The sequence below is a fragment of the Rattus norvegicus genome, chromosome 9 (genome assembly GCF_021556685.1).
Source record: "Rattus norvegicus strain SHRSP/BbbUtx chromosome 9, alternate assembly SHRSP_T2T, whole genome shotgun sequence".
Classification (NCBI taxonomy): Eukaryota; Metazoa; Chordata; class Mammalia; order Rodentia; family Muridae; genus Rattus; species Rattus norvegicus.
The window spans coordinates 6,892,940-6,965,028 of NC_141542.1; the positions used below are offsets into that span (position 1 = coordinate 6,892,940).

Genomic DNA, 72,089 nt, shown 5'->3' on the forward strand with positions numbered 1-72,089 from the left:
GCGTGTGTGTGTGTGTATGTGCACACATACATGTGTATATGTGCATTGTGTCCATGTGACTCCTATGCAGAGCCCAGAAGTCCATGTCAGATGTCTTCCTCTATTGCTTTCCTCACTGTCTCTCTGAGACAGGGTCTCTCCTGAGTCTGGAACCCACTGATCAGCTGTTTCCATTTCCAGTCCTGGAACTGCCGACACACTGACTGACTTAGCTTTTTATGTCGCACTGGGGATATGAACTTAGGACCTCCTGCTTGCATAGCAAGCATTCCTAGTCTTAGTCGAGGTATCTCCCCAGCTTCTCATATGTTAACCTTGATACCTTGTCCCCACTCCTGTCATTCTGCTTCTGCCTCATCTCTTCAGAAGTGCTTGTGTGTGTGGCTGTTGGTACCTCAAGGCAACATTTTTAGTGATTGATACAGAAAACCCATAAACTGTTTGATATTTCTTTTTCTTTTGGGAGGCCAATCCAAGTTGTTCCTTTTGATATGGCTGAGTTAGTGATTCATTTGTAACAGCATTAGAGCTCAGTGATGTTGCACTGGAGGTGAGACTGTGGACCCTCTCTCACACACACATGCACAAACATATGCACACACACGTGAACATACACACATGCATGCATGTGTACATGCACACATGTGCACATACACTCACACATGCACACATTTGCATATATACATGCACACATGTACACACACACACAGGAGAGATGGAACAGATCTAGGCTCCTTCTAAGGAAATCTAGCCACCATTTTGGTATCAGCCCACCACATGAACAGGCACCAGAGTGGGGGCTCACCCTTAAATCCTCCTCCTCCTCCTCTTTGTCTTTTCCCTACCTCCATCTCTTCATCTCTTTCTTCCCCACCTCCCTATTCCTTCTTCTCTTCCCTCCATTCTCCTCCATTTCTCTCTCCCCCTCCTCTTCATCTTCCTTTTCTCTGTCTCCTCCATCATCTTCCTCTCTCCTTCCTTCTCTACACCTCATCCTTGTCTATAACCATTGGGCAGCCAGGCAGAGGACAATGTTTCACAATGTTGCCAGCTACCGTCTGCCCAGAGTCTTTGCACTGAGGGCTCCCTCATCTCGTACCCTGGCTCTTGATGCAATGGACTCATTCTTAGGTTTCAGGAGGAAATATTATTTCCTCAAAAATCTTTTTCTGACAGCCATCTGACTAACTCAGATTGTCTAATACTTATCATAGCATTCTGCTTGTTTCCTTTGGGGAATGGGTCCTGCATCCTCCCTTTCTTCCTCCCTCCCCCATCTCTCTTCCCTCTCACTACCCCACACCCCGGACAGACGTGTACAGGCCACACATCAGGTGTCTGCTTCAGTCACTCTCCATTTCATTCTTTCTATTTTTTCTAGAAAATGAGAGAGAGAGAGAGAGAGAGAGAGAGAGAGAGAGAGAGAGAGAGAGAGAGAGAACATGATGCTTTAGATCTCCACCCGTAGCATCACACAGCTTCTGGCACTGTTAGCTAATTGGAAACTGGTAACAGGTCAGAGCTACACAGGCTCAGGAGCCCAGAGTCCCTGTTAGCCAAGTTTACTCTTCTCCTGACACTGCATGTGGGAACACGCCAACCTTCTACTAGACAGGCTTCTGCAGTCCTCTTGTCTGCAGCCATGGAAGGAGGATGTGACTGGGGCTCATGGGATATTTGCAAAATATCCAGAATAAAACCCCTCAAGGCAGAGGCTGGCTTCTATCTCCCTTCCAGAAGCCTCTGAGGACACTGTCCAGCACTTGTAGAGGACACTCAGTTAGCCTGGTATCAGCAGCCAAGGGACCAATAGGCTGTGAGAAGAGCATTTCACTTTTTGAAGACGGGTCTCCCTGGCCTGAGGCTCATCAGCTCAGCCGGCTGACTGGCCAGGGAGAAACTGTCTTCCTGTCTTGGCCTCCCTGGAGCTCTGATTGTCTATGCCGCACCAGGCTTTTTGTGTGGGCTCTGGGGACAGATTTGAGTACATGAGGGACAGTACTCCTCTGCACTCCGCAAATGCAGAGCCCTTATCTATCTCGGGCACTGTCAGTTCCTAGCATCTTGTCGACACCTACCTGTCTCCTGAGTGCTGGGATTAGAGACACGCCCCACCATGCCTGACTTCAAAGAATATTTTTGAATGACTATACACGTGCACAATTCTGTTCCTTGTGAGGTTGTGTGTTTGTGACCTTTCTATCACTGTGATAGTCACCATGACCCATGCACTGTACTTAAAGAAAGGCTTTTTGGCTTTATCCCTCCAAGATGGTGGCGAGAGCATGGTGGCAGAAGCAGGAAGCTGAGAGCAGAGACAGCAAGCTGGGGATGGCTCATGGCTCTGACCCCTCAGAGTCTACCCCAGCGACGTACTTCTTCCATGCAGACTGAGTCCCCTAAACCTACCCAAACAGTGCCACATCAGTCTGGGTGGGCATTTCACATTCAAAGCACTAGGTATGGGGAAGTCTTTGCCTGTTGCAGACAGAAAGAGCTGAATTGACTTGTCTAACCTCGTAAGATGGTGAATACTTGCAGTCTACATAGTGAGACTCTGCCTCAGAACCCCAAACAACCACCACCACTGCCCTCCCCACAAACTTCCACAAAAACAAACCAAGACCTTGCTAAGTGTGTGAGTTTCTTCTCCCTTAGCTATGACACAATACCTCACATTGATGAGCCGTCACTCCTGGTCTAGCGTGTAGAGTGGTTTTAGCATCAGAAAACAACAAGAACAGTTTATTATTTTTATTTATTAGTGCCAAGGAAGGGACTCGGGACTTTCATACAACGGGGAAGCACTCTCTCACCCTGTTTAAAATTCCCAGGTAACTCTATTTTAATGGGAGAGAGAAGGGTCTGAGGATCATGGATTGGTCCTGGGCTTGGAGACTTCAAGCTGTGCTCAGAAATTAGCATACCCATTTAATTGAATTCTTAGAGGGCTCGGGGCCCATTAGGCATGAAGATGGCAATCTTTAAAAAAAAATGGATTGCAATTTTATGCAGATGTGTGTTTTGCCGCATGGCTGTCTGTGCACCATGTGCATGTCTGGTGATTGCAGAGGCCAGAAGAAGGTGTCAAATCCCCTGGGACTGGAGGTTCAGCTGGTTGTGGGCTACCACGTAGGTGCTGGGAATTGAATCCAGGTCCCCTGCAAGAGCAGTTAGTTGATACTCTCCAGCCTGAAGGTGGCGTTTAAAACAAAAGTTTACTTTTGTGGCCCAAGGGGATTTTCCCAAGAAGACACAGATCAGTAAGCAGAGTAGTACAAACAGGTACAGATTGGTACTTGTAGAGGCAGAATGACATCCTTTATGTGATGGGTTCTGGGCACAGAGCCCAGAATCATCATGCTCAGTGGCAAGCACCCGGCCCCTCCGAGCCATCTAGTTTGTCTCCTTAGTTCCTCATGCAGGTTTTATTAGTTTTTATTTCCCCTGGGATTCCTTTCTGAGGTGCTTTGAATGTGAAATGCCCACCCAGACTGATGTGGCCCTGTTTGGGTAGGTTTAGGAGAAGCAGCCTGCATAGAAGAAGTACGTCGCTGGGGTAGACTCTGAGGGGTCAGAGCCATGAGCCATCCCCAGCTTTCTGTCTCTACTTTTAGCAACCAGCGTTCTTAACTGCTGGGCCATGTCTACAGCCCCAACAGATGAAATGCTTGAGTGATCAGGCTTATTCCTGTTCTGTCTATAAGAAATCTAATCTGGCACACACCTGTCATCCCAGAACTTGGGAGGTAGAAGCAGAAGAATCAAGAGTTCAAGATCAACCTCAGCTACATACAGAGTTCAAGACCAGCCTGGGCTCCATGAGACTGTCTAAAAAGAAATCTGATGTTTTTTATTTTTTACTTCAGTTCTGTCCAAAAGCCAGCCAGTCCCATCTCTCCCTACTTTTTCCTATTTTTTCTCAGTTTGGCTTTTTGTGAGACTTCATGAGAAGTCAAGCCACCTCTGAGCAAAAGAGACAAAACTGACCATGTATCTCTCAAAGGAAAGGGTTCTATAGCCAGGCATGGTGGCACATACCTGTCATTCTCGTACTCAGGAGGTAGTTGCAGGAGGATCAGCAGTTCAGGGTCATCCTTGGCCAAGTACACAGTGAGGTAGGGCCAGCCTTGGCTACAAGTAACCATGTCTCCAAAAAAATTGTTGTTCTAGACCTCTTAACTGAGAGGAATTTGGGCAAATGTCAAAGGAATGAATGAAGCGAGAGGCCATGTAGGAGTCTGCATCCTTTCCCAATAATTTGTGTTTATTTTTAAAATTTAAAATTTTTGTCTGTTTTTTGTTTTTTGAGACAGGGTCTCTCTGTGTAGCCCTGGCTGTCCTGGAACTCACTCTGTACATCAGGCTGGCATCAAACTTAGAGATCCACCTGGCTCTGCCACCGGAGTTCTGGGATTAAATAGGTGTGCCACAACCACCCAGCTGAAAATTTAATTTTAAAAATAGTTTAGATTTATTTACTGGCCCAATATCATTCATAATTTGTTGTTCTCTGAAGTAGGTTGACCTAATGATGCTTGTATTCTAGTGCTAATTTGGGTCCCCTAAAACTGTTGGCAAGAGAGGGTCTACATGTAAGACACTGAGGGAACCTGCCCCCAGATGGTTCTGATTGGTAAAGATGCCAGCAGCCAATACCTGGGGAGAAGAGACACAGGAGGGGTTTAGGTTTCCTGGGTTAGACACCAAGAGGAAGAAGGGAAGGAAGGTGAGTTGCCATGCCATAGGAGAGTGTGGAGGAGAGGAAGGAGAGAGCCATTATGGAAGAAGAGGTGCAGGAGGGAGGAGAAGAGCCACCATGTGAAAGGGCCAAGAGGACACGGCCCAGAGGGCTGCTCAGTTGGGTCAAGAGCAGCCAAGATGGAACCTAGAAAGTAGTAACTTGCAGTAGTTGGACGGAGGTAGACTCTAACAGCATGGAGGGTAGGCAGCCACCCAGCTACTGTGCTGCTTAAGGCTTACTAAAATGTAAGGCTGTGTGTGTCTTTCATTCGGGATCATAAATGGTCTATGGTGGGAAGGAACCCTGCTCTGGGATTTCAATACTTATACTATGGTTCTCATGGCACATATAAATTTGGAAAAACCTATTCCTACAAGCCTCAAAAACAGACCACAATGGAATTGTTAGGTTTGAATGATCAACATGGTGATTTGGTCCTGGAATCAGGTTGCCATAGTCCAGAGTATGAGCTAGCAAGATGGTTCAATGGGTAAAGGGTCTTATAGTCAAGCCCCCAAGGACCTGAGGAAAAGCCCAGAACCAACATGAAGGAAGTATAGAACGGATGCTCACAAGTTGTCTTCTGGCCACTACACATACATGTGTACGTACACCCACATAAATATCATAAAAATGTGTGGAGAAAGGACCAGGGCACTGGTGCTGCAGAGAGCTATGCTCTGAGTATAGCAACCATCATTTTTTTTTATTATGCTTACATCAGGCCATATTTTTTAAGGCTTTAACACTATTTATGTATGTGTATTGTGTGAGTACACGTGAGTTCAGTGCCTGCTGCGAACAAGGTGTTTGCTCCTCTGGAGCTGGTGTCACCCGAAATACATGCTGGGAAAGAGACTCAAGTCTTCTGCAAGAGCAGTCTACCCTCTGCCTCTGGGCCATCTCTCAGCCTCTCAAGGAGCCAGGTGTCATGGCGTATGCCTCGAATTCTAGCAATTAGGAGGCCAAGGCAGGGGGATCATGAACTCAAGACAGGTCTGTGTTACATGGACCCCTGTCAGAAAGCTGCTGATGGGGCTAGAGAGGTGGTTCAGAGCATTGGCTGTTCTCAAAGAGGACCTGGCTTCAAGTCCCAGCTCCAGAGGCTGTGATGCCCTATTCTGACCTCCATGGGCAGCAGGCCCACAAGCTGCACAGAGAGACATGAAGGCAAACACTCATCCACAAAAACACAAACAGTGGTTCCGTGGCTCTGCAGCAGCAGGGTCTGTGTTAATGCCTGTAGCCCGTTACCACCAAAGGCCGAGGGGATGTCCCTGGTTTGGGTTGCTGCTTGGGGCCATGTTGATGTCTAAGGGCTGTGTATAGCTGGCCTAATCACTCTTCTGAGCAGCATGGGAGACCAAGCAAAAGGGCACGAGGGCTTGAGAGCTGGCTCCTGCCCCTGGCTGGCTACAGCACTGGGCAGAGCAGTTCCTTCACACCACCTGAGCAGCACAGTAGAGCTGGCCTGGTGACATGGGCAGGGGAGAGCCAATCTGTCCCCTGGCCTGGAGAGTGCTAGAGAGCTGACATCTTAGCTACCACCCAGACCCAGGGCCAGGGCTTCGAGCTGGCACCCCAACATCTCCCCTATGGCTTGCTGGAGCATGTGAAGGGGCAGGTCCTGTAGATGCAAAGCTGCAGGGTCTCCATGACACAGGGCAACAAGAGGATATCCAAGAGGAATTCCAGAGAGGATTCGGTACTGACGGTGTAGCAGAAGCCAGGGTCCTCAAACCAGAGCAATGGCTCACGGCAGTGAACATTTGCAAGTGAAGCTGCTTGGGCTCACTGACTGACACACTGCAGCTTACACAATGAAAAAAATATATTTTTTGTCTTCTTTTGGTAAGGGTGGTTGCAAAGCAGAGGGCGGATAAGGAGGGACAGGGAGATGAGTGGGATTGGGGTGTGTGATGTGAAATTCACAAAGAATCAATTTAAAAAGTTTTAAAGAACACACTACTTACATAAAAAGAAAATACTAATGCTGACCAGGAGAGGTAGCTGAATACCTCCACTGACTTCCTCAGAGCAGGGCTTGTGTCACCAGCAAGTCAGGGAGAGCCGTGGGCTGTCCCAGCTCTTCTGCTGCTCACACAGAGATGTGGACATACCCTTAGATTGCCTAGAGTCTCATCATCCCACAGACAAAAATCCAGGAGGGTGAGTAAGGTGAGTGGTTAAGTTCTTTAGAGCATTACCAAGAGGTTTCACAGGAAGGGACAAGCTGAGGCTCCCTCACACTCCAGCCCAGGACCCCAACCTGGCTCACACTCCAGCCCAGGACCCCAGCCTGGCTCACACTCCAGCCCAGGACCCCAGCCTGGCTCACACTCTCAGCCTAGGACCCCAGTCCAGGGATGGTGGCATCTACACTCAGGAAGGGTCTTGTCTTTCAGACATATAGATATTAAAATAATGTTTAAAAAAGTTAGAATCTGAAGGGAGATGGAGGAAGCCTGCATCTGAAAGAGAGGGGAGGTGCAGTGTGGAATGAGAGGAGTGGAAACTGTGGTTGGGATGTATTATGTGTATGAGGTAAGAAAAATAGAGATGTGTTTCCAGTGACTCCATACCCAGTTGACAACGACAGTTAATCTGATACTTTTTCTTAATTTTTAATTTAAAAAAATTTTCAAGACAAAGATTCTCTGGCTGTCCTGGAACTCACAGAGATCCACCTACCTCTGCCTCCCAAGTGCTGGGATTAAAGATGTGTGCTATCAGGAGCGGGCGGGCACCCAAAATGGACGTCAGCACTAGGAAGTCTAGTCTGCCCTGACTCCCCAGAGCGACTCACAGCCCACGTCCGCCCTGGCGCAGGAACGTTGCCCAGCGTACTACCTGGCCTGCTGCGTAGGCCTCCCGGCGGCTCTCCCTGCCGCGCAGGCCTTCTTAGCCGCCACCCAAGTCCCACAGGACCCACCCCTAAGGCCCAAACTCCGCTCCTAGGTCCTAGGCTCCTCCCCTACGCCCCAGGATCCGCCCCTAAGGCCCTGGCGGACACCGCCCCTAAGCCTCAGGCTCAGCCCCTGTGGAACCCAAGACCCTAGGCCAGGGCTGGACCGAGGGTCAAGCGCTGGGCTGGTAAGGCTGCGTCTGAACAGCCCCCTTAACGCCGGCCACGCCCCTCGGCCAAGCTTCCGCCCCTGGGCGGGGCGTCCGAGCACCGGCTTGCACAGGCGGCCGGAAACCCTTAGCGGATTTAAGTGCGGGCCCCGCCCCTGACCCCGGGTTCCGCCTCTGATTCCCCAGGCTCCGTCCCTGGGCGGGACGTCCGAGCACCCGTTCGCACAGGCTGCCTTAAGCCCTTGGCGGACGTGAGTGCGGGCCCGGCCCCTGAGCCCTGGCTCCGCTCCTGAGCCCTAGGCTCCGTCCCTGGGCGGGGCGTCTGAGCACTGGCTCGCACAGGCGGACAGAAGCCCTTGGCGGATGTGAGTGCGGGCCCGGCCCCTGAACCCCAGGCTCCGTCCCTGGGCGGGGCGTCTGAGCACCCGCTTGCACAGGCGGCCGGAAGCCTTGGGCGGAAGTGAACGGGGAGACGATGGCGGTGCCGGTGGTTCAGGCCGTGCAGGCTGTCCATCTGGAGTCGGACGCCTTTCTGGTTTGTCTGAACCACGCCCTGAGTACGGAGAAAGAGGAGGTGATGGGTCTGTGCATCGGGGAGCTGAACGACGACGTAAGGAGTGAGTCCAAATTCGCACACGCCGGAAGTGACGTGTGCACGGTTCCGGAGAAGGTGGATTCGATCAGAGTCGTCCACATCCACTCGGTCATCATCCTGCGCCGTTCTGACAAGAGGAAGGACCGCGTGGAGATTTCCCCAGAGCAGCTGTCTGCAGCCTCGACTGAGGCGGAAAGGTTGGCGGAACTCACTGGCCGTCCCATGAGAGTCGTCGGCTGGTACCATTCGCACCCTCACATAACGGTGTGGCCTTCACACGTGGATGTTCGCACGCAAGCCATGTACCAAATGATGGACCAAGGCTTCGTGGGACTTATTTTCTCCTGTTTCATAGAAGACAAGAACACAAAGACCGGACGTGTCCTCTACACTTGCTTCCAATCCGTACAAGCCCAGAAAAGCTCAGACTATGAGAGAATCGAAATCCCCGTCCACGTCGTTCCCCACGTCACCATCGGGAAAGTTTGCCTGGAGTCCGCGGTGGAGCTGCCGAAGATCCTGTGTCAGGAGGAGCAGGACGCGTACAGGCGGATCCATAGCCTCACACATCTGGACTCGGTGACCAAGATCCACAATGGCTCGGTCTTCACCAAGAATCTGTGCAGCCAGATGTCGGCGGTGAGTGGGCCTCTGCTGCAGTGGTTAGAGGACAGATTGGAGCAAAACCAGCAGCATCTGCGGGAGCTGCAGCGGGAGAAGGAGGAGCTCATGGCGGAGCTGCGTTCGCTCGAATAAATCGAGGGAGCAGCAAAAAAAAATCCGGGCGGGGGGACGTGGAGTGAACGGAAATACCTCGAGTACAATTTATTAAACAAAAATCAATTTTGAAAAAGATAAAGTCGGAGGGCCTACATTAACATAACTTCAAGATTTATTATTGTAAAGCTACAGTGATCAAGATACGATGATATTTGCAGAAGAATCAATGCAACAGGGAAGAAAATCCGGAAATAAACCCAACAATAATGTGCTTAACTACGTTTGAAAAAGTACAAATGTGATTCAAAGAGGAAAAGACAGTCATTTATTTCAACAAATCAAACCTTCTCAAGCTAACAAAATATATACAATAAATAAATATGTAAAAGAGTCTCTGAATGTATCACGGATTTAAATCCAATATGGAAGACTTAGGGAAAAAAGTTATTCCAAAAAAGTTTTCAGGACTTAAGGACTTAACATTTTCAACTCCAAAGCACAATATCACAAGAAAACAAAGTAGAGAGATTGGACTTTGTTAAAATTAAAGCTGTTTATTCTGCAGAAAGATGAAGAGGAAACCGTCGGTGAAAAAGATGTGTCTGAAACTCGAAAGTAAATAGCACCAGTAGAAATGAAAAGAGACGTAAACATTGTCACTAAAAATGGTGAAAATAGCAAATCCTGTTGAGGGGGCAAATGAGATTCCTCACCAGTGACGGGAATGTAAAAATTCATCGACTGGGTAGAAAAGTTTGGAAATTTTTTTTAAGTTAAACATACACTTAGCATGACCCAGCCACCAAGCTGCACTGTCTTGGTACAAAAACTTTTACAAAATTTTTCTTGGTAGTTTTATCTGTGGAAGCTGCAAATCAGAAACAGCCCAGATTTTCTACAGTGAGTCCACAGCTAAAGAAACCGTTCTTATGGTGGAATATTACTGTGTAGGAAAAAGGAACATACCGCCTAATGGTTTTGTCACTGAACTACATCTCAGCCTGACTTAACTGGATTTGGAATCATGTAAATACAACGTGTACATGAAGGTGTTTTCAAAAAAGTTTTAAGTGGGGAGAGAAGACTGATCTTTAACGTAGGTGACACCATTCCATGGGGTAGGGCCCCAGACTGAATAAAAAGAAGGGAATGATCAGATCATCAGGTCTGTCAAACATGGAATATATGCCTTCAAATTGTGAGCCAAGATAAACCCTTCCTTACATAAGTTGCTTTTAGCAGGTCTTTTGTCAAAGAAATAAAAAAGTAAAAAAGCAGTGACAGTGACCTGTCATCTAAGATGGCTCTACCCATCAAAACTACCTTTTAAAATTGACAAAAATACGTATGCCAGTTCCAGTTTTCATGTGCTTAGCAGATTGATGTTCATTTTCTTTTGCTGGTGAAAAGTGGCTCCTTTAAAACAAATACCCTAAAGATAGTTGGATCTTGATTTTTAATCCAGCAAGCAAGTTTTCATTTCTTCATTGGTAAATCAGGTTTATTTGCATTTAAGATTATACATGGAAGATGATTACTTATTTTAACTACTTTGTTCATTGATTTTCTGGTTGACTGTTTATTGTTTTCTTTCTCTCCATTTGGGGTTTGCTTGTTTACTTAGACAGAAATCACCTGATCATTGCAAAATAGAAGACTTTTTAAAATTAAAAATAAAAAAAAAATCAATATTTATTTGTGATAAAAGTCATTCTTAAAGTTGGTCCCTTAAGGAAATCAAGTGGGCTTCTTGTATGTTTATGGACATCTCTTTCTTTAGGTTAGGTAAGTTTTCTTCTAATTTTGTTGAAGATGTTTACTGGCCCTTTAAGTTGTGTGTCTTTGCTCTCTTCTATACCTATCATCCTTAGGTTTGACCTTCTCATTGTGTCCTGCTTGACAATGTCATAGGTTCAAGAGTGTTAAAACTAGCACACTTAAATACTTAGAAATTAATGTTTACTGCTTGTTTTCAATCAGTTCATAAAAAACCCAGTTGGTAATGACGGGACATTCAATGTCACATCACACAGATGTTAGAAAAAAAATTTTTTTTTTTTTGGAGCTGGGGACCGAACCCAGGGCCTTGTGCTTGCTAGGCAAGCGCTCTACCACTGAGCTAAATCCCCAACCCAGAAATTAATAATTGAATAATCTTTCACTCGATTATGAAATGATAATTTAGCAGTCTCAGTAAAAGTTATATAGGACTTTATAGCAGTTTTCAATTTAATTATTGTACTGGCTGGTTTGGGGTGTCACCTTGACACAAGCAGGAGTTATGACAGAGAAAGTAGCTTCCCCTGAAGAAATGCCTCCATGAGACCCAGCTGTAAGGCATTTTCTCAACCTAGTGATCAAGGGTGGGAGGGCCCAGCCCATTGTGGGTGGTGCTGTCCCTGGCCTGGTAGTCTTGGGTTCTATAAAAGAGCAGGCTGAGCAAGCTGGGGGAAGCAAGCCAGTAAGTAACATCCCTCCATCAGCCTCTGCATCAGCTCCTGCTTCCTGACCTGCTTGAGTTCCAGTCCTGACTTCCTTTGGTGATGAACAGTAATGTGGAAGTTTAAGCTGAACAAACCCTTTCCTTACTCCCCCAGCCACCAAAAAAAGATGTGTGCTACCACACCTGGCTCTCAGGTGCTTCTTTATCGTAGCAGGTGACCCATACCAAAAAAACCCATCCTCTGTCTGATATCCCTCCCCTAGAGCCCTTGTGCATACTGGCTTATGTCTGTGTAGTTCCCCTTTGACCTGTGTCCACTTTGTTTTTGCTGAGACACCACTGTTTAAGAGCCTCTATCCAGAAGTAAGCTGGGCTCAGTAGAGAACACAGGAGAGACCTTACATCATATAGAGACTGGGTCCATGCTTTACAGGGCCAACAGGATGTGGGGATGGGTTAAATATGTCTGGTATACAAGTAATATGGGACAAGAAGAAATTGAGAGACACAAAGCCCAAGTGGAACTCAGAATGTTTCCCCCCAAATAGTTTCCTTGGTGTGCTGGGTAGGTGTTAACATCAACCTGACACAGGCTAGAGGCACTTGAGAAGAGACTCTATTGAGAAAATGCCTCATACAGGATGTGTATGTTTAGGTGGGCAATTATATCTTATCAATTGGATCAGAGGTTATTGTGTTGTGTGTTCTTTCATGTAGCAATTTAAGTTTAAGAGAGTGTGTGGTGGCCAGAGACACTGGGCTGCCACGGAGTTGGGATGTGTGTTTCTGGCAAGAGATCTACCAGGTATCTTGGGGCACTGTGGTGCCAGACCTAGTGGGGGATAAAAGACAGCCTTTTTTTTTTTTTTTTTTTTTTTTTTTATAATTTTGCAACAACAAATGGCGAGCCAACATGCTGGGCGAGAATCCACTAGTAATCCTAAGAGTTGAGAGAAAGTTTTAATTTCTAAGAGGAGGCCAGTGACATGTTGAGTCATGTGATGTTTCAAGTGCGGGGGGGGGGGGGTGGGGTGGGGTGGGGTGGGGGGGGGTGGGGGTAGGGGGGTGGGAGGGATTTAAACAAACAGAAACAGCCTGGGCTGGTGGCTGTAGGTCCCCTGCTGTGTGATAAGTAGTTACAACTCAGAGTTAGAGACAAAAGCTGTTTTTTAAAGAAAGTCTTTCAGGATACTCATATTCCTTCTAACATGGGCTCCACGGGAATTTTGGGTTGAAATCCTAGTCAGACAAGCTGCTTCTTAATGACAGGTATTGTTAAAAGGTGAATTAAATTTGTTTTTAAGAAGAGGGTACAGAGATTACCGGAATCACATGGGGATTTTCACCCACGGTTCAGAACTTAGATAGGGAAAATTAGTCACTGACTCCAGGTAGAGTATTGTGATATTTACAAGTTAAGTAAAGTAAGGTTAAGTAAAAATCTGTGGCTCCAGGTAAAGAGCTTAACAGATTGATATATTTTGGGCTAAAGTCCTGGTTTGATAAGTTGCTTATTGGAATTGATAGAAAGTGTTTAGTTTGTTTTATGAATTACCCTGCCATATGGTTTGTTGATGCCGGCTAGCGAGGGTTTGTGGTTTTGATATTTACCACAACAGGAGACTCAGATTCTCTTAACGTGGGCTCCACGGGAATTTTGGGTTCATTTCCTGATATGACAGAGTACAAAAGCCTACCAGGCTCATACACTATTGTTTGGCTTACTTCCTATTTTAAAATTGTTTAATCTTCGTAATGGGTGTGACTTTGAGTTTTATGGTTATATTATTACTCTGGGAGAGAGTACAAGATACAGCTTTTCTGGTTACAGACTAAGGAGCACAGTATTCTGGGAAAAAAAGGTTTGTTTTTGTGTTTTTAAAAAGTGTGATTATGGGGTTGGGGATTTAACTCAGTGGTAGAGTGCTTGTCTAGCAAGTGCAAGGCCCTGGGTTCGGTCCCCAGCTCCAAAAAAAGAAAAAGAAAAGAAAAGAAAAAAAAAAGTGTGATTACGCCCTGGAAACCTCACTGAGTCATATTGATCAGATTTGAGAGAGGGAGACCGCCTGAAAAACTAGATTCAAGAGAATCAAACAAAAAGAGATTTCGATTCTAAACTTTTGTCTTGAGAGTTGTATTTTGCAGTGTGTCTGCTTGGATTCCTGGTCTCAAGGACTTTCAGCTGGGTCTGAAAGACCCCCAGACTTGGGGAGACTCTCGCTCCAGTCACGGGTTGAGGTACCCCCAGGAAACACGAGAAGCCGGTCTTGATGTAATCAACAAGAGGCAGTTTTATTTACGAGATCTCGGGCTGACACGTATCTCACACAGGAGATTGAGTCAAGCCCCGAGCCTCTCTAGGCAGGAGCTTATATAGGGAAAACCAGGGGTTTCGTGTGAATACACATAATTGGCTAATACAAAGGGTGCACAGTTACTTTTGGCACGGAGTTACATCAACAAAGCATACGTGTAATCTAGCATCTCAGCAATGTGGGCAGGGCAACTCATCTCACTGCAGCAGGGGGATGACCCATCCTCAGGGAGTGAAGGAAGGGGAGGGGGTGGCTCCAGATGGCCAGTGTCCTTGGGAGTTGATAGTCGGGCCAGTGAGCCCTATCTCAAATTCTCTCAGGCATGTCTGGACTTTGTTCATGACTAACTTTTAGAAATTTTAACCCTTCAGGTCCAGTCAGGACACATCTGGCTACAGCATTTGCTTTACTCTTCCTATCTCTTACCCCTAAGGATATCTCAACGACCATGTACAACTTGAAGTTATAGAAGAGTCATCGCTCCCATTCCCTGGACTTTTGGGGGGCTGAAAGCGGTTATTCTAAGGTTGTTTTATGAGAAATCTAGAAATGGTTGTAATTTAATAGGGAGGATTAGCTAGATTGAGTTGTACAGTCATAATCTCATTTGGTAGCTAAACAAATCATATTTTTGCTTTGGTATAGAATTTATTTGTTAAAATAGTTTAAAAGTATAAGGTTGAGAGCCAGTCCTTCTATTGATGCCATTACAAACTTCTGAGCTGATTATACATGTGGGTTGAGGGCCAAATAGCAAATTCATGGCTCTAAGTTTAACTGTTGGAGTGCTTTCAAGATAATATATTAAGATAGTTAACAGACAACAGTCTAGATTGCCTTACATGGATAGGTGGTTTTCAAAAACTTCAGAAATCCACAAAATATGAGATTTAAAGTTGTTTATCTTTTGTTAAGACACCTGCTCCTAACAGTTCCCCTTTGGCAGATTTAATGAAGAAATTGAGCATCTCTGCCTCTAGGTGAGGCAATCCTTTGTGGCTAGGCGGCCACTGGACAAAACTGCCTGTTTCACCTGCAGACTAATACTGTCCAAAAGGGATACCTTATGCAGATTGATAATTTTGCCAAGCCAGAATTATCAGCCCTTCAAGATTTCTGCATTTCAAGAGTCTGTCAGTTGATTTTGGGCCAGAAGCTGAAGACTTGAGCTCACATGTTGTCTACAGAGGACTGTGCTAGTGGAGATTTGTCTCTACAACCTCTCAGTTCTGGAAGTCGTGTTAAACTTCCTATGTTTATAGATAATTGGTCATTCTCAGATTTCTGACAGGGTTGAAGACTGACAATAGTCTCATAGCCTATCAGGCTGTTTAACTCTGAAAATACATATTTTATTAGATAGTTATCAGATAGTATATAAGCTAGCCAGGATATAACATAGATTTTAAGCCTTTCTTTAGCTGGAATGGATAACTAAATTTTCTGTTTAACTGATAAAGTTTTGGACTGGGTGTTAGATATATTTTATGCTTTTAATTATAAAATGATAATAGTTGTGCTCAGCTTATATTTGAGAGAAAATTTTTTTTAATTAGACAAAAAGGGTGAAATGTAGGATGTCATACAGGTGAAGGCAGGTATGAGATAGAATGAGGCCTGTCATGGATGAGAAGGAAGGATGAGTGGGAGAAAAATTAGAGGGGAGAGGAGGAGACTGGGATGGATGGAGACAGGAGACTAAGGAGACGGCAGGAGAAGCCACAGAGAACATGGAGGCTGACGTTAAGATCCCACTCTGTGTATTTACAGGTTGTTATGAATGTTCTTAAGGGACGGATGTGTACAGGATGTGTATGTTTAGGTGGGCAATTATATCTTATCAATTGGATCAGAGGTTATTTTGTTGTGTGTTCTTTCATGTAGCGATTTAAGTTTAAGAGAGTGTGTGGTGGCCAGAGACACTGGGCTGCCACGGAGTTGGGATGTGTGTTTCTGGCAAGAGATCTACCAGGTATCTTGGGGCACTGTGGTGCCAGACCTAGTGGGGGATAAAAGACAGCCCTTTAGAATAATTTTACAACAACAAGATGTAAGCTGAAATAGACCATTTTCTCCCCAAGGTGCTTTTGATCATGGTATTTATCAAAACAGTAGAAATCTAATGCACTTGGCCAAGTTCTTTTTTTTTTTTTGGCTCTTTTTTTCGGAGCTGGGGACCGAACCCAGGGCCTTGCGCTTCCTAGGCAAGCGCTCTACCACTGAGCTAAATCCCCAACCCCCCAAGTTCTTATTAGGATTAGAGCAAGTAGATGTAAGTGCTTTGGGTTCCCTGATGGATAGGTGGCATTCGGTGCTTCTATACTGTTGTAGCGTGCACGCAGCTGCCCCTCTGCTCACCTTTCTGTTTAACAGGCACAAAGCTTGTGCTCAGTTTTGCACTGGCCTTTTCATCCCAAGAAAGCTTCCTCATTTAGCTGTGTGACTGAATGCTGTTTGTCACCTGACCTGGTTGTTCCACCAGCTCTCCCGGGCCACCCTCTGGCTTTCTTGCCTGGCTCCATTCCCCTGTTCTTAAGACTTTTATCACCTAATACACTGTGTTGTTTGACTTATAATTATCTCCCATCCTACTAATGTACATGTCCCAGATTCCCGTTGTGAAGGTTCTAATTCTAAAACAAGGGATGGTGCACCCCCCTAAATATTAAATTTACCTCTGCGGGTTGAAACCAGGATTGGACACATGGATATACTTGGGGTCTTAGAATGTTTCAGTCAGGTGCCAATACAGGGATTATGTTTACCATAAAATTGTTAAAAGAGCCTGGACATTCCTCCTCCTCGGCTTCTGGGCACTGATCCAAAGAAGGAGCCCAGGGAGGCACTGAACACGGTGCAGGGCACACGTGACTTCATCTACAGCCTGCACTCCACCGAGAGGAGCTGCTTGCTCAAAGAACTGTACTGCATTGAGTCCATTGCTGTCCCACAAGAAGAACTGGAAGCTCTGCCACCCACTTCAGGACGCTGAGATATGTGTTCTCCCACAATGCGATACCTGTCATAGGGTTTGGCTTTTTGGATAATGCAATTATGATTGTTTTAGGAACCCAAATTGAATTGTCTATTTGATTTATTTTGAGAATTTCAAAAATGTCAATCAACATGTTATTTTTCTTCTATGTATCAACATATTATTTAACTTTCAGTTATTGATACTGTACTGTACTGAGTTGGGGTTTGCTTATTTCTGACATAACTTGCGTGGGATAACTATTAATGTCTTTATTTTTTTCCTGATGGTTATAATTTAATGCTGAGGTTTCTCCAAATTATTTAACATGTTTAATATCAGTTAAAGTTGTAATTTCCTGCTGGTGGCATCCCTTCTGTGATATTTCATGGTAAACATTTACAATCATATAAATACATTCAATTTTTAAACTTCCACATCTACCCAAAATAGAACAGTGTTTTAAGTATATCTGAATATTTTAACTTTGACCCACACTATCTTTAAGAGTCAGAGGTTAAGCAAAAAGAACAATTGTCTGGTCCCCCTTTTATGTAAGCCATATATACTAACAAGTGTACTTCTTTCTGATTGGATCTTTACCTTAATTTCTCAATATTGAGTGATCACAGTGAATTCTGGTTTGTGAGAGAAAGGCAGTGCTTGGACACTTCCTGTGTCTTAGAATATGGTTAAAGAGAGATTAAAAAGGTCAGAAAAGGCTTAGAAGAGAGAAAATGAGGAAGAGAAAAAGCTGAGAGCTGATATCAAAATTGCTTCTCCACCTCTCCTTGGTTGTCCACCCTGCTTCCCTCTCTGTTGGGCCCTCTAGTAGGCCTTCTTTTGCTTATATCTTTTGGTACTTGGACATTTAATCGTTTAACCAGCTTTGTTAAATAAAAGGTAGATAATATAGCAGCAAAACCTATTCAGGAATATTATCATAGGCTAGCAATGGAGGATACTTTGATAATGGCCAAGCTCACCTATACATCTCCTCCCAGCCCAGGCAAGGACAATTTTGTCCTTTAGCCAAATGAGGCCAAGATTCTTTTCTGCCTGCTGTCCTGATGCCTTTGCTGAAAAATCAACAAATTGTCACCCCTGCGTGCTGAGCTGGACAGTCAACGACGGGTAAGAGAGTGATATGTTCACGAATAAAGGGCCTAAGACAGGAGGGCCGCCATTAGCTGCTGCCTTATCCCATGACGGACCCTGGCCACAAGATTCTCTTGGCCATGTGACAAATATCACTCCAACCTAAGACAGAAGCAGTTCCCGAGGGGCTCATTCCAGGACAGCACAGACATTTGGTCACCTTTTCATTTGACTATAAGGAAGGGGGAGATGTTGGGAGATATGCCCTTGAAGCCCTCCATTGTTGATGTTAGAATTAAGTATGATAAGGTTCATGGGAAATCCCCAGACAGCTGCAGAAGACTAATACAAATCTGGAGGTCAAGAAAAATAATAATATGATAAAATTCTGCTGCTGACTAATAATAGGACAAACCTGTGACCTTTCTGACATCCTGTCAACATCAGCCGACTCCCTGACCACAGGAATATTGTGTTCTTGGCCTGCATAAATGTTTCTTATTTCCCCCTCCCTCTGTTACCCATGTTATGGTATAAATTCAGCCTTGGGAAAAAATAAAATTGTCGCCTTGATCAGACTCTTGTCTTGGCGTCCTTCTTCGCGCCCCTTGTCCCCCTTTCTCTTCCAGGTAATCCCCGGACCCTTCACTTACAGAGAGAGAGAGAGAGAGAGAGAGAGAGAGAGAGAGAGAGAGAGAGAGAGAGAGAGAGAGCGCATGTGCGAGCGAGCTGTCCCACAGGGCACAGTTACAAGGGTGTGGTTAGTAGAGGCAGGCAGATGTTTAAAATCGATTGCATTGGGGAACTGGGAGGAGGCAAGTGACAAAACTCTCCTCATTTTGACTCAAACCAACTTCTGGTTTGTGCAGTTTGGAAACTTAGAGGCTCCACCATATATATAGTAAGCATTGGGCTTCCTCTCCATCCCAAAGAGAAAACCCAGTAGTAGATTGGGTGGCTTTTAACTCAATTCTGTTTTAACTACATGTATTCAGTGTCAGATCCCATAGGCGGAGGGCTCTGTCCCTCAAATTTCCCATGCCACCCTAATCTACAGGTTGGATTTTGTTGGAGAAGTGGCACATAGGACTCAGAAACACCAGAGTTATTGCTCAGTTGTGGAAGGTATTACCAGATGGCAAGTGATGGCATGGACCACTTTCCTCACTGTGGTTACAAGATGCATGACTAAAGCAACTCAAGGAAGTGTTGACATTGGCTCATGGTGTAAGGAGACAGGGTCCATCATGGAGGGAATGATACAGCAGGAGTGTGTGCTACTGGTCATAAAGAATACACAGTGACAAAACACAGAGATAAATGCTCGGCTTGTTTTCGCTTCTTTTTTATTTAGTCTGGAACCGTAGCCCATGCAAAGGTACCCCGAAAGGATGAGGAGGTGGAGGTGGGAGAGATAGAGAAGGGAATGGGAGAGAATATGGAGGAGGAAGTGGAGGAGGAGATGGAGGAGGAGGTGGAGGAGGTGGAGATGGAGGAGGAGATGGAGGAGGAGGTGGAGGAGGAGATGGAGGAGGAGGAGATGGAGGAGGAGATGGAGGAGGAGATGGAGGAGGAGATGGAGGAGGAGATGGAGGAGGAGATGGAGGAGGAGATGGAGGAGGAGATGGAGGAGATGGAGGAGGAGATGGAGGAGGAGATGGAGGAGGAGGAGGAGATGGAGGAGGAGATGGAGGAGGAGATGGAGGAGGAGGAGATGGAGGAGGAGATGGGGAGGAGGAGATGGAGGAGGAGATGGAGGAGGAGATGGAGGAGGAGATGGAGGAGGAGGAGATGGAGGAGGAGAGGGAGGAGGAGGAGATGGAGGAGGAGGAGATGGAGGAGGAGGAGGAGATGGAGGAGGAGATGGAGGAGGAGATGGAGGAGGAGATGGAGGAGATGGGGGAGGAGATGGAGGAGGAGGAGGAGATGGTGATGATGGAGAACGAGGAGGAAATGGAGGAGGAACAGAAGGAGGAAGGACACGGAGGAGGAAGGGAAGTGATCACTAGTAGATGTGATCAGTCCTCTTCATCTCATGAAGGAGAGCTATTATCCAAAGCCTTCTGGCCATGGGATGTCTACCCCCAGAAGTTCCTGGAGAATCCCCAAGGGCTGAGTGGATGGGGAGGAACAGTGCCAGGAATGTTTTGTTGACCATATACAGAAGAAATTGATGAAAAGGTTGGAAGGAGAGAGGATGGGAGAAAAGCAAATTCATGGTGAGAATTTGGAGGAAATTCAAGGGTCTGGAGCTCTGAGGCGGTTTTAGAGGGTGTAGTGGAGGATCCTGTGTGGTTATTTGTGATGCGATCATCTTGGGAAGACCTTGGGCTTCAAGACTCAAGATAGGCAGAATTGGGAACAATTCTGAGTAGCAGGAACTTCTGTGGAAACTCCAGAGCCAACAAGGAGAGAGGAAAAAAAAACCAAAAATGAAAGTAATCACATAATTTGGGCCCTGGGGATTGCACCTGGCACCCCAGCTCTTGGGAGCAGAGGAAGAAGCAGGAGTTGAAGGTTGTATCAGCTTTACAGTTAGTCTGAGGTCAGCCTGGATTACATAAGACCTTGTCTCAAAAGTTGGTCAACCAACCAATTGACCAAATAAACAAACAAAATCAAGACAAATCAATCAGAAAACAGTTGAAAGCTGGAAGTTCACTTATGAAAACAGGATGGTGGGGGTAAGCCCAGGCTGGCTTACAGGACAACATCTGTCTGTCTATTATCTACGTATGCATCTATGCACATATGTATGTATGTATCTCTCTGTATGTGTACATATGCATCTATCTATATTAACCTGTCTATATATCTATGATCATCGATCATCTATTTGTCTTTTGATCTGTTATCTATGTATTTATATACCTAAGATTATCTATGTATGTATGTATCTATTGTCTATGTATCTGTCTGTCTGTCATTCATCTGTTCTTTGTGTGTCTTTCATCTGTCTCAAAGCCACAATAAACAGTGAGGAATTGGTATGTGCATAGACCACATGCCATATATCAGTGGAGTAGAACTGAGACCAGGTTCCTTTCATGGACCTAGCAACAGCTTCCTTCATTGCCGCCCGCCACTGCCTGCAAAAACAGGGAAAATAGAAAAAATGACTTTTTCTATAGAAAGGCTTCTGCCTGTTGGAGAGAGCTATTAATACAGTGAATGGGAAGACTCTAGGAAGAAAGGAGACAGCTGGAAACAGAATGCCCAGCATGTGTGGTCAGTGTTAGAAAATCACAAGGACTACATACAGCTCAGCAGCAAACCATAAAGCAGAGGACAGCCACAAAAGCCCAAATGGCAAAAACCTGCTTCAGAACAGGCAAAGGAGCCTGGCTAGATATTTCTTTTATGTCATTTATGCATGCATTTATTTGCTTACTTAACTTTTTATTGCATATTCTTTTTGTATTTTTACCTTTTAATTTAGTTAAACAATTTTGTTGGTCTATCATCATCATACTTTGTTCAGCAGGTGAATCCGTTTGTCTGGCTCTGCTCCTGCCCGCCGCTGGTGCCTGCTTCTTCTCTGCTTTCCGGTCTCACGTGTGTGTTGTATACATACATTTCTGGGCTGCGTATTTTCTGAGTGGGGTTCATTTCACCTCACACGAGGGCTTCCTATTTTATTCATTTCTTTGCAAATGGAATAATTTAATTCTTTACTGCATATTGTGCTGGTTGTTTTTGTTTCCACTTGATTCAAGCTGGTGTCACCTGGGAAGAGGAAACCTCAACTGAGAAGATAGATATTCTCATCAGATTGGCTCATAGTCAAGTCTGTGCCACATTTTCTTGATGGATGATTGTTGGGGGAAGGTCCAGCCCATTGTGGGTGGGGACATTCCTGAGATGATGGTCCTGGGTTCTATAAGAAGCTGACTCTTCTATAAGAAGCCATGGGGAGCAAACCAGCAAGAAGCAACCCTCAATGGCCTCTGCATTAAGGTTCCTGCCCTGACTTCCATAGGTGTAAGCTATAAAGTGAAATAAACTCTTTCTTCCCCCAATTGGCTTTTTCCAGGGTTTTATCACAGCAACAGAAACCTAATTGGAGCATATACAATCCACTGTGTCTCACAATTTCTTGGTTTTGCATATTTAAATTTTTGTCTATATTTATGTCTGTATAATGTATGTACTTTCTTGTGCATTTATAACATTCTATTAACAATAATTAATGTAGCATGTATGTGCACATGTGTGGTATATGTGTGTATGTGCTCATGTGTGGTATACATGTATGTGGTATGTGTGTGCGTGTGTGCATGCGCGTGTGTGTGCTCAATTCTGTGTGGACTTGTGAGAAGTCCAGAGGAGAATGCCTAGGGCTGTCCCTAGTGCTCTCTGCTTTCTGATATTGGAGCCTGCTGTTTTGTTTGTTTCTTTGTTTTTTGGTAGGCTGGCAGCTCCAGGGCCTGAGAGATCCTCCTGTGTCTGGCTCCTCTTAGCCATTCCTATCTTTTTATGGATGTGCTTTACCATCCACCTGCTGATAGGTGTCTGCTGTGTGTCAGCTGAACACTCTTTGGGTACAGCCCTGAGGAACATGATTCCCAGAGAGGCTGTCCTGGCTTGTAGTTTCAGCAGAAGCAAAATTCCTTTCTTGGTGAGGTTTGATCTGTTTCTTAAGCACCAGAGATGGACAGGGAGTTGCAAAAGGAGTCTAACTGCAGCAATGGCTCAATGACCCAGTAGTTAGAGCATCAGGCTGCTCTTAAAGAGGACCAAATTCAATTCTGCACTTGCCTGGCACTCACAACCATCTGTAACTCCCTTTCCAGGGGACACCCTACTCCTTTCTGGCTTCTATGGGCACAGCTCTCACATACAGAATAAGTCTTCAAACAAAGAAAATTTGGTGTAAATACACATTGTACAAAACAAAGCTGTCTTATTGAATTGTAAAGAAGAATGAAGTGAGGCTGGCCTGGACTGTGTGAAAAAGGGGATGGAGGTGGGCATTGAGCTGGTCCAGTGGGTAAAGTCAGACTTTGAGTTCTATCCCTGGAACCTGCACAGGGGAAGGAGAAAACTAATTTTCTATTTGTTCTCTGATCTGCACGTGTGCTATGACAATCACACAGACACACCGATAATAAATAAATCACATTCTTTAAAAGCCTTCAAATGGGAATTAAATTATGTTCCTATTGTGGCTAGAAATGGATTCATTTATTAAAACAAGACAGACATAGACAGACTCAGACAAATACATCCTTTCCTCTAATGTTAGGCATTTGAACAGAGAAATATACAAACAGGGCCAATTTGATTAGGTCAGGGGGCGTTTATTGGGGGAAGGCAGAGGCCTAGAGGAAAGGAGCAGGGGGTAGAGGGAAGTGGTGAGGGAGGACAAGAGAGTATTGTGGGGGTGAATGTGAGCCCCATGTAGGACTATGTCATAATGAATCCTCTATTTTCAGCTCTAGCTGAATCAATTAATGCGGTATACAGACTTGAAGTATTATTCAGCGCTGGAAGGTGCTACTGCATATTGTTACTTAGGCATGGAAAGCAAGGAGGCTGAATTTCCCAGAGCCCTGTAAATGTGTGGGACTGCTCAGAAATGCTGGCTGTATATCTGCATCAGTCAGAGGCCCAGGCAGAGACTGTAGGAACTTTCTGCGGGAATAATGGTAATAATATTGACTGTTGATGGCATTTCCACAGAAAAAGAAACATGCAGGAAGGAAAAATGGTCAGCTGAGGAGACGGGAGACCTCAACATGTTGAATAGAAGTGACTTGCAGTGTGTGTGTGTCCCAGAGCCCAGGGTTCCAAAGCATGCACACATAACCATTCCGCTTGGTAAATGAGACACAAACAATGGAGACTAACGGAGAGATTATGTGTTTACATGCCATCATTTGTCTTTTCTTCCTTCTCTCTCTTTCTTTCCCCCATCCCCCCTTTCTCCCTGTCTCTCTCTCTCCCCTTACACCCCCTTTCTTTCCCTCCTTTGCATCCCCACTGTTTTGTTTGTTGAGATAAGAGCATACTATGTAGTCAAGATTGGCCTCAAACTCGCAAACCTCCTGCTTCAGCTTCCTGGGAATGTTGGGATGACAGGTGTGTGCTATGATGCCTAACTTTAGACTCAGACTTTCAGAACAGAATAGAGCTGGCACTTACAAAGCCAGCATCCTGAGGGGAGATACACCGTTTGCCTGGCAGTGGCACAAATGCAACTTAAAGGACCACACCCCTAGGGCCAGGTGTAGTTCAGTTTGTTAAGTACAGGGAATCAAACCCAGGTTCTCTGGAAGAGTAGCCATCACTTTCCCAACCCCCACAGGTTTGACTGTATAGCCCTGGTTGTCCTGGAACTCTGTAGACCAAGCTGGCTTTGAATTTAGATCCGCCTGCCTCTGCTTCCCAAGTGCTGGGATTAAAGGCGTGCTCCACCACCGCCCCCTCAGTTGACACTTGGTATCATAAGTCAAATTGCTACAGAACCGGTGTCATGGAAGGGGAAGTTTCAAGGCTGCACCTGTTGACATCATCCTGCGTGGATGGTGGAGATCCCCCTAGCAGCTTTTTTAGTACCTAGTGCTCAAAGCTTGAAAATCAGAGCCCTTTCCCATCACAGTGAGGTCATTTTTAAGAACACAGCCTTTTATGGTTTACACAGCAGAGAACAGTTTCCTTATAATCCACTCACCGTTTCGGCCTGTGAATATTTGCTACAGCCTAAATGAATCTGTTCTCAGAATCCACACACTGGAATTGGACAGACTGTTGGATAGGGCCAAGAAGTACATAGTCAGGAGAAACCTGTATCCAGAGCTCCGGCAGCCATGTAAACTCTGTGTCTGATGGTGCCTGTCTGTATCCCATGCTGTGGAGGGTACACAGGAGGAACCCTGGCAGCCAGGCTAGACTAAAGAGTGAGCTTCTGTTTCTGGAGAGATCCTGGCTCTAAACAACAACCAGCTCCACCATGCAGGCAAACTAAGTTCTGTTCTCTGGAGCACAGAAGATGCTGCCCAGGGGAGGGGTGTTTGCAGGTTAGCCATCAGTCTAACGATGAACTTTCCTCTGTCCATTTAACCCTTTGACATTTAAACATACACACACACACACACACACACACACACGTACCACATACACACATACATACACACCACACACACCACACACCACACACACACCACACACACATACACACCACACACATACACACACATACACACACACATACACCACACACATACACACACATACACGCCCATACACACACACACCACACACACCACACACACATACACACCCATACACACACACCACACACACCACACACACATACACACACCACACACACACCACACACACCACACACACATGCATAGACACACATACACACACACCACACACACACATACACACACACCACACACACACCACACACACACATACACACACCACACACACCACACACACACACGCATAGACACACCACACACATACCACACACACACATACACACACACCACACACACACATACACATACCACACACACCACACACACCATACACACCACACACACATACACACCACACACATACACACACACACACCACACACATATATCACACACACATATACACACATACACACACACACCACACACACACATACACACACAACACACACAACACAGATACACACACATGCCACACACACATATATCACACACACACACACACACCACACACCACACACACATATACACACACACACACCACACACACCACACACACCACATACACCACACACACACATATACACACACATACACACCACACACATACACACATACACACACACATACACACACACACCACACACACACACACACACACCACACACACATACACACATACACACACCACACACACATACACACACCACACACACATACACACATACACACACCACACACACATACACACACACACCACACACATATATCACACACACATATACACACATACACACACACACCACACACACATACACACACACCACACACACCACACACACCACACACACATATACACACACACACCACACACACCACACACACACATATACACACACACCACACACATATACACACCACACACATACACACATACACACACACACACCACACACATATATCACACACACATATATACACATACACACACCACACCCACATACACACACACCACACACACCACACACAACACAGATACACACACATGCCACACACACATATATCACACACACACACCACACACACCACACACACATATACACACACACACACACCACACACACCACACATACCACACACACCACACACACACACACCACACACATATATCACACACACATATACACACATACACACACACACCACACACACATACACACACACCACACACACCACACACAACACAGATACACACACATGCCACACACACATATATCACACACACACACACCACACACACCACACACACACATATACACACACACCACACACACATACTCACCACACACATACACACATACACACACACACACACGCACACACACCAGGTATGGAGTAGAGGAGCAAAACTGGCACTGCTAGAGTGTCACCTAACCTTGACCTCATCTCCCTCCCTACTCCATTCTTTCCTCTTGATAATTGGATGATCTATTTTCTACCACGGGAAAACCTTGATAAATTCTAGTTTCACAGGCCCCCACTGTTAAGAGTTGGCTTAGACTGTCAGATAGGCCTCAGGTTTTAAAACTTTTCTGTGAGTGGGTGTTTTGCTTCCACATCTGTCTGTGTACCACATGTGCACTGTGCCCAGAGAGGCCAGAATGGAGTGTTGGATATCCTGGAGCTGGAGGAAGAGCTGGCTGTGAGATGCCATGTGGGTGCTGGGATCAAACCCAGGTCCTCTGCAACAGCAGCTGGGCTCCAACTGCTGAGCTGCTTCAGAGGCCTCTGGGGGATGTTGAATTTGAATTAAATGCATTTGTACTAGGAGATGCCCATGGGCCTTTGGGGACCAGGAGTGGAGTGTTCAGGTTTGACTCTAGATTCACTATGGACCCTTTGGAGGTGGGGCCTAGCTGTGACCCATCCAGGGGAACTGTGAAGGTCAAGCCTAGAGTGCTCTCTTCCCACCCAGTGGCCCACAGTTTCTGCACATGCCTCCTCCATGGTATTGGGTGAGGGGTGTTAGTAAGAACAAAAATAAAATTAAAAAGGACACAAAGCTCAGAGGGGTGGAATAGATTTTCTTGGCTGACAAAATAAGCAAATTCAAGCTGAATTGAGAGTAAAAATGCAGGTTTGTTTGGGGGCAGCTCTTGGGAGGGTTCACCGGTCCCAAAGAATGGGGCCAGGGAAATCGCCATGCAGACAGGGAGACAGAAGTAGGAGAGAAAGAAGAGAACTGTGCAGCAGGGAGGGAGAGGGGGAGGGGGGAGGGAGAGGGGAAGGGGAGGGGGAGGGAAGTGAAGAGAAGTGAGAGGGAAGGGGAGAGAGAAAGGATGAGGGAGGGAGGTAGGGAGGGAGGGAGAGAGGAAGGGGAAAAGAGAGGGGGAGGGAGTGGGAGGGAAGGAGAGAGAAAGCTTGGGAGCCTGGTATCTGGATAATGTAGGAAGTGCCTCTGGGGGAGGGGAAGCCCAGACCCTAGGTTGGAAAGTTCAGGGTAGGAGGAGTATGCCAGCAGTACTCTGTAACAGGGGGACAGCATACCCTGTGATTGAGGGATCTGAGAAAACCTGGAGGCCAGGTCCGCTTTGATAGTGTTAAAAAGAGTCTGAAATTCAACAGTGTGGGGAGGCGAAGGGGAGATGGAAGGAAGTATCAGCCGGCAGATATGTGAACTATACAGTTATAAATATACATATTTATAAATATGTAGAACTCGAAAAGAAAAAAAATTATTCACAAGCCATCCTGGAGTTATGGCCAAGGGTATACCCTCTGAACTCCAAAGAAAGTCTCGTCAGCATTGCGGGACGGCAGCAGAGGCTGGGTGAGGTTGGAGCAGAGGACATCTCCACGGGCAAGCGGCGTAAGGCGCTGTAAAGACACTGTACAGTCCTGTCCGAAGCGCCGACGCAGCAAGCTGATGCTGTGCACAGCGGGGGAGCAGATGCCCACAACCAGGCTGGCCCTGTGCTGCAGGGCGCTACCTGAGGAGGAGCAGTTGGCCAGTGTCACCTGGATATGCAGCCTGTAGATGCCGTCTTGATGGATACGCAGATTGCCCTTCTCCAGCCCTGGTCCGTGCGTGAAGGATCTTCCCAGGGCTGGGCCTGCTCCCCAGCGCAGTGTGAGGTCCTTTTGAGGGTCTGGGGACAGAAGTTAAATGGAATGAGAAGTTAAGACAGGGAGAAGAAAGAAGAGGGAGGTGGGATAGGCACAGGAGATGTTGGAGAGGCAGAGAGATGGAAAAAGTTTGGTAGAGATGGAGAGAGAATGAGAGGTACAGACACACAGAAGTCATAGAGATACACATCTGAGAAGACAGATGGACAGACGATCCAAGGAGGAGAGCCACGGGGTGTGGTGCATAAGAAGCTTAAGGCTGTTGCAGCTTTGCATGCTTATCACTTTGCCTCTGTCTCCAGCAATACCCTGGGTTCAAAGGACCACAAGGGTTTGGGTCAGCATGACAAGACCATCTACAAAGTCCCTTGTCACTATCCTTGTGGTGGCTCACTAAATTGTCTTAGTCTAGAATCACTATGGAAGCGGATCTCTGAGCTCATCTCTCAGCGGGGTTATGAACTGAGGCATGACTCACCCTGCATGTGGGTGGGGCCGTGCTACAGGCAGGGTCCTGGACTGAATGTAAGGAGAGAAATTGCTGAACTCTAGCTTTCATCTTGCTACTTCCTGACTGAGGATGTGAAGTGACCATCGGCAGCAGGCTCCTGCCTCCATGCCTTCTCTCTTAAGTTGCTTTTGTTCATTATTTCATTTTGTTATTTTGTTTCAGCAATTAAAAAAGTAACGGAATTGTTGATTCAAATATCTTAATTCCTGATTACAGCAGCTTAAAGCCACTATCTGGAAGGTCCTTAACAAATGACTGAAGCAGCAAGAGAAAATACGTTTAATTAGTTATTGATTTTGAGACAGGATCTAGCTATACAGTCTAGGGTAGTCTCAAGCTCAAGATGCTTCTGCCTCAGTCTGCTGATTACTAGAATAACCAGTGTGCCCAGAGAGGACGGATTTATTAAAGTTATGGTTACTTGGTTATTAATTTCAAGATCTAAGTACTAATAAATGTTACTACTAGAAGTTTATTTTTTTATCTTTATTAACTTGAGTATTTCTTAGTTACATTTCAATTGTAGAAGTTTATTTTTAAATGTTGAGGCAAAATCTTGCTGTAGCTTGAGCGGACCTGGAACTTGCAATGCCCCTGTCTCAGCTCAGCAGTGTTAGAATGACAGCTGTGCATCACCACACCCCACAGGGTCTTACTTTGAAGAAGGCATCCAAATCCCAGAATGACACAAGTAATGCCTTGGTTTAATTCTCTGCCTATGTTCCAGCGTTTGTGCTTTCCTTCGGTTGTGTGTGGCATTTTGAAAGGCCTCTGCCACTGTCATGCCGGCCACTCTGAGTGGGATTCTAGGCAGGGGCTCCAGGCCTGAGCCGTGCAGGCCCCCAGCTCCTCATTGCCCTTTTCACTAAGATGCAGCCTCTTAGAGGTGCGTCGAGAAGACAAAGGGACAGGGGAGCTGGATCACCACAGCTCCAGGAAAGGAGAGGATAGAGGAGGTGGTACTAGCTGTCTGCCTGTGCCGTGCTGTGCTGAGGATGAAGCCCAGGGCTTCCTGAATGCCGAGTTCAGGGCCAGCCAACTCAGGCCATACCCTTCAGATGCCCCTCCCTCCCTCCGTCCCTCCCTCCCCTCTTTCCTGCCTTCATCCTCCATCCCAGACCACTGGATTCCCAGCCTTACCTGTGAGATTCAGCTGTAACTCAGCTACGTGCAACTGAAAGAAAATAGAAAATAGAGACAGCGCATTAGAGCTTGGAAGGCTCTCTGGTCCGGTGTGTAGGCTGTCTGTGATCCATCCTGCGTCTCCACTGGCCCAATTTAAGATTTTTTTTCGTTGATTTTTCTTTGTTGTAAAGTCTTATAGAGGCCCGCGCGAAGTTGCAGTCCTCACTCAAAGTAACAAGGTGGCCCAAACAATCTAACTAACGCTTTGTTTTCCCAGGAACCCGGGACTCAGGCCACCTTTCCCACTACTTCTCCAAAGACACGGGTGGGCGGTGCCTGACCTTTTAGCCGCAGGCAGCTCGGGATCCCTTCAGTACCAGCTAGGTAAGCCCCCAGCAACGTGTGCGTCAATCTCAGACGCCGTAGGGAAAGTCGGGGACCTAATCGTCCTGGCGCTCAAGGCCGCATCTTTCCCAGTCCGGAACCGCCGCCGCCGCCGCCCGCGTCTGCTCCGGTGCAGCTGGGACCGGCCTGGCTTCCATAATCGACTTCTCCTGTTTTCTCTCTGTGTCCTCCTTTTGATCCATCTCATTCCAATTTCGCTCCCCCCTCCCCCATCCCTGTCCGCGTCCTTTGCCTGTGCTGTAGCGCATCCTCTAGGTTCACCCTCCCAGCGCCTGTCTGGTCCCCTCCAGCCGATGGGCACCTGAATATTCTCTCTCTCCCCTACTTCTTTCTTCCTCTCACCTCAGGTGGCTCCAGCAGCACGTGCTGAGGCTTACTGAGGTGCCCGCCGCAGAGGAGCCACCAGCAAATCGCAATAATCACCATCAGCAGCCACGGCAGCAGGCGCTGGAACGCGGACCAGCTCCAGCGCACCCAGGGGTAAGGGCGACCTTCCTCGGGCATCTCTGCACGAATAGCGGCGGCCAGAAGGCAGCGGGAAGCGGTAGCTTCCTCAGCCGAACTTCTGAAGCTTCTGCCTTCCTTGACCTGCCCTTAGAACCCGGGGGATGTCCGACTCAGGGGGCAGGGAAATCCCCTGGAGCTTGTGGCACCTTCTGCCATCCCGCAGATAGGCCTGCTTCAGCTTGTCCCTCAGGCACAGAATATTTTGTCTTCTGATGGGGCACCCAGCCCCTGCTGCTTCTGCCTGGTGTTCGTTCGTTCGTTCATTCATTCATTCAACAAATCATTCACTAAGTATCTATTAGTGGTTCACTGGGCTGGGTGCTAGGCAATCAGAGAGCATCTGCATCCAGGGATCCCATGTGCTCCCCAAAATGTTTGGACAGTCTGTAAGCTCTTCCCTGTGGGCCGTTATAAACATCTCACATTGGAACTCATCACATAGCCCAGGCTGGCCTAGAACTTGCCATGTTGTCCATGTGACCTGCATTGCTCAAGCAGCCCAGGTAGGGGTGGAACTTTTCATGTACCCCAGGCTGGCCCTAACTCATCCTTCTGAGCACAGGCGTGAGCTGCCACATTCGGCTTTCTCTCGATGGCGTTTTGATTAACTACTGCCCGCCTCTATCCAGGTCACGGGAAACTGAGAGCACGACCTCATCTGCAGGTAGACACAGCCATTGCACTCCTACACTTACTTCAGTTGTGGTAATTAACACGAGATGTCCTGGCAAGGTTTGGCACGGATTGGAGCGGATTGGAGCGGGGCCATGGGATTTCACCCCTCCCTAAGGCTTTCTGGGCAGTCCTGGTTGCTGAAAAAGGGACATCACTGTCACTTTCTTCAGTGTTGTGATCACCAGTAAGTTGTCATTGCTCCACAAAAAATGGCCTCCTGCCCACGACTCAGCGTAGCACAGATAGAAAGAGACAGGAAAGCTTGTAAGCAGTGGCAGTTGTGGGGGTGGGGACAGTACTCCGCTAGGAAGAATATGTTCAGTAGGAGGAGAGGAGTGGACTAGAGAGGAGGAAGGGGATGGGTATGACTAAGATTCATTATGTGACCATACGAAGCTGTCAGACAGTAAAGAGCAAGCAGGTGACACCCAGGCTGACACCCAGGCCGACACCCAGGCCGGGGCTTTCAGGCAGCTTCCATTTTGCCTCAGTGTCAGATGAGATTGAGCAGCTGAGAGTTTACATGGAACCAGCAGAGGCAAGAAAACAGTTTGCGGGTAGCTGCTGAGGTGTGGAGCTGGGCAGTCTGGGGCTTTTTATCTCTCCTGTCCCTGGTGTCCTCTCCTCTGGGCCTTTCTCTGGGCACTCCCAAGAGTGCTGTGTGTTCTTCACGGAAGTCCATTTTACCCAGAATCCAGACTGTTCTATAAGATGTTGGAACACATCTACAAGCTCAAGTTCTTCCAAAGTTGAGATATTCACTAAAGGAAAGGGTGCCAGGAAGACCTTGCCTCTGAAACGGGTTTGAGCTGGCCCAGCTAGAGGCCACCACCACTTTCAGATCCTGTTTTGGGGAGAACTTGTTGGTCAGTGACCCTTGGATCTAATCTCCTGCAGTTCAGTTGTAGTGAGATTAACATGGGGTTGGAGAGACGTCTATCCCAGAGTGAGGCCTCACTTCCCAGCACCCACGTCAAACGGTTTCAAATGATCTGAAATTCCAGTTCCAGGAGGACTTGGCAATTCTGATTTCCAAGGCACCTGTACTCATGCGCACATATCACCCCATACATATAAATAAAATAAAACAAATCTTTTAAAATCTATGGAGCAGGCTGGGAATATGGCTCAGTGGATACGGGCCCTGAAGTGGACATTTAAGAGTACTCTGGAAAGTCAGTTGTGATAATGGTGTTTTGCTGGGGCAGACATGATGGAGGATTCTTTGCTAACAACGTGAGTGTATTGGTCTACCTTACATTACATCATTGAGCTGCATTTGCCAGGCCTCTGTAGAGAGGAAAAGCATCAAAAAACTTCTGGTGCTGTGCTGCACTTTCTTGCAGTTTCCCTGAACTCAGGCTGATTGGCAGAGTGATGTCAGCTGAGGCGAGGCCCACGGAGGACACGTGATGCTTGGAAGGTATAAATAGGACTTGATGGACAGTGGCAGAGGTGGGGCTAGCCTTGCTTATGGAGCTAGCTGTGCAACGCTTGTGGCGTTCAAGTCTTTGCTGATCTTGACTTCCCTGAGAGAGGCACAGCTGAGAGCTTCTTCTGGTGCTAGGCCATGCCATTGCCTCGGATTCACTCGTGTTTGCTCTCCTGGCTCCACCGAGTTGGACTGCTGCTGGTGCATCCGTGAAGTGTTTGTGAGCGGCTCCAGTTGCTGCTGCTGACCTGTGAACTGATCTGCTGATTTCCAGACGACCCAGACAGGAGTTGCTCCAAAGAACCTTTCTAAACAGGTCCACTTTTTCCATATCCTTTCCTTCTCACTACCTATGGTGGGAGGTGGGCTACAAGGAAGGTTAAAGCGTTTAAGAACCATTATTACAAATAAGGTTGAGGGCTGGAGAGATGGCTCAGTGGTTAAGAACACTGGCTGCTCTTCCAGAAGTCATGAGTTCAATTCCCAGCAACCGCATGGTGGCTCACAATCATCTGTAATGGGATCTGATGCCCTCTTCTGGTGTGTCTGAAGACAGCAACAGTGTACTCATATACATTAAATAAATCTTTAAAAAAAATAAGGTTTGAAAAAAATTAAAGTTACAGGTACAGGCACCATCAAGCAAGAATGAGAACTCTGAGACTGATACCTGAAAGTGGGGTTCACCACTGCCTGTCTGTAATGGTAGCCTGCTGGGAAGCAGAGACAGGAGGATTGAGGCCACTTATTGATCAGCCTAGATGAAATGGAGTCCCCCAGGTTCAGCGAGAGACCCAGCAGGCGCTTGTAACTTATTTCTTCAGCTCCATTTTGGGGACTTTAAGGCATCTAATGTATGTGGTTCATGCTGACGAACACCATGACCAAAGTGCGTTGGAGAGGAAAGGATTTATTCTTCTTTATAGTTTCTTATCGGTGAGGGAAGGCAGGGCAGAAGGTCAAGGCAGGACTGTAGTAGGAGCCTAGGAAGAACTCTGGCTTACTGACTTGCTCAGCCTGCATTCTTTTATGGCTTAGGATCATCCATCAAGAAAATGCAGTCTTGCCTTGTCACAAGGTCAATCTGGTGGGTATTTTCTCAATTGAGGTTCCTCCTCCTAAAATCACCCTATTTGTATTGACATAAAACTATGCAGTATACTAGGAAATTAAATTCACAGGTAACTACAGCTGGAGGACTTTGAACTTTATAAACAATCCATGTACCAATGATTTAAATAATGTTTTACTTACTTTATAATAATAATAATAGTTATTATTATTGTTATTATTTGCAGCAGTGAGGATGGAAGCTATAGTAGTGTGCAGCTGGCAAGTGTCGTCCACTCATCATTCGTCCACACCTCATCCCACTGGCCTCCGGGTGTGGCTCAGGGGTGGAATCCTTGCCTAGATTCCTCCAGGGGAGGGGTAGGAGTTCGGTCAGGGATGAATTGGGCTTTGTCCTGTCCTGGAATTCCCCCAACGCCCCCCCTTGCTAGAATCCCCCAGTGAGGGGCAGGGACTGTGTTGGAGATAAAGGATGGTGCTCAGTGCTAACCTAGCTCTCACACTGCAGCGGCTGGGCTTTCATTTCTGTTCTTGGGGAATCTTCTGTCTCCTCTCTCTTGCTTCCTAGCTGGGAAATGAGCTTTCTGCCCCCTTTTAAAGGCCCTGGGGGTTGGTCCACCACATCTTGGGTTGATCCCTTTCAAACTGAATGAGGGGAAAACAATTCACCTCAGGAATTCCATGGCAGTGGCAGGGAAGTCACAAGGTTGCTCACGTAACCTTTATGGACATTTGCCAAGAGCAGGGCTTTCCCCTACCTGCAGATCCCCCCTCCGCCCCCACACGGAGAGGGGTGGGGCAGGGTTCAGGGGATGGACTCATGGGACCACAGGAACAGGAAGAAGTCCATTTCCTTCAGGAAACCTAAGGACATCAGTCTAGCATCATCAGCCTTCTGCTTTCTCTTCAGGAACACTGGAAACTTCTCTCTCCAGTCATGCACCTAGGTGTCTAGCAAATATTGAAACTGCTGAGTCAAGGTTTCTCTTGGTCAAACTTGGTTTTTTCCTTACTTTTTCCTTTTCTGGGGGTGGTTCCACATTGCTTCTTCCTGCCTGTGCATAATGTACTTTATATCAGGGCTTCTGTTGCTGTGATTAACACCATGACCAAAAGCAGCCTGGGGAGGAAGGGTTTCTTTTACCGTAAACTCCCAGGTTGCTCCATTGCCCTGCCCAGGGCAGGAACTTGGAGTCAGAAAGTGATGCATGATGGTCGTGAAGCCAGGCTGGCAAAACCCAGCTATCCCGGACCCTCCTGGTTCTTTCACACCCCTTTGGGTGAGTTTCAAGGTGTGGGTTGCTTGGAGCGTGAGTGGGGTTGTCTGGGCCACACACCTGTGGTCACTGTGATATCTATAGAGTGCTTCTGTTTTTCTCTACCTGTTCTAATTCAGGCTTTTATTTTTGTGAACTTTTTGCAAGGATTTATGTTCTCGAGATGGAAATTCAGACGGTTGAGGGATTAAAGAAGTGAGTGACTGCATTTTAGACGTTGGAGTCTCATCCTGCATGCTGTGTTTATACAGACTCTGAGTCTTTGCAGGGGTTTGAAAGTAGATGAATCAGAATGCTTAGCTTATAATCTTTTCCTCCAGAGAGGGATTTGAGGGTTTCTACACCAGGCATGTGAGACGGCCCACTCTGACTGTATTATTTTCTGTCAGTCTAGTGACTTTTTATAATCTATTTATTTATTTATTTTTTATTTTTTTTTGGTTCTTTTTTTTCGGAGCTGGGGACCAAACCCAGGGCCTTGCGCTTCCTAGGCAAGCACTCTACCACTGAGCTAAATCCCCAGCCCCTATTTTTAAAGTCTAATTACATCCAGGCAGTGGTGGTGCATGCCTTTAGTCCCAGCACTTGGGAGGCAGAGTCAGGTGGATCTCTGAGTTCAAGGCCAGCCTAGGATACAGGATAGCTAGGGCTACATACACAGAGAAGCCCTGTCACCAATTTTAAAAAAATTACATGAATGTGAGTGTATGCTTGTGGGTGGGTTTGCATGTGAGTGCAGTGTCTGGGCAGTCCGGAAGAGGAGGTTGGCTCCCTTCAGCCTGGAGTATGGGTGGTGGTCAGCTGGGAACTGAACCCAGGTCCTCTTCAAGAACAGGCAGTGCTCTTAAGCATGGAGCCAGCTCTTCAGCCCCTCCCCCAGCCATCTTATGTTCCTATGGAAACATCATTTAATGGCTGGATTGCCATTGGGACTATCCTTATTTTCTACGCAGTGCTTAGTGGTTGGGTATCTCTGCTCATTCAATTCAAACAGCAACTGAAATCATAAGATGCTTTGTGCTGCTGCTCTGTGGTGGGCAAAGCCTGTATCTTTCCATCAAGGGTAAGGTAGGGTCCTTCCTTCAGCTCTATTTCCAGTGAGCTCCCAGCAAGTAAAATTTCAGATGAAAGGTATTTTCATTTCAACAGTGTGATAATTATGCACGTCTCATATCTGCAATGCAAGAGGAGTGTGTGCGGGTGCAGGGTGGGGCGGTGATGGATGGTGGAGACGAGGCTGATGAAGGTCAATAGTGTGCTCTGGCTGGTTCTGTGAGTCAGTCGACACTGCTAGAGTTCTCAGGGAAAGGACCCTGAGTTGAGGAAGTGCCTCCATGCGATCTGATCAGATCCTACTGTAGGGCATTTTCTTAGTGCTCAATGAGGAGGGTGTCACTGTGGGTGGGGCTGTCCCTGGGCTGGCAGTCTTGGGTTCTATAAGAAGCAGGCTGAACAAGCCATGGGGAGTAAGCCAGAGAGCAGCACTCAGCATGGCCCATGGCATCAGCTCCTGCCTCCAGGTTCCTGTCCTGACCTCCTTTGGTAATGAACAGTGATATGGAAGTGTAAGCTGAGGAGACCCTTTGTACCCCAACTTGCTTCTTGGTCATGGCGTCTCTTCATAGCAATGAAACCTTGTCTAAGAGAAGTGATGGTGATGAGTGGGTGTGGCGATGAGTGGGTGTGGCGATGAGTGGGTGTGGCGATGAGTGGGTGTGGCGATGAGTGGGTGTGGCGATGAGTGGGTGTGGCGATGAGTGGGTGTGGCGATGAGTGGGTGTGGCGATGAGTGGGTGTGGCGATGAGTGGGTGTGGCGATGAGTGGGTGTGGCGATGAGTGGGTGTGGCGATGGGGTGAGTATGGACCACTCTTTTTTTTTGTTTGTTTTGGTTCTTTTTTTCAGAGCTGGGGACCGAACCCAGGGCCTTGCGCTTCCTAGGTAAGTGCTCTACCACTGAGCTAAATCCCCAGCCCGAGTGTGGACCACTCTTTTGCCCCCATATGCTTGTTGAAACACATACATCTGTGAGGGCCACACTTAGTCATAGTATAATGGAAAATATATTTAGTCCAACCTCAAAGGTTGACATAGTCTATAGCAGTCTCAACAATGTTAAAAGTCCAAAGTTCAAAGTCTCTATTGAGATTCATCCAATCACTTAACTGTAATCCCCTAAAAATCAAAATAAAAAAAGCAGATTACATATCTCAAATATCATATTACCATTCTAAAACATCATAGTGAGAAAATATTGGACCAAAGCAAGATCAAAAGCTAACTGGGTAAACTCCAACATCTACATCTCTATGTCTGATGTCAAAGCACTCTAGATCTCCAAATCCTTTTGTCTTTGCTGATTGCCACAAACTTCTTTCTTCTGAGCTGGTTCTACCCCCTGTTAGCAGCTTTCCTCAGCAGGTATCCCACAGCTCTGATATCTCTAACATCTTGGGGTCTCCGTGGCAACTTCAACTTTACAGTTTCTTGTTCCAACATCTGGGATCCACACATGATCTGGGCCCTGCCAAAGGGCTTGGCTCACTTCTCCAGCTCTGCCCTCTGTAGCACTCTAGGCTCTGGTTGACTCCACTCCACTGCTGCTGCTGTTCTTGGTGATCATCCAATGGTACTGGCATCTCCAATACAATGGAGTCTTCTGCTGCAACTAGGCTTCACCTATAGCCTCTCATAGGCTGTATTCATGATGCCCAGCCTCAACTGCTTTACATGATCCCTTCAGTCCTAGGCTATCAACTGAGGTGTAACTGAGGCTGCCATCACCAATGGCCTTTCCTGGCCTCTCAGTACCAAGCCTCATGTGCTCTGCACGACCCCCTCATGCCTTCAAAACCAGTATCACCTGGGTAATTCTTACACATAACTATGTGCAGCATGAGGTGCAACCTTGGCTATCTCTGGAACACATCTTTGTGCTCTCAGAAAACACTTCCCAGAAGATTTCACCTCAGTGATGCTGGTCTTTTCTTAGTCACTACTAATTTCTTAGCCCCTAGCTAACCAGCATCAATTGTCCCAGTTGTCCCTTCTATTCTGGATTCTAAAGCCAGAGCCACATGTCCAAAGGTACTGCTAAGTTCAGCTGCTTGCTGAGGTTGGAACATGGCCCCGTTGTTCTATTATTGCCAGCTTTCTGTTTTTCAACTTCTTACTGCCTAATTTTGGCTGCCTCAGAACTTGCTGTACAGACTGACCTTGAACTCTGGGATCTGCATGCCTCTCTCCTAAGTGCTGGAATTAATGGTTTGTCCACTATGCCTAGAGTTAAGCTTTTTTTCTACTTGGAACTTGCTCTATACCATGCTGGCCCTGAACTAAGAGATCTGCTTGTCTTTGCCTCCTGGGATTAAAGACATGTACCACCATGCCTGGGCCTAAGATTTTCATGGCCACTATGCCTCAAGATCCAGCTCAAAAGTGTTCCTCATCCCATGTCAAGGTCTGAATCAAAAGCCTATGTCTTATAACCTCAAAATCTGGATCTTAGGTGTGCCTTCCATTTCTGGATTATAGTTTATTCCAGATTAAAATTCAAATGAAAACAATAACCAGGTAACAACAGCCCCTAACATGATATAACTATTCTTTGTTCAACTGCAAACACATAGTAAGCTTAGCTGGGTGGGATCCTGCCCCAGGTCACCACTCCCTTAATTCCATTTAATATCCATTGCATTTTCTGGTGCCCCTTTAATATGTGAACAATCCATACATTTTAGAAAAATATTTCTTTTTCTAAGCTTATTGTGCTTGATTAAAACACTCTTCAAGAGAGTAAAGTAGAGTGCAAAGTCTATGCTGTGAGATTTTGAGACTTTGTCAATGCAAGTAATCTGAATCTCTTAACCTTAGCCTCAAGCAGACTGTTCATACAAGGGCAAAAAAAGCAGCCACATTCTTTAACGAAATATTACAAGGACAGTCTCAAGACCACATACTAAAATTCCTTTCTTCTGAAACCTCTCTCTCGAGCTAGGGCTACACAGTTAAAAACACCCGCTGGAACAGGATCTTCCATGTGTCTATTAGTATGGCTGTTAATCCCCACTTAAAGCATTTCACTGCTTTACAAAATCCCCAAGTCCACATTTCTCCAAACAAATGCATGGTGGTCCTATCACAGCAATACCCTAGTCCCTGGTACCAACTTCTGTCTTAGTTAAGGTTTCATTATTGTGAAGAACCACCATGACCAAGGCAACTCTTATAAAGGAAAACATTTAATTGCTTACAGTTTCAGAGGTTCGGTCCATTATTTCATGGCGGGAAGCATGGCAGTGTGCAGGTAGACATGGTTCTGGAGCAGGAGTTGAGAGTTCTGCATCTTGATCCAAAGGCAGCGGAAGGACACTCACTTTCACACCGGGCAAAGCTTGAGTTTAGGAGCCTCAGGGCCAGTTTATGTGTGTCGCACTTCCTCCAACAAGCCTGCCTCCTAAGAGTGCTACTCCGTGTGAGCCAAGCATTCAAGCACATGAAATCTACAGGGGGATAACCTGTTCAAACCACTATACTAATGATGGTGTTGGTGATGATGGTGGTGATGGTGGTGGTGGTGGCGATGATGATAAAAGGCATGAAAAGAGAAAGATTAGTCGAGGATAGAGGGGTGGGCAGGCACAAAACCAGTTTTTTGAGTCTGATAACAAAGTAGACTGTGTCTAGACCTGGTTGGAGCAGTCATAGGAGAGTGAGGCCTGAGGCCTAATTTTTACACATGAATAGAAGTGAGAAGGCAGCTTAAGTGTTGGTTGCTGCTGTTAAACTGATAAATCTTTCTCTAGTCTAGTTTCCAAACCCATCACAGATCTGAGAAGGATGAATTTCACCTGAATAAGCAGGAAATGCATACCAAGCAGCTTCCTAATCTATAGAAATCAGAGACTTCCTCGCTACCTGGACAGTCACCTGAAGTTTCTCTGTGGTCGGTGGGGCATCTGTCTCCTCAGCCACCAGGCCCAGAAGATTTGGCAGACTTTCCTGTAAAGTAGGAGTTTTGGGGGACTGTTAGATCTTGTCTGGGCAAAGCTTCCTGGAGTCCTGCTTGTCCACAGTTTAAATAGCATACTGTCAGCAGGCAAGGCAAAGGGCAGTTTTTGACCAATGGCCCACTTTGCCACATTTGAAGCAAGCTCCAGGTGGAGGTTCTTCTGTGCTCATCTTCTTTGGTTGTTGCTAGGGGTGTTGTCAGGAGTTGATGTGTCTCTTTATCATCAAAAGCTTCTTTAAAAATTAAAACATCTTAAATGTGATATTCTGCAGATCTCTGAAGTGTTTGAGGGCCTCCTATCTATGTAAATATCTATTTAAACAGACAAACTTTGCTTGTTTCCAGGTACTTTGAAAATGTATACAGGAGGCCAAATAAGGCTTATTCTTGTAATCAATTGCATCAGTCTTTTTTAGTATGTCTACAAGTATAGTTCTGAGCACATTAAAGAATTTGACTGTTTGACTACCAACTTGGATTCTTAATTATCCTTGACAGTCTATAATAATTTAGTAGCTTTTATAAGATTAGGACTTTATGTTCCATTCCTGTTAGGTTTGAGCCTTAAAAATCATGATTTCTGAACTGAAGTTCTTTTAGTATCAAAATAAAAATTTTAATCATAGATATATAGATAATACATAGATACATAATACATAGGGAGACTGGCAAATCCTTAAAAGACAAAGAGGCTAAAAAAATATACTGTGAACCTCATTAGACCTTAGTAGTTTATAAATCTTGATTAAAGAACTAGAATGTAGACAAATAGTTTTGTGAACTTGACTAGACCTTAGGAATTTAAGATGTTGATTATCAAAAATACCTTATTCATCAACTGTATGTTGTTACTTATCTACATTTTCTAACAGCTCTGTGTTGAGCAATTAGCAAAGACATAAGTAGCTAGACATACATCTTAAATTAGCTTTTATTAATCTCAATAGATCTTCATAACCTTAAATTTCATCATCATATACTATATATTCTAAGCCAGGATTGAATCACATTCTGTATGTTATAGCAAATATAACCTTAAATTTATATCATCATATAAAATTCTATACCAATCTAAAATATTTCACTTGTTGTTGCTTTCTTAGTTTAAAAGGAGATATAATAATAAATAGTTTATTAGGTCTAAGAAAGTGTACAATTATTGCTTTTAATATGTGGTCATCTTAAGATGGTAAAGTCACATGAAAGATTGCTAGCCATGTGGCCACTGACATCCTGATGAGGTCATCAGCCAAGATGTAGAGCCACATAGTTGCTATTTTAAAATATTTGTCTTCCTAGAGGCCATCTATCTGTCTGTCTGTCTATCTATCTATCTATCTATCTATCTATCTATCTATCTATCTATCTTTAAATGACAGTCCCATCCAAGTTACATGTGCATATACATATAGAGTTAAATCCAACATATAGCATTGACTTTGAGTTATATACACACATACACTCATACAAATGCCCTAAACAAGAGTTGGATCACACATATATACTCATGTATAGATTTTTAATTATAAACCTTTTGTTAGAGGCTTAAAGCCAAATTTTGTGGTGAATTATATAGATTTTAAACTTACAAATCCTTAGATAAGAGTTTACAGCATAGTCTTAAGATATTTTTTCCTTTTCTTTTAGACAGCAGAGTGAAAAGAAATCAGATAATTTTTTTTAGTTGTGGGGAAGTAGAGATAATAGATTTTGGAAGCATAAGATTTAGATATAAGATGTTTGGGAATCAATTATCCATGGCAGCGAGAATTTGGAAATCAGAGACACCAAATTCTGGCAATTGAATGAAGCCAACTGTAGTAAAATCTGAGTTCACAGAGTAAGAGACAGAGGGAGAACATTTACATTAGTGCAGGCTTGTTGTGGAAAGCTATTGATATGTGGGTAGGCTGTGGGAGCCAAAGCCACTCAAATGACACAGAGGGATGGATAATTGGACTCTAGAATTGAGAATTAGATTTGCAGACAAATGGCCAGTAGATGCTTGTGGAGTAGTCTGCAGATGCTGCAGCAGGAACAGGTGTGTGTGTGTGTGTGTGTGTGTGTGTGTGTGTGTGTGTGTGTGTGTGTGTGTGTGTGTTGAGAGTGCTACAGTTTCTGCTCTTAACTGGGTTGACTCTGACTTGTGGCAAATGTTCAGGCAAGATATTTATGCAGTGTGTATGTGGAGACCAGACAGAAAAAAGCAGAGCATAAAGCAAGGAAAAGGGAATAAAGAAAGGAGAACTTCTTCATGTTCACTCTGATTGGTTGGGCTATATATTGAGGCCAGATTGTATAAGTTTACAAGCTAGATGTGGAGTTCCAAGATTATGAGGGCACAGTTCCCGAGGATGAGGATGAGGAGAGGATGAGGACAATTCCTCATGTTGAGGTGACTCCAACCACAAAATAATTTTGTTGCTGTTTCATAACTGTAATTCTACTACTGTTATGAATCATATAAATATCTGATATGGGACCCTTGAGAAAGGGCTGTTCAACTCCACAAAGGGGGCAGAGACTCATTCATAGGTTGAGACCCTTGGTTTTAGAGGGTGGAGTCTTGATGCTGTGACAAAATCCCTGAGAAAAGCAACCAAAGGGAGGAAGGGTTTATACGGGCTCAAAGCTCCAGACCTGCTGTCCTGGGGGAGGCGGGGAGGAGGAGAGGAGGGGAGGACAGAGGCAGAGCTATGATCTTAATATAAGCAGCGGTGAGGTAAATGTAGCTATTTCTCTTTTCCTTTGCCAGAGGGAGGGTGTGAGTTTCCCACCTCTCCTAATCCTCATAGGTATGCCCTTTTGTTGACAGGATGGTAACAACTAGCACTGCTTGTCCCTATGGGAAGCTCAACAGCTTGCAACTGCTCTATCCTTGACAAAGGGAGTTGGTCTCAGCAGGCACTAACTAGAACTGGGGGCAGCAGGCAAGCCCCATTCCTAGCCAGGCATTCTGCAAATGCTCCTTACAGCAGTGCCACCTGCCGGCCACACCTGGCATATTCCCTTCCTTACTAACTTCTATTGGAAATGTCTCAGTTCACGGCCAACTGAATCTACAGAGTGAGTTCCAGCACAACCAGGGCTACATCGAGAAACCCTGTTTTGAAAAACCAACCAACTAAACAACCAACCAAACAAACAACCAGAAAGTCTTAGTGTGTTTGTGTGCATGCATTTGCATGTACATGTGCACATGTGCAGACAAATGTGTACTTGTGTAAATGTGTTCTTGTGTTAGGGGTGCATGGGTATGTACATGTACAGCTACAGGTCAGTGCTGGATATCTTCCTGTATTGCTCTCTATCTTGGTTCAGTTTTGTTTTTATTTTAAATTCTCCTTCTGTTTCTCTCTGCCTCTGTCTTTCTCTCTCTCTCTCTCTCTCTCTCTCTCTCTCTCTCTCTCTGTGTGTGTGTGTGTGTGTGTGTGTGTGTGTGTGTGTGTGTGTGTACGTACATAGGTGCCCCAGGATCCAGAAGAGAGCATGGGATCCCTTGGAGTTGGGTTACAGGTACCTGGAGCCTGCGTCTAGTGACAGTTAGAGCTTCTGTAGCACTTATAAGCTACCAGCTTGTGCTGCAGCACCACCTCAGTTTTCCAGACAGGCTTTTGTTTTGTTTGGTTTTGTTTGAGACAGGGTCTCACTGTGTAGCCCTGGCTGTTAGAAAATCCCACCCCCAAGCCCACCCTCAGTAACCCAGCAGCCACAGACACATCATCATCAGCTGCCAAAATGTGACAGATTTTCATGACATATATGTGATTCTGTGTCCCAAAGAGCTCAGGTGAGTTTGGGAGCAGGCTAGAACACATGCAGAGGAAGTTCACCAGACTAATGCAGTGCACCCTGGTGGGACTGAAATAGACTAGGATCTCCCAAAGGAACTATAATACCCTAGGGGGATTTCTAGCTAAGGATCAGTTTACAACTTGCCTTTTGGCTGGTCTCCTAGACCACCTCACAAAGGCTCTCTTACAGTAGAGCGATCTAGACCCCGAAAACCCAGAGGGCAAACAACTCTTTATGATCTGTTTCTTTCCCCAGAGTTTCCCCAACATTAGAACCAAGTTTACACACTTGGAGAGAGGACCCAAACCCCACAGGGAGAAGTCTTGGATCTGTACCATGGGAGAGATGAAAAGCACATACACAAAAATGTCAAATGCTGGACAAGGCATTTGACGACTGCCTAGGGTTCCTTGCCTCCTAAGGCTCGAGGACCACCAGGTCACTGCTTTAAATATGTTCAAGAAGGTCACTGGGCCTGGCCTTCCCTAACCCCTGCAGGCTCTTCTGACCATATCCAAAGTGTGCCAGAGCTGGCCTTACCACTACTGACTGCCATGTGGTGGCTTGGGTGAGGGAGAGATGCCTTCCTCTCTCCCCTCATCACTTGCACCTGTGGTAGGTAGGAGAGCTGGCCTGGAGGTCGTGAGAGTGGGAGAGCAGGCCCTGCTCCTTTCCTGGGAAGCATGGTAGAGCTGGCCCCTGGTGATGTGGGGTTGTATGAGCTGGCTGGAGGGTGTGAGAACAGAAGACCTGGCCCTACCCCTCACTGGCTGAGGCATTGCACGAGCTAGCTGGGGCAGTGTTGGAGAACACACGCTCTTGTGTGGGTGTGGGAGATCTGAAGGGCTGACCAACTCAGCTACTACCCAGGCCCAGATCCAGGGCTTTGAGTTGGCCCAGGAACTGCTGGGCCTGTAGGATCTTCATGACACAGGACAACAGGATATCCGAGAGGAGTCCCAGTATTGATGGTGTAGCAGAAGCCAGAGTCCTCAAACCAGACCAATGACTCACTGCAGTGAACATTTGCAAGTAAAGATGTGTGGGCAAAAGGGTGTACTGTGTGGCACACTGTGACACACTACAGATTCCACAATGAGATTTTAAAGAATATATATATATATATATATATATATATATATATATATATATATAATTTTGGCAGAGGAGGCTGCAAGGGCAGAGGGCAGATACAAAGGGATGGGGAAATCAGTGGGATAGGGATGCATGATGTAAAATTCACAAAGAATTAATAAAAAGTTTTAAAAAGTAGGAGCATTGCCTTTTGATTCCTGCCTGCTTCCCTTCTCCACAGAGTGGGGGCATCAGAGCCAGATCACCCTCCAGCAGACTTTGTGAGCAATGAATGACTAAAGGGACCTGGGTTGCTTTGGCCTGACCTCTGTCATCTCTGACAGGGAGCCCTGAGGAGTCGTTACAATATCTGGGTGGGCAATCTCCTTCCTCCTGGACACCAGGGCCACTTACTTGGTCTTGTCAGAGCTTTGGGGACCCACCTCTCCTCATTTTCCTATTGTCAGTGTTTGGGCACAGCCTTACAAACACCAGATCCTACCACTCACTTGCATTTTCAGGGGTGTTCCTGTCACCCATTCTTTTCTGGTGGTGCCAACCTGTCCTGTATCCTTATTGGGAAGGGATCTTCCAGCCAAAGTGGGAGCCTCTATTCTTTACTCCCCCCATTCACCTGACCTCGAGCTTGCTGGCAACCTCTCTCCTTCTCCTAGTCACCCACTCAACTGGTTCCAACACACCATTTGCTTTGCCTACCTCCCAAATGTCCGAACCTCCCGCGTTTGGGATGTCAAGAACCCCTGTTGCTAAACACCATTCTCCTGTTGTCATCCAATTATAGGACTCTATAGAATAAAGCACGGAAGTTCAGTATCCACCCTCTCTCCAGAGCCTCAGGGGACTTAAGCCTATTCTCTCCAACCTCCTAAGAAAAAGCTCTGTCACCCCACCCCCTCCCCCTTAACATCCCTATACTTACGATTAAAACGCTTGATGGAACCCTCAGCCTGGTTCAAGATCTCCAGTTCATCAGTTCTTCAGTGGTTTCTCTCTACCCCTGTTGTAGCCATACACACCTTTATGCTACCCCTCAGGGACCTCCCATTTGTCAGTCCTAGACCTCAAGGACGCTTTCTTCTCTATCCCCCTGGATACTGAGTCATACCCAGGCTGACCCTGACACCCACATTTCTTTCTTTCTTTTTTATTCTTTTGTGTTCTGAGGGGATACTTGACATATATACATATACATATATATAAATATATTAAATTTTATTAAATGTGGAAAGATGTTGGCACTAAATGTTATGCATGTTCTGTAACTGTTGGGTTCATTTGGTCCAGGGTACATTTAATCTTGCCATCTTTTGTTTTCTCCATCTTTATTAAATTGGGTATTTCTTATTTACATTTCAAATGTTATTCCCTTTCCCGGTTTCCAGGCCAACATCCCCCTAATCTCTCCTCCTCCCCTTCCATATGGGTGTTCCCCTCCCCATCCTTCCCCCATTACTGCCCTCCCCCCAACAATCCCGTTCACTGGGGGTTCAGTCTTGGCAGGACCAAGGGCTTCCCCTTCCACTGGTGCTCTTACTAGGCTATTCATTGCTACCTATGAGGTCAGAGTCCAGGGTCAGTCCATGTATAGTTTTTGGGTAGTGGCTTAGTCCCTGGAAGCTCTGGTTGGTTGGCATTGTTGTTCATATGGGGTCTCAAGCCTCTTCAAGCTCTTTCAGTTCTTTCTAAGATTCCTTCAACGGGGGTCCCATTCTCAGTTCAGTGGTTTGCTGCTGGCATTCACCTATGTATTTGCTGTATTCTGGGTGTGTCTCTCAGGAGAGATCTACATCCAGTTCCTGTCAGCCTGCACTTCTTTGCTTCATCCATCTTATCTAGTTTGGTGGCTGTATATATATGGGCCACATGTGGGGCAGGCTCTGAATGGGTGTTCCTTCTGCCTCTGTTCTATACTTTGCCTCCCTATCCCTCCCAAGGGTATTCTTGTTCCCCTTTTAAAGACTGACACCCACATTTCTATCCAACTCTGGGCTGTTCTACTTCAGGGGTTCCAGGACAACCCACACCTATTTGTTCAGGCCCTGATCTCAGATCTAGTCTCTGTCTCTCCCCAATCTGAACTTACACAAAATGTATATGTCTTTCTCCTCTGCAGTCAGTACTTACCAATTAGCTAAATCAGCACTTGTACTTTTCTAAGTTTCCTGTCCAGCCAGGGCTATGGAGTCTCCGCATCTGTTTAGTTTGGGTTTCTGTTATTGTGACAAAATACCGTGACCAAAAAGCAAATTGAGAAAAGGGTTTATTTGGTTTACAATTGTGGTTCATTATTGAAGGAAGTCAGGACAGGAATTCAAACAGGGAAGGATCCTGGAGGCAGGAGCTGATGCAGAGGCCATGGAGGGTGCTGCTTACTGGCTTAGTTCCCCTGGCTTTCTCAGTCTGCTTTCTTATAGAACCCAGGACCACCAGCCCAGAAATGGCATCATCTACCACCATGGGCTGGGCCCTCTCTCACTGATCATTAATTGAGAAAATGCCCTACAGCTGGATCTCATGGAAGAATTACATTAACTGAGGTCCCTTCCTCTCTGGTGACTCTGTGTCAAGTAGACACACAAAACCAGCCAATACACCATCTTAGGTGCAACTATCCACCCCTCAGGTCACCTAACCATTGGGACTAATCATTACCCCAACCTACAAAGCCATTACCTTGGATAGAAAATAACCAGTTCAGCCCCTTGTAGTCCCCTCTACCAAGGGGGACTAGGAATGGTTGGCTTCTTACAGTCCTAGATCCTCTCTTTTTCCCTCCTTGCCCATCCTTATATGAAACAGCCCTTGGCCCCTCACATGAGCTCCTTCTCATACCCATTACGAAGCCATTTCATGAACTTCAACGCCCCTTCTCCAGGCTCTGACCCTATACCCCCAAAACATAAATTAAGCCAAAACATTAGACCTTACCACCTAGGGATGGACACCCTGCACACACACTTTAGCAGATAAACTTTATCTTCCTCCTGCATTTTTTTCTCTCTAGATGGCACTAGCAGAAGACACACTTACTTTCCATTCATGCCAACCCCTCAGCACCTCAAATCTTCTCTGACCAAATACAAACTACTCCCCATCTCACTCTTGCACTGAAACCTTAGAAGAACTACTGCCCCATCTCTTACACAAACAGGAGGGCACATTGCCTCAGGCGTGTATGCCTGGTATACAGAGGCCAGCTCCTTTGTACATGAGGGCTATGAAGATCAGGCTATGCCACTGTGTCACATGCTGAGGTGGCTAAAGCCTAGGCTCTCCCTGTCACACAGCTATTCAACTGGCTGGATTAATAGCTCTTACCGTGTGTCTTAGTCAGGTTCCTATTCCTGCACAAAACATCACGACCAAGAAGCAAGTTGGGGTGGAAAGGGTTACACTTCCACATTGCTGTTCATTACCAAAGGAAGTCAGGATTGGAACTCAAGCAGGTCAGGAAGCAGGAGCTGCTGCAGAGGCCATGGAGGGATGTTTCTTACTGGCTTGCTTCCCCTGGCTTGTTCAGCCTGCTCTCTTATAGAACCCAAGACCACCAGCCCAAGGACCACACCATCCCCAATGGGCTGGGTCCTCCCACCTTGATCACTAGTTGAGAAAATGCCTTACAGCTTGGTCTCATGGAGGCATTTCCTCAACAGAGGCTCCTTTCTCTGTGATAACTCCAGCTTGTGTCAAGTTGACATACAAAACCAGCCAGCACACCATCCATTCCAATCACCACAAGGCCAATCTCTAAATGTCTACACAGACTCCAAATAAGCATTTCCTATCCTCCTGCCACACAAAGCTATATGAAAAGAGTACAAGCTACTAACTACAAAAGGAGGGTCAATCGTCAACTCAGATCCAATCATGACCATGCTAAAAGCCACCCATCTCCCCACAGCTTTAGGAATTGTCCAGTGGTAGTCCCACCAGACTGACAATTCCTTCATCTCTAAGCGATAACTGAACCAATGAGGAGGCTAGAGCTGTAGCTCTTGGGGGCCCAGACCTGCGTCCTCCACTGAAGGACATTCTTGATGACCACTCACATCCCAACCATCACCCCTCAACACTCACAACTTCTGTTCGATCTACACCAGCCCTTCCGTCCTAATGGCCAAGCTTTGTGTCACTTTGTTAAAACCCAGCTGCTGCCTACCCCCAAAGCTTTGTGTTCCTTAAGGGCTATTAGTGCCTCTTGTAAAATCTGTCAAATTATAGATCCCAACTCATTATTGAAGCCCCACTCTTCCAACTCACCAGGCCAGAGACTCCCCAACTTGACTTTACCCTTGTGCTTCCAGTGAAGTTTTGTCTTTCACTATTTATTGTAATGCTAAGTGCTGGACTCCAAGATTTGGAATTTGCACATAGCCTGAGGGACACTGTCCCAATTCTGATTGGTAAATAAAGATGCCAGCAGCCAATAGCTGGGAAGAAGAGACACAGGAGGGGTTTAGGTTTCTAGGGTTTGAGACCATGAGGAAGGGAGAGAGAAGAGATGGCCACTAGGAGATAGAGAAGCAAGGAGAACACCCTGGGCTAGGGACCAAGAGAACATGGGCCAGAGGGCTGACTAATGGAGTCCAAGCAGCCAAGATGAAACATAGTGACAATGGGGTTATCAATAGGGAGTGGATTCTAACAGCATGAAGGGTAGGCAGCCGTTCAGCTATTGTGCTGCTTAAGGTGGATTAAAATATAAGGCTGTATGTGCATCTTTCACCCAGGAACACAAATGGTCTAAGGTGGGAAGGAACCCTACCCACAGGTTTTTATGAATTTTGAAGTACATATTAGATTCCTCCAGGTCTTTGTGGACACCTTTGCAGGGTGGGTAGAGGCATTGCCACCACCAACAAAAGGGTCAGACAGTCTCCAACCTCCTCTGGAAGATCATTCCCCACTTTGGAATTTCTGCCTTTCTCCAGTAGGACAATGGCCCCAAATTCACCTCCCACATTTCCCAAACTCTATTCAAAGCCCTCAACGTCTCTTGCCATTTCCATACTCCATACTACTCTGAGTCCGAGTTAGAACAAACTGCTCTTTAAGAAACACCCTTGTCAGCAGCAGCTCTCTGCTCCCAAACCCCGTGGGAGAGAGACCTCACCGCCTGGTCAGGTGGGCACTCCTGAGGCTGCAGAGCAGAAGAGACCACCAACACTGCCCACCCCAGCCCACATCCCTGGCCCAAGAGGAAACTGTATAAGGCATCTGGGTTCCCGTAGGGGAGGGCCCAGGAGCGGCAGGACCCCTGCGCCTGAGACACCGCCGGAACCTGAAGGAAGCAGACCGGATAAACAGTTCTCTGCACCCAAATCCCGTGGGAGGGAGAGCTAAACCTTCAGAGAGGCAGACACGCCTGGGAAACCAGAAGAGACTGCACTCTGCACACACATCTCGGATGCCAGAGGAAAACACCAAACGCCATCTGGAACCCTAGTGCACGGAAGCTCCCGGAAAGGGCGGCGCATATCTTCCTGGTTGCTGCCGCCACAGAGAGCTCGTGGGCAGCACCCCTCGAGCAAACTTGAGCCTCGGGACCACAGGTAAGACCAACTTTTCTGCTGCAAGTGACCTGCCTGGTGAACTCAAGACACAGGCCCACAGGAACAGCTGAAGACCTGTAGAGAGGAAAAACTACACGCCCGAAAGCAGAACACTCTGTCCCCATAACTGGCTGAAAGAAAACAGGAAAACAGGTCTACAGCACTCCTGACACACAGGCTTATAGGACAGTCTAGCCACTGTCAGAAATAGCAGAACAAAGTAACACTAGAGATAATCTGATGGCGAGAGACAAGCGCAGGAACCCAAGCAACAGAAACCAAGACTACATGGCATCATTGGAGCCCAATTCTCCCACAAAAATAAACATGGAATATCCAAACACACCAGAAAAGCAAGATCTAGTTTCAAAATAATATTTGATCATGATGCTGGAGGACTTCAAGAAAGACGTGAAGAACTCCCTTAGAGAACAAGTAGAAGCCTACAGAGAGGAATCGAAAAAATGCCTGAAAGAATTCCAGGAAAACATAAATAAACAAGTAGAAACCCATAGAGAGGAGACACAAAAATCCCTGAAAGAATTCCAGGAAAACACAATCAAACAGTTGAAGGAATTAAAAATGGAAATAGAAGCAATCAAGAAAGAACACATGGAAACAACCCTGGATATAGAAAACCAAAAGAAGAGACAAGGAGCTATAGATACAAGCTTCACCAACAGAATACAAGAGATGGAAGAGAGAATCTCGGGAGCAGAAGATTCCATAGAAATCATTGACTCAACTGTCAAAGATAATGTAAAGCAGAAAAAGCTACTGGTCCAAAACATACAGGAAATCCAGGACTCAATGAGAAGATCAAACCTAAGGATAATAGGTATAGAAGAGAGTGAAGACTCCCAGCTCAAAGGACCAGTAAATATCTTCAACAAAATCATAGAAGAAAACTTCCCTAACCTAAAAAAAGAGATACCCATAGGCATACAAGAAGCCTACAGAACTCCAAATAGATTGGACCAGAAAAGAAACATCTCCCGTCACATAATAGTCAAAACACCAAACGCACAAAATAAAGAAAGAATATTAAAAGCAGTAAGGGAAAAAGGTCAAGTAACATATAAAGGCAGACCTATCAGAATCACACCAGACTTTTCGCCAGAAACTATGAAGGCCAGAAGATCCTGGACAGATGTCATACAGACCCTAAGAGAACACAAATGCCAGCCCAGGTTACTGTATCCTGCAAAACTCTCAATTAACATAGATGGAGAAACCAAGATATTCCATGACAAAACCAAATTTACACAATATCTTTCTACAAACCCAGCACTACAAAGGATAATAAAGGGTAAAGCCCAACATAAGGAGGCAAGCTATACCCTAGAAGAAGCAAGAAACTAATCGTCTTGGCAACAAAACAAAGAGAAGAAAAGCACACAAACATAACCTCACACCCAAATATGAATATAACAGGAAGCAATAATCACTATTCCTTAATATCTCACAACATCAATGGCCTCAACTCCCCAATAAAAAGACATAGATTAACAAACTGGATACGCAACGAGGACCCTGCATTCTGCTGCCTACAGGAAACACACCTCAGAGACAAAGACAGACACTACCTCAGAGTGAAAGGCTGGAAAACAACTTTCCAAGCAAATGGTCAGAAGAAGCAAGCTGGAGTAGCCATTCTAATATCAAATAAAATCAATTTTCAATTAAAAGTCATCAAAAAAGATAAGGAAGGACACTTCATATTCATCAAAGGAAAAATCCACCAAGATGAACTCTCAATCCTAAATATCTATGCCCCAAATACAAGGGCACCTACATACGTAAAAGAAACCTTACTAAAGCTCAAAACACACATTGCACCTCACACAATAATAGTGGGAGATTTCAACACCCCACTCTCATCAATGGACAGATCATGGAAACAGAAATTAAACAGAGACGTAGACAGACTAAGAGAAGTCATGATCCAATTGGACTTAACGGATATTTATAGAACATTCTATCAAAAGGATATACCTTCTTCTCAGCTCCTCATGGTACTTTCTCCAAAATTGACCATATAGTTGGTCAAAAAACGGGCCTCAACAGGTACAGAAAGATAGAAATAATCCCATGCGTGCTATCAGACCACCACGGCCTAAAACTGGTCTTCAATAACAATAAGGGAAGAATGCCCACATATACGTAGAAATTGAACAATGCTCTACTCAATGATAACCTAGTCAAGGAAGAAATAAAGAAAGAAATTAAAAACTTTTTAGAATTTAATGAAAATGAAGGTACAACATACCCAAACTTATGGGACACAATGAAAGCTGTGCTAAGAGGAAAACTCATAGCGCCGTGTGCCTGCAGAAAGAAACAGGAAAGAGCATATGTCAGCAGCTTGACAGCACACCTAAAAGCTCTAGAGCAAAAAGAAGCAAATACACCCAGGAGGAGTAGAAGGCAGGAAATAATCAAACTCAGAGCTGAAATCAACCAAGTAGAAACAAAAAGGACCATAGAAAGAATCAACAGAACCAAAAGTTGGTTCTTTGAGAAAATCAACAAGATAGATAAACCCTTAGCCAGACTAACGAGAGGACCCAGAGAGTGTGTCCAAATTAACAAAATCAGAAATGAAAAGGGAGACATAACTACAGATTCAGAGGAAATTCAAAAAATCATCAGATCTTACTATAAAAGCCTATATTCAACAAAACTTGAAAATCTTCAGGAAATGGACAATTTCCTAGGCAAATACCAGGTACCGAAGTTAAATCAGGAACAGATAAACCAGTTAAACAACCCCATAACTCCTAAGGAAATAGAAGCAGTCATTAAAGGTCTCCCAACCAAAAAGAGCCCAGGTCCAGACGGGTTTAGTGCAGAATTCTATCAAACCTTCATAGAAGACCTCATACCAATATTATCCAAACTATTCCACAAAATTGAAACAGATGGATCACTCCCGAATTCCTTCTATGATGCCACAATTACTCTTATACCTAAACCACACAAAGACCCAACAAAGAAAGAGAACTTCAGACCAATTTCCCTTATGAATATCGACGCAAAAATACTCAATAAAATTCTGGCAAACCGAATCCAAGAGCACATCAAAACAATCATCCACCATGATCAAGTAGGCTTCATCCCAGGCATGCAGGGATGGTTTAATATATGGAAAACCATCAACGTGATCCATTATATAAACAAACTGAAAGAACAAAACCACATGATCATTTCATTAGATGCTGGGAAAGCATTTGACAAAATTCAACACCCCTTCATGATAAAAGTCCTGGAAAGAATAGGAGTTCAAGGCCCATACCTAAACATAGTAAAAGCCATATACAGCAAACCAGTTGCTAACATTAAACTAAATGGAGAGAAACTTGAAGCAATCCCACTAAAATCAGGGACTAGACAAGGCTGCCCACTCTCTCCTTACTTATTCAATATAGTTCTTGAAGTTCTAGCCAGAGCAATCAGACAACAAAAGGAGGTCAAGGGGATATAGATCGGAAAAGAAGAAGTCAAAGTATCACTATTTGCAGATGATATGACAGTTTATTTAAGTGATCCCAAAAGTTCCACCAGAGAACTACTAAAGTTGATAAACAACTTCAACAAAGTGACTGGGTATAAAATTAACTCAAATAAATCAGTAGCCTTCCTCTACACAAAAGAGAAAGAAGCCGAGAAAGAAATTAGGGAAACGACACCCTTCATAATAGACCCAAATAATATAAAGTACCTCGGTGTGACTTTAACCAAGCAAGTAAAAGATCTGTACAATAAGAACTTCAAGACACTGAAGAAAGAAATTGAAGAAGACCTCGAAGATGGAAAGATCTCCCATGCTCATGGATTGGCAGGATTAATATAGTAAAAATGGCCATTCTACCAAAAGCTATCTACAGATTCAATGCAATCCCCATCAAAATACCAATCCAATTCTTCAAAGAGTTAGACAGAACAATTTGCAAATTCATCTGGAATAGCAAAAAACCCAGGATAGCTAAAACTATCCTCAACAATAAAAGGACTTCAGGGGGATCACTATCCCTGAAATCAAGCAGTATTACAGAGCAATAGTGATAAAAACTGCATGGTATTGGTACAGAGACAGACAGATAGACCAATGGAATAGAATTGAAGACCCAGAAATGAACCCACACACCTATGGGCACTTGATTTTTGACAAAGGAGCCAAAACCATCAAATGGAAAAAAGATAGCATTTTCAGCAAATGGTGCTGAACTGGAGGTCAACATGTAGAAGAATGCAGATTGATCCATGCTTATCACCCTGTACAAAGCTTAAGTCCAAGTGGATCAAGGACCTCCACATCAAACCTGATACACTCAAACTAATAGAAGAAAAACTAGGGAAGCATCTGGAACACATGGGCACTGGAAAAAATTTCCTGAACAAAACACCAATGGCTTATGCTCTAAGATCAAGAATCGACAAATGGGATCTCATAAAACTGCAAAGCTTCTGTAAGGCAAAGGACACTGTGGTTAGGACAAATCGGCAACCAACAGATTGGGAAAAGATCTTTACCAATCCTACAACAGATAGAGGCCTTATATCCAAAATATACAAAGAACTCAAGAAGTTAGACCGCAGGGAGACAAAAACCCTATTAAAAAATGGGGTTCAGAGCTAAACAAAGAATTCACTGCTGAGGAATGCCGAATGGCTGAGAAACACCTAAAGAAATGTTCAACATCTTTAGTCATAAGGGAAATGCAAATCAAAACAACCCTGAGATTTCACCTCACACCAGTGAGAATGGCTAAGATCAAAAACTCAGGTGACAGCAGATGCTGGCGAGGATGTGGAGAAAGAGGAACACTCCTCCATTGTTGGTGGGATTGCAAACTGGTACAACCATTCTGGAAATCAGTCTGGAGGTTCCTCAGAAAATTGGACATTGAACTGCCTGAGGATCCAGCTATACCTCTCTTGGGCATATACCCAAAAGATGCCCCAACATATAAAAAAGTCAAGTGCTTCACTATGTTCATCGCAGCCTTATTTATAATAGCCAGAAGCTGGAAAGAACCCAGATGCCCTTCAACAGAGGAATGGATACAGAAAATGTGGTACATCTACACAATGGAATATTACTCAGCTATCAAAAACAACGGCTTTATGAAATTCGTAGGCAAATGGTTGGAACTGGAAAATATCATCCTGAGTGAGCTAACCCAATCACAGAAAGACATACATGGTATGCACTCACTGATAAGTGGCTATTAGCCCAAATGCTTGAATTACCCTAGATGCCTAGAACAAATGAAACTCAAGACGGATGATCAAAATGTGAATGGTTCACTCCTTCTTTAAAAGGGGAACAAGAATACCCTTGGCAGGGAAGAGAGAGGCAAAGATTAAAACAGAGACTGAAGGAACACCCATTCAGAGCCTGCCCCACATGTGGCCCATACATATACAGCCACCCAATTAGACAAGATGGATGAAGCAAAGAAGTGCAGACCGACAGGAGCCGGATGTAGATCGCTCCAGAGAGACACAGCCAGAATACAGCAAATACAGAGGCGAATGCCAGCAGCAAACCACTGAACTGAGAATAGGACCCCGTTGAAGGAATCAGAGAAAGAACTGGAAGAGCTTGAAGGGGCTCGAGACCCCATATGTACAACAATGCCAAGCAACCAGAGCTTCCAGGGACTAAGCCACTACCTAAAGACTATATATGGACTGACCCTGGACTCTGACCTCATAGGTAGCAATGAATATCCTAGTAAGAGCACCAGTGGAAGGGGAAGCCCTGGGTCCTGCTAAGAATGAACCCCCAGTGAACTAGACTGTTGGGGGGAGGGCGGCAATGGGGGGAGGGTTGAGAGGGGAACACCCATAAGGAAGGGGAGGGGGGAGGGGAATGTTTGCCCGGAAACCAAAGAATTATTATTAAGTATTAAATAAATTAAAAAAAAAGAAACACCCTTGTCCAACTATCACTTCATCTCAATTGGGTAAAGCTCCTTCTACTGTGGTCCTTTTCAGGCTATGTGCTCTCCCCAAGTGACCTCTTATGTAGATGATTGGCTCTGATCCATTTGACCCAAACCCTTGCCTCTCCCTGATTACCTACTCACTCTGTTACTGTCATCTCTGTTCCCTCCTATGGAACTTTTCTGACCACTACCTACCATAGCCAACTCCTGTTTATGCCCAGTTTCTCTCTCTTTCCTCTGGACCAACAGCCTTTATCACTTTCCCTAAAGGCCAGGGACCTCCCATGTTAATTTTGTGTGATGGGAAATCTAATTGGCTCCTGACAGCCTGCTATGGAACAATTTCATAACCGTATATGGCAGGACTGTTTGTTGCAAGTGAACATTTCTTGAACCTCAAATCTCCATATATAAGACTTACAAAACCACATAGCTGCTAAGCCTGAGTGTCTCCCTCATTGGATTCAACTATCCCATCTCAAGCCCTTTACTCCTCTGTTTGAAGATAACTTCCCTTTCTGTACATCAACGCCAACAGGGTCCTGTTCCCTTAAGTTTCACAGAACACCAAGGTCGACCACCTTGTCCCTAGTTCCAGAAGAACAAGGTTTCACCCTGGCAGCTATGCTGGACTCTAATGGATAGGACTTAGACTTTTCCTCCTAATCCTCTTGTCTGTTTCTGCCCCGAGTAAGTCTTATATATGGAGATTTGAGGTTCAAGAAATGTTCACTTGCAACAAACAGTCCTGCCATATACGGTTATGAAATTGTTCCATAGCAGGCTGTCAGGAGCCAATTAGATTTCCCATCACACTTCTCCACCCCTCCTCCTTCCTTTAATAATTTTTTTGACAATGTCCGCTATGACCAGACAATTGTAAAGAGTGGCCAGACAGATCTGGAGGCTGCCCATGCTGGTCTTGCCAATGCCATTTGTCAGTTATGCATGCTTGTTGCGATTCTCTCCATTATGGACAAAATGTAGCCCTTTACTACTATATCCTGGACCCATGGGGTCCTAGGTAGGAAAGAAGCTTGGTTGCTAACCTCTACTGTTTGCTCGATACCTGGCATCAGGTAAGCATGATTAGAACCAAGAGAAAATATGTCCCCAACTAAACCCCTGGAGGCAGGGGAGGTAGAGAAGGTGAGTCAACATTTCCCCAAGGTCATAACTTCTTTAACATCTCCTCTCCTAATAATACAAACCTGTCGTTTCATTTCCTGCTTCAGACTCCGACATCGGCCTAATGGCTCCTCAATATCAACTAACCTGGCCACTTTGAGGATTGTTGGCTGTTGTTCCCCCTGGTACTAGCTCATAACTGCCACTTATGGCTTCTCCCATAACCTTGAAAATATCCTTACCTCACCAATCACCAACTGCGTGTTGTGTTGTCACAATTCCCTTCCTTTCTCATATCACCCTCTTTGGCACGGTAAACTGCTTTAAGGCATCTAGGACACAGTTTGTAGTAGTGTTAAATTTCTTAGACTGCAAAAATCCCTTAATCCTCAACAACCCATCTATACCCAGTGTCTACCATCCACAACATCTCAATTCTTTGTGGTACTCAAGTCTGTCATAATCTACCTGTTAGTTGGTCAAGAGTTTGTGCACTTGTATTTCTCTTCCCCATGTTGGGGTGATAGAAGAAGAGCTCCTACTGACTCCATTTGTGGACTTAATTGCTGACCAACATAATAAAAGGTGATTCTGTCTGTTACAGGAATAACTGTGGGTGTCACCACTGGAAAATATGGACTTACTACATCCCTGATTTTGTATCATCAATCTTTTTCCCAGGTCATCCTGGACTTCCAATGGCTGTTCCAAACCATATTTAGCCTTCCAGGACAAACGACCCCTTGACTGTTGTGGTACTTCACAACCAACCAGGAATGGATGTTCTGTCAGCTGAAACAGGTAGTCTTTGTCCTTTCCTCCAAGAGGAAAGCTGCTTCTCTGTCAACCATTTGGGTATAATAAAAAACAAAATCCAATGACTTCAGAACTCCAAAATCATAAGGGACAGCTCAATGCCTCCAGCCTCTGGGTCTTTGAGAACCCCTTATGTAAGTGAATATTGCCCTTCCCGATCTCCATCATTATTTTCTTTCTTTAACTAATGGCTCTCTGCTTTATCAATTTCTTCCCTACTTTTCTCCAATAACAAATTACAAAAATCACTAATCAAACAATTAATCAGCTATTGTAATAAGATTACCAACTGCTAGCCTGAGGATCAACAGTGCCCCCACAATGTGGGTGCTCCGGACATCAGGAAGCACTCTAAAGAGCACAGCCTCATCAGTTTCGCCTAAATATCTCCTTGCCTTTTATAATAAGTAAGAGAGAAAATGTTGGAAAACCTAACTCCCCCTGCTGGTCTGTGTATGAAACAGTGTCTGCAGAGATCTGGGGGGCTTTGGCTCTCTTCGAAGAGAAGTTGATCTTCCTCAGTGTACCCAGCATGGGGCATGGGGCATGGGGCACTAGGGGTGGGGCTCAGCTAGCCAGCAGGGTGCATAGGACCTAGGCAAGCTGGAACCACTGCTGCTCCAGAGTTCATGCAGTGAGGCAGCTAGAAGCCAAGACCAGGGTTACAGAAAAGGAAGGGACTGATGCATGCTTGAGCAGTTTCCAGTGGGAAAGCTTTGGGAGAGAATCCTCTTTCCCAAAGTGTTACAGGTCTATATGATGCATGCTCTCGGGCGACCTTTGCTGAAATAACGCTCATGCTTTATTCCTTGTGGACAGGGTTTTATATTTATTCTGAGGTGGGTTGGGGTCTAAAAGCAGATGCTTTCTATTGGGTTGGTCTGAGATGTTAAGGACGCCTCATCTGCATGTGGAGGGGCTTCAGGTGCTGCCCCTACATGACTGATCGTGATGGTCCTCTCCATGGGATGTCGTGATCATTTGTTATAGGACAGGAACCTGGTCTGGAGCAGGTAAAACACCTACTTTCTTCTGATATGAGGATGCCAGGGTTTCTGAACTCACTGGACCATGCCAAGTTTCCTGGCACAGTCCCCTCTCTCCAACCCACTTTCAGTAATGCAGTGACAGCACCTATGGCATCACCAGCTGCCAAAAGTTGTGGGTCTGCATTCTGCCCTGCCAATGAGGTGCTGGGCACGGCTGCTGGGAAGGCGAAACACGGGGCACTTGACTGCACTTGTCCCATGCTGCCACCATTGGGTGCTGGGCTTTAGGGAAGTGCTGAGCACTGTGCAGGGGGTGGGAGAATGTAACGTAGGATGGGAGATGCAGAAGTTGGGGTTTCCTGACTCTCGGGTACCCAGTCACCGTTGGGGTGTCACACAGAAGAGTTGGGGTCTATGGGTCCACAACAAGGTCAGGACTGATGGGGGCCTGTGAGCTGAGGACTGCAACAAACCTGGGGGTGGGGAAATGATGAGCTCCCTCTTAGCTTATTGGTAAAGGTAGCAGTGGTTGTCTGGAAGTTGTCAGAGAAGCCTTCTAAGGGAGACGTAGGCTGTAGCTCTATAGGCAAAGGTCTTCTCCGTGCTCCACACAGTGATTTTTGATGAAAGAGACAGTCCATGTTTATCCATACTGTTTATTGACTGTTCATTGTGGAAAATGGATGCATACCCACTTCTCAGGGTGGACCAGAGATTAAACACCTTTGCAGGGAGGAATGGCCAGGAAGAGAGAATTGTTGAGTGAACTGAGGGTTTACTCGGGGCCTCGAGGCACCTCATTGGCATGGAGACCGCTGTTCTGGGCTGTGTGACTGCTGTGGGGAGTATGGCATGTGTCCCCAGCCAGGAATCAGTAGGGAGCAGGGAGACACCTACCAGCTCAGGTGTGTACACAAATTCTGGGTTCTCTGATCTGCTCTACCTTACCAAGTTTCCTGGCATGGTCCACTGTCCCACAGAAGTTGTATATTTTATATGCATGCACTATATACACCTTTATGAGAAGCCACTGCCTTCACAGCCCATCCTCCTTTTCCCTTCTGCCCTCTTTCAGAGCAACCTCTGTATAATCCTCCACCCATCCCATAAATCTCTTGCATGAAGCCTATTGCAAGGTATAGCTTTGTGGTGTCTCTCAGCTTCAGTTCATCAGGGTACTCTTCCTTCTGCTTCAAGACCTTAATACTGGTTATCCTGGAACTTGGTATATAGACCAGGCTGGCCTTGAATTCAGAGATCCGCCTGCCTCTGGGCTGAGATTAAAAGCATTTGCCACCAGGCATTTCCAGACAATCTTTTACCGAACCCAGAGCTCATTGATTCACTAGGCAGGTGGCCATTAGGCCCCAGAGGTGCTCCTGTCTCTGACTCCCCAGTGCTGAAATTATAGGTACGTGCTACCATTTCTTTTGTGGATTCTGGGAGTTAAACCTGGGTTTTTCTTGCTTGTGTGGCAAATTCTTTCCATTCCTAAGAGCCTAAGCTTTTGAGACAGAAGGAGGAATCTGAGCCGCATCTGCTGGTGTTCTATGAAGAACACACCTGGTTGAGGAGAGTGTGGCTGTCATTTGGTCACCCTGTCACTCATGGCCCCAGAATCTACAGCTCAGAAAGAAAACACCAGGTGACCTCCTTCAAGAGCAAAACTTTCAGCTTCCTTATATCTGTTTTTGTCTATTTATAAGGGAGTCTAGTGGTTCAGCCTTGGCAGTCAGTCTCAGGAATGAGGAAATGGCCAAATAAGGGAGACAAAAGTAAGAAGGAAGACCAGGGTATATGGTGGTGACATGTTCTCCACGTTTGGACCTGCCAGAGCCCCTCCCCCTCTCTCATTCCTGTGCGTGCGTGTGTGCGTACACACACACACACACACACACACACAGACACACACACAGACACACACACAGACACAGACACAGACACACACAGACACACACACAGACACACACACACACAGACACACACACAGACACAGACACACACACACAGACACACACACACAGACACACACACAGACACACACACACAGACACAGACACACAGACACACACACACAGACACACACACACAGACACACACACACAGACACACACACACACAGACACACACACAGACAGACAGACACACACACAGACACACACACACAGACACACACACAGACACACACACACACAGACACACACAGACACAGACACACACACACACAGACACACACACACACACATACACACACACACACACACATAAATAGTAGCACACTTGGACCTGGTCAGGGGAAGCATATTTCAAAATATTGATACCACTAAATAATGGCAACAAAACTAGAGAATGAAGAGACCTTTTTATCCCATTTTGTCTCCACTCAGAATCTAGTGGAGAAAAAAATAAACCATTTGTTCCAGTAGAAGACCTCAAAGTCCAGGAACAAGACAATAAAATTTCCCACTAGAGGAATGGCTTAAAGATAGCCACATGGATGGGAGATATCTTATCTCAGGATAGGTCATCTGTACTGGACAGTCCATCCTGTGGTTAATCATTCAGGATGCAGGAATGCAGCCCACATGAGGCATCCCAGCACCCATTAATGTGGTCTTAGATTATCTAACTCTAACAATATAATAATAAACCATCTACCCATCATAAGTGTAAGGTACTTTGCTTCTACAATGGATCTGCCTGAGTTGCTCTGAGGTTAGAAGCTGCAGTCTCTGGTTTAGCACCTCATAGTAAAACAGCGGGAGGCTAGGTAAAGTAGCCTTTGTTCTATCTCTTCAGGAATTGCAAGGCTCTAAATTGAAGTCTCAGGAAGGAAAGGGAAGGAGGCCTGTCTCTGCTCTTTGTTCTAGTCATCTGTATGACTTTCAGAATCACGATTCCCATGGTAAAATGCTCACTACAAGTTTGCACATAAATGGAATAAGAGGTTTATAACAGAGAATGTCTACATGCATACCCACTAGGAGTAATTATCTGGCTAAACATTCATTTGTTACTAACTTATTGGTTCATGGAGAATTAAAAACCATAATTAAGTTGTCCTTGAAATTTTGTATAGATAAACCCAGTCAATATTTTATCTTCTGTTTTTGCACCTGTGGTATAAATCTTTAGTTCCTTCTTTATGCCCTTTGGTTAATGGATTTTACAACCCCTTGGAATGTACTTTAGGTTTAGATATCTGTTATCTTAGAAGCAAGTATGTTTAATAAGCAAGTTCTGTTATAAAAGAGGCCTGAATGTCTTTGTCTGTGGTTGCCATTCTGAAGCAGTGGTGACCCTGGTATGCTGATTGTTTCTGCAGAATAAACACTCTTTGTACTTGCATGCTATTTGAGTCTGGAGTCTTCCTTAAGTGATTCTTGAATCCTAACAGAGAGATAGCTTGGTTGCTTCAGAGGCTGCTGCATAGCATGAGGTCCCCTGTACCCACGTGAAAAGCTGGGGGTTGTAACACATGTTTATCACACCAGTGCTGGAGAGGCAGAGACAAGAGGGTCTCTGGGGTTCACTGGCTGGATGGTCTGGCTTATGGATGAGCTCTGAGTTCAGTGAGAGATTCTGCCTTAAGAAAGGAGAAAAGAGGGTTCCCAGCACTTAGGAGGCTAAGACAGGTGGATCACTGTGAGTTCTAGGCTAGCCAGGTTTCCAGAGTGAGACCCTGTCTCAAAATGAAAAAATAAGGTGAGAGCAATGGAAGAATACCTGTGATATCAACTTCCAGTCACCACATACATCTTCATGCACACACAATATGCTAGCTATGTGTATTAGAGACTTTTCTCACAGTCCTGAGCTGACAAAAGCAACTGAAGGGGGAAGGTTTTTCCCAGCTCAGGGTTTCAGGGAACTTGGGTGCATAATGGTGTGAGGGTGTGGTAGCTAAGGACTTTTGGCTCTTGTTGGTGAGAGCTTGAGTCCTGACCCCAAAATATTACTCACATCACAGCATGAACCCTGAAGGCACAATAACACTAAAATATAATTTAAGAATGAGTAAGCTATTGAAGGCTGAACACAGAGCTGTAATAACATCCCTCAGGGGCTAAGGCCAAATGCACAGTGAGACCTGCCTCCAGTATAAGAGCAATAAAAGGAAAACAGAAACAAGAATCAAGCAAACAGGCCAGAGATAGACTTCTGCAAGTAAAGGCCCTTTCTGTTCTTGCATGGTACCACAGTCTGAAACTTTCACTCCAGGGGATCTGGCCTCTTCTGGCCTCTGCAGCCATCCTCACAAACACAAACATACACATATTTAAAAAATAATAAAATAAATGAACCCCCCAGGGAACTAGATTGTATATTGTTTTAGAAAAATGGCAGTAGTAGGCTCTTCTCTAGGGCCTATATTTCTCCAGTCACAGGTACTTGGCTGGGTTAGCGCATTCTCTCCTACTGCATGGGGCTTAAGTCCAATTAGATGGCTGTTGGTGGCATCCAAGATGTAAGTGCCCTATTGCACAGTTAGGTTTATCTGGCTGTGTTGGTCATTGCTGTTGTTCATAGTTGGTAGATATGCTAGTTAGGGTTACTACTGCTGGGATGAGACGTCATGACTGAAGCAACATGGGCTCCCCTGAAAGACAACTTGAAGAGATGTATGTTTCTAATGCCTGACACTGGGGATTTGGGTAAATTATTTATGGCACTTCTGGGAGGCACCAATGCTCCAAGTCACATTACTCCATTTAAAGCGCACACTCGGGGTTGGGGATTTAGCTCAGTGGTAGAGCGCTTGCCTAGCGAGCGCAAGGCCCTGGGTTTGGTCCCCAGCTCCGAAAAAAAAAAGAAAAAAAAGAAAAAAAATAAAGCGCACACTCATAGATCTAGACATTATATATGTGTTTTAAGTAAACAGCTAACATTACACTTCCCTCTGGCTTTTCCAGCATCTTTAGTTAACCCCTCTCTCCCCCTCTCTCTGTATTGTGCTTCCTCCCCACTGCCTAGTTAAGTCTACCAATTTCCAAATTCCCACTTTTCCTGCCATGATCCCTTTAGACTTTCCCATGTTTACTCTGGATTGCTTCAGTTAGTGTAACATTTTCCATTTCCATCCAATTACATGCCAAGTTCATGATTTCATTCTTCTTTATAGCTGAATAGTTATTTCATAGTGTCCTTGTACCACATTTTCCTTATCCATTCATCTGTTGAAAAACATTAGCTTGTTTCCATTTCTTCTATTGTGAATAGAGCAATGCACATGGCTGAGTGTGTAACTGTGAAGTAGGATGAGTCCTTTGGACAGATAACAGGGAGTGGTATAGATGGGTTGTAACCTTAATTTTTCCAAAACCTACTTTTAATATAGGTTCTTAAAAGTTTTAACCTCCCTTCTAGCCAACCACCCACCAGAGGTAGCTGAAAAGAAAAGTTATTAGGATATGGGGGAAGTGGACCTGTTTAGAAATTTTTCATTGGAGCAAATACCATCTGCTTTGTCAGGAAATCAGCAGCTCAATTCACATAAGTGGCATGACCTAGGAGGAACAGCCAGACCTCAGCCAAAAGAGCAGAGTCAGCAGGAGGAACCAGGACCACCAGGGATTCCAGGAATTCTTGGCTGTGCCTCTTTATTAAGCAAAGATCAGCGAAGATGAGAGACCAAGAAGTGTTGTAAAGCTATCTCTACAAGAAAGCCCCTCTCTCGGTTAGTTAAGTCCCATTTATACTCCCTTCAAACACCACACGTCCTCTACAGGTCTTGCCTCATCATGTGTCTTACTTCAGCACGAGAGTCTGTCTTGGCAAAACGCCACGTGAGTCTGAATCAGCTGACATCACCGTCAATTGGCCTGAGTCCACAGAAGTGGCGAGAAGCTGCAGGCACATCACCAGGAAGTTTTGGGGGTGTTTCTCTCTATGGAGTCATGACAAACGGACCCTCAACAACACATGGAAGGTGAACCAATGCATGAATGTCTTTAGCTAATAATCCTTCATCACTTGTCCTTTCATGCACTTGCTTTAGCATAACATCCTTTCACCGGTGTCTGCTTCAGGAAAACACTCTTTCACATGTTTGTCCCAGCAAAACACCATCAGACACAACTGACTTTCCAAAGAAACCAAAAATTTCAACTTCAATGCATCATACGTAAGATTCACTTTTAGCTTTTGGAGAATTCTGCACACTGATTATAGAGGGGCTCCACTAGGTGGAGGTCCCCTTTTCCTAATCTCCTCCAAGATTGGCTGTCTGTTTTCAACAGACAGAGGTAAGATGAAGTTTTTCTGTTGTTCTGATTTGTATTCCCTAAAGCTAGGGGTGATTAATTTTTTAGAACTACTTCTTAGCCATTTTTATTTCTCTTTTTGAGAATTCTATGTTCATATCCATAGGCCATTTTCAACCATAAGCCATTTTCAAATTGGATCATTTGCTTTCTTGACTCTTTTTAAAATTCTTTATGCATTTAGGATACTAATACTCCTTCAGATATATACTTGTACAGCTAGTGAAGACTCCACCTCACTCTGTGGATTCCTCTTTACTTGGTTCATTGATACATGTATGTGTGTCTCTGAGGTTACGAATTTGAAGAGGAGTTGGGGAAGGTGTGAGGGGTGGAACTCACTTCAATTTCTAAAAGCGAGAACTTGTCTCAGCACTGCCCCTGGGTGTGTAGTGTTCTATGGAAAATCTCTGAGAAAAACTGACAGGGAAGGGGTGGAGAGCTATTGAGCTCCTCCCTGTCTGTGATGGTGCTGGTTGGTCTTGAGCAAGGACCACATCCTCAGTGAGTTCTTTAGAGCTCCAAATATCATGTGTCAGCATTTCATGGTTCTCTGCCCTATCCTCCAGGTCTTGCATTCTTTCTTCTCTATTTTAAAATTGTAGTTTTTAGAAACACCCAAGTTACATAGATTCATATTTTATTTTTATTCCAATTGCTCTGGTAGAAATATTCCAGTCAGAAGACAGACTCCATTAGGCAGAATGCATTATAAAAGGTAACATGGGTTTGTACAATGGCTCAGTGGGTAAAGCATAAGGATCTGAGTTTGAATTTTTAGAACCATGTACATGGTAGAGGAGATGGAGGATGACTGTGAGGAAATGGAGGAGATGGAGGAGGAGATGGAGGAGGAGATGGAGGAGGAGATGGAGGAGGAGATGGAGGAGGAGGAGATGGAGGAGGAGATGGAGGAGGAGATGGAGGAGGAGATGGAGGAGGAGATGGAGGAGGAGATGGAGGAGGAGATGGAGGAGGAGGAGATGGAGGAGGAGATGGAGGAGGAGATGGAGGAGGAGGAGATGGAGGAGGAGATGGAGGAGGAGGAGATGGAGGAGGAGATGGAGGAGGAGATGGAGGAGGAGATGGAGGAGGAGATGGAGGAGGAGATGGAGGAGGAGATGGAGGAGGAGATGGAGGAGGAGGAGATGGAGGAGGAGATGGAGGAGGAGGAGATGGAGGAGGAGGAGATGGAGGAGGAGATGGAGGAGGAGGTGGAGGAGGAGGTGGAGGAGGAGGAGGAGATGGAGGAGGAGATGGAGGAGAAGATGGAGGAGGAGGAGATGGAGGAGGAGATGGAGGAGGAGGAGGAGATGGAGGAGGAGATGGAGGAGGAGGAGATGGAGGAGGAGATGGAGGAGGAGGAGATGGAGGAGGAGATGGAGGAGGAGATGGAGGAGGAGATGGAGGAGGAGGAGATGGAGGAGGAGATGGAGGAGGAGATGGAGGAGGAGATGGAGGAGGAGGAGATGGAGGAGGAGGAGATGGGGGAGGAGGAGATGGAGGAGGAGATGGAGGAGGAGATGGAGGAGGAGATGGAGGAGGAGATGGAGGATAGATGGAGGAGGAGATGGAGGAGATGGAGGAGGAGATGGAGGAGGAGATGGAGGAGGAGGAGGAGATGGAGGAGGAGATGGAGGAGGAGATAGAGGAGGAGATGGAGGAGGAGATGGAGGAGGAGATGGAGGAGGAGATAGAGGAGGAGATGGAGGAGGAGATGAAGGAAGAGGAGATGGAGGAAGAGGAGGAGGAGGTGGGGGAGGAGATGGAGGAGACAGAGGAGGAGGAGAAGACGGGGAGGGAAATGGGTGGAGGAGACAACTATGTTGCGTATGTTGCGAGTGGAATAATATTCAGTCACAACAGAAGAATCTGGAATAATTCCAGCATAGGGGGTCTCTGCCTTAGTCATATAGCTACCTACTTACGCACACGCATACACACATGCACACAAAACACACCACTTATTTCCAGTGCCTAGTTTCTTTCCTTCTACCCCAACCCACTTGACCCCTGTTCCCTCCACTCAACCCCACCCACTTCAGTTCCCTCCCCTCTCCTCCACTCCACTCTTCTTCCTATTCCAAGGGCATTTCAGACTTAGGCCAAGGAGAAGGGTGAATTCTTGACTGCACGACTTTTAGGTAGCAGAGAGGCATCATAGGAAAGAAGGAACCTGAACCCTAAGGAGGAAATTCTGTGGCAGGAACTAACCACCAAGAAGGTACAGGCTTCTGTCTTTAAGACTGGGTAATAGAGCAGTTCACTCAGAGGTACATGAGAAGCTGGCTGGGTAGCCAAGAGAATAGTGAGAAGGGAAGATCTTGAATTTAAAAAGCGGGTAAATCAGGTCTATTATACGAGCAACCTTTCTGGTACTTCAGAAAGCGAGAAGCCAAGTTCCTCTATTATTTGGCAAACAACTTGGTCAGGCTCTGGGCCCCTTTCTCCCGGCTCCTTCCCATTTAGCCAAGCGTCTTTGTACTGGACTCTGGTCAGGCATGGTGTCTCTCCTCTCCTCCACACTCTCCTGGCATGGCAGATCTCTCCTCCTTTCTCTTCCTCCAGGTCCCAAGCCTGGAAACCCTAAAGTCCCACCTGTCTGCTCTGTTCAGTCATTGGCTGCCAGCATCTTTATTTACCAATCAGAACCAATGGGGGCATTCCTCAGTATCTTACATGTGGACTCTCTCGTGCAAACAATTTTGGGGATCCAAAGTAATATCAGAATATATATACATATATATTATATACATATATACATAATATATGTATATAATATATATTCTTATGTGACCCCAAAATTCCACCAGAGAACCCCTAAACCTGATAAACAACTTCAGCAAAGTGGCTGGGTATAAAATTAATTCAAACAAATCAGTAGCCTTCCTTTACTCAAAGAATGAACAGGCTGAGTGAGAAATTAGGGAAATGACACCCTTCACAATAGTCCCAAATAATATAAAATATCTTGGTGTGACTCTAACCAAGCAAGTGAAAGATCTGTGTGACAAGAACTTCAAGTCTCTGAAGAAAGAAATCAAAGATGATCTCAGAAGATGGACAGATCTTTCATGCTCATGGGTTGACAGGATTAATATAGTAAAAATGGCCATTTTGCCAAAAGCAATCTACAGATTCAATACAATCCCCATCAAAATTCCAACTCAATTCTTCAAAGAGTTAGAAAGGCCAATTTGCCAAAACATTTGGAATAACAAAACCTCAGGACAGCAAAAACTATCCTCAACAATAAAAGAACTCCTGGGGGAAATCACCATCCCTGACCTCAAGCTGTATTACAGAGCAATAGTGATTAAAAAAACTATATGGTATTGGCACAGAGAGAGACAGGTAGATCAGTGGAATAGAATTGAAGACCCAGAAATGAACCCGCACACCTATGGTCACTTGATCTTTGACAAAGGAGCTAAAACCATCCAATGGAAAAAAGACGCCATTTCTTTTCTTTCTTTTTTTTTAAATTGGATTTTTAAAATTTACATTTTTTATTGGATATATTTATTTACATTTCAAATGTTATTCCCTTTCCAGGTTTTCTGTCCATATGTCCCCTATTCCCTTCCCCTGCCCCATAAGTGTGTTCCCTGCCATCTACCCTCCCTCAGCGCCCCTCCACCCAACATTCCCCTGCACTGGGGTCCAATCTTGGTAGTACCAAGGACTTCCCCTTCCACTGGTGCCCCAAAAAGGCTATTCTATGCTACATATGCAGTTGGAGCCCTGGCTCAGTCCATGTATAGTCTTTGGGTAGTGGCTTAGTCCCTGGAAGCTCTGGTTGGTTGGCATTGTTGTTCTTATGGGGTTGCAAGCCCCTTCAGCTTTTTCAATACATCCTCTAATTCCCCCCAAGTGGGTCCTGTTCTCAGTTCACTGGTTTGCTGCTAGCATTGACCTCTGTATTGGACATGCTCTGGTTATGTCTCTCAGGAGAGATCTAAATCCAGTCCCTTTCAGCATACACTTTTTAGCTTCATCAATCTTACCTACTTTTGGTGGCTGTATATATATGAACCACATGTGGGGCAAGCTATGAATGACTGTTCCTTCTGTCTCTGCTCTAAACTTTGCCTCCATATCCACTCCTATGTTTATTTTTGTTCCCCTTTTAAAGAAGGAGTGGAAATATCTGCATTTTGGTCATCCTTCTTCTTGAGCTTCCTGTGGTCTGAGTATTGCATCTTGGGTAATTTGAGCTTTTTGGCTAATATCCACTTATCAATGAGTTCATACCATGTTTTTCTGTGATTCTGTTACCTCACTCAGGATGATATTTTCTAATTCATTCCATTTGCCTATGAATTTCATGAAGTCATTGTTTTTGATAGCTGAGTAGTATTCCATTGTGTAGATGTACCACATTTTTTCGAACCCATTTCTCTGTTGAAGGGTATCTGAATCCTTTCCAGGTTTTGGCTATTATAAATAAGGCTGCTATGAACATAATGGAGCATGTGTCTTTGTTATATGTTGGAGCATCTTTTGGGTATATGCCCAGGAGAGGTATAGATGGGTCCTCAGGTAATGGAATGTCCAATTTTCTGAGGAACCTCCAGACTGATTTCCAGAGTGGTTGTACCAGTCTGCAATCCCAGCAACAATGGAGGAGTGTTTCTCTTTCTCCACATCCTTGCCAGCATCTGCTGTCACCTGAGTTTTTTTTTTTTTTTATCTTAGCCATTCTGACGGGTGTGAGGTGGAATCTCAGGGTTGTTTTGATTTGCATTGTCCTAATGACTAAGGAAGTTGAACATTTCTTTAGGTGCTTCATGGCCATTCAATATTCCTCAGCTGAAAATGTTTTGTTTAGCTCTGTACGCCATTTTTCAATAGGGTTATTTGATTCTCTGGAGTTAACTTCTTGAGTTCTTTGTATATTTTGGATATTAGCCTTACATCAGATGTAAGACTGGTAAAGATCTTTTCCCAATCTGTTGGCTGCCGTTTTGTCCTAATGACAGGGTCCTTTGCCTTACAGAAGTTTTGCAGTTTTATGAGATCCCATTTGTCGATTCTTGATCTTAGAGCATAAGCCGTTGGTGTTTGTTCAGGAAATTTTCTCCAGTGCCCATGTGTTTGAGTTTCTTCCCCACTTTTTCTTCTATTAGTTTGAGTGTATCTGGTTTGATGTGGAGGTCCTTGATCCACTTGGACTTAAGCTTTGTACAGGGTGATAAGCATGGATCAATCTGCATTCTTCTACATGTTGACCTCCAGTTGAACCAGCACTATTTGTTGAAAATGCTCTCTTTTTTCCATTGAATGGTTTTGGCTCCTTTGTCAAAAATCAAGTGACCGTAGATGTGTGGGTTCATTTCTGGTTCTTCAATTCTGTTCCACTGGTCTATCTGCCTATCTCTGCACCAATACCATACTGTTTTTATGACTATCACTCTGTAATACTGTCTGAGGTCAGGGATGGTGATTCTCCCTGAAGTTCTTTTATTATTGAGTATAATTTTTGCTATCCTTGGTTTTTTTTATTCAAAATGAGTTTGCAAATTTCTCTTTCTAACTCTATGAAAAATTGAGTAGGAATTTTGATGGGGATTGCATTGAATCCGTAGATTGCTTTTGGCAAAATGACCATTTTTACTATATTAATCCTGCCAACCCATGAGCATGAAAGATCTGTCCATCTTCTGAGATCATCTTTGATTTCTTTCTTCAAAGACTTGAAGTTCTTGTCATACAGATATTTCACTTGTTTGGTTAGAGTCACACTGAAGTATCTTATGTTATTTGGGACTATTGTGAAGGGTGTCATTTCTTTAATTTCTTTCTCAGCCTTTTTATCCTTCGAAAAGAGGAAGGCTACTGATTTGTTTAAGTTAATTTCATACCCAGTCACTTTGCTGAAGTTGTTTACCAGGTTTAGTAGTTCTCTGGTGGAACTTTTGGGGTCACTTAAGTACATATTATATCATCTGCAAATAGTGATATTTTGACTTCTTCCCTTCCAATTTGAACCCCTTTGATCTGATTTTAATGGAATTGCTTGAAGTTTCTCTTCGTTTAGTTTGATGTTAGCTACTGGTTTGCCATATATGGCTTTTACTATGTTTAGGTATGGGCCTTGAATTCCTGATATTTCCAGGACTTTTATCATGGATGGTTGTTGAATTATATCAATTGATCATATGGTTTTTGATCTTTGAG

General features: G+C 45.3%; 2 protein-coding genes across 5 annotated transcripts; one reads left to right on the forward strand and one right to left on the reverse strand.

Annotated features, from left to right (window-relative positions):
* The first annotated feature begins 8,037 nt into the window (after window positions 1–8,037).
* Brcc3 (BRCA1/BRCA2-containing complex subunit 3) lies at window positions 8,038–12,264 on the forward strand. Its single transcript, NM_001127300.2, is given in 1 exon segment — window positions 8,038–12,264. A coding segment is annotated over 1 exon segment (876 nt). The 5' UTR covers window positions 8,038–8,294; the 3' UTR covers window positions 9,171–12,264.
* Window positions 12,265–21,349: 9,085 nt separating this feature from the next.
* On the reverse strand, window positions 21,350–32,594 carry Cd70 (Cd70 molecule). Of its 4 annotated transcripts, none has more exons than XM_087565065.1 (4): window positions 30,688–32,594; window positions 29,956–29,989; window positions 28,169–28,327; window positions 21,350–21,690 (listed from the first exon to the last, which is right to left on the reverse strand). In XM_087565065.1, exons 1-4 carry the CDS (start codon window positions 30,847–30,849, stop codon window positions 21,575–21,577), a joined length of 471 nt encoding a protein of 156 aa, XP_087421191.1. In that variant the 5' UTR covers window positions 30,850–32,594; the 3' UTR covers window positions 21,350–21,574.
* Between the last annotated feature and the right edge of the window lie 39,495 nt (window positions 32,595–72,089).

Coding starts and splice junctions, on each gene's coding strand:
- Cd70 (XM_087565064.1), bottom strand. CDS start 30,849: ATGCCCGAGGAAGGTCGCCCTTACCCCTGGGTGCGCTGGAGCTGGTCC. Junction 29,990..30,687: donor TGCTGCTGGAGCCACCTGAG/GTGAGAGGAAGA, acceptor ATTTTCTTTCAG/TTGCACGTAGCTGAGTTACA. Junction 28,328..29,955: donor GTTACAGCTGAATCTCACAG/GTAAGGCTGGGA, acceptor TTCTGTCCCCAG/ACCCTCAAAAGGACCTCACA.